Source organism: Puma concolor, chromosome A2 (assembly GCF_028749965.1).
Source record: "Puma concolor isolate L17-30 chromosome A2, mPumCon1.1.hap2, whole genome shotgun sequence".
In the NCBI taxonomy this organism is placed as follows: Eukaryota; Metazoa; Chordata; class Mammalia; order Carnivora; family Felidae; genus Puma; species Puma concolor.
In genome coordinates this window covers 28,693,958-28,752,574 of record NC_141668.1, presented here as the reverse complement: position 1 = coordinate 28,752,574, position 58,617 = coordinate 28,693,958, and the positions used below count along the sequence as shown (strand labels likewise).

At 38.6% G+C, this 58,617-nt stretch overlaps 2 protein-coding genes and 1 long non-coding RNA gene across 3 annotated transcripts; 2 read left to right on the top strand and 1 right to left on the bottom strand.

Moving 5' to 3' along the window:
• Positions 1–872: 872 nt before the first annotated feature.
• LOC147583084 (uncharacterized) lies at positions 873–28,813 on the bottom strand. The gene is made up of 3 exons (XR_015242806.1): positions 28,485–28,813; positions 25,862–26,022; positions 873–959 (listed from the first exon to the last, which is right to left on the bottom strand). It is a non-coding gene; the product is annotated as an uncharacterized LOC147583084 (long non-coding RNA).
• LOC112867039 (hyaluronidase Ccc Hy-4-like) lies at positions 6,537–14,893 on the top strand. The gene is made up of 4 exons (XM_025930013.2): positions 6,537–6,714; positions 7,413–8,364; positions 11,959–12,048; positions 14,166–14,893. The coding sequence occupies exons 2-4, from the start codon at positions 7,444–7,446 to the stop codon at positions 14,610–14,612; spliced, it is 1,458 nt and encodes a 485-aa protein (XP_025785798.1). The 5' UTR covers positions 6,537–6,714; positions 7,413–7,443; the 3' UTR covers positions 14,613–14,893.
• On the top strand, positions 26,257–44,407 carry HYAL4 (hyaluronidase 4). The gene is made up of 4 exons (XM_025929957.2): positions 26,257–26,445; positions 32,304–33,302; positions 42,096–42,185; positions 43,790–44,407. The coding sequence occupies exons 2-4, from the start codon at positions 32,349–32,351 to the stop codon at positions 44,189–44,191; spliced, it is 1,446 nt and encodes a 481-aa protein (XP_025785742.1). The 5' UTR covers positions 26,257–26,445; positions 32,304–32,348; the 3' UTR covers positions 44,192–44,407.
• The last annotated feature ends 14,210 nt before the right edge of the window (positions 44,408–58,617 follow it).

Below are 58,617 nucleotides of genomic sequence, written 5' to 3'. Positions count from 1 at the left end.
TGCAATGTCTGTTACCATTTATATATGCCTTTTGTCTCTCTTCCACTGTGTCTTTCTTTTTGCCATCCCCTCCATCCGGATTCCCTTTACAATTTCAGCCTGCTAAATTCTTCTGGTAAGTTAAGCCTTAAATATCACCTCCAGCTCCAAGCTTATTCAGATTTTTTAAACCACATTTGATGTCTTCATGTTTTGAACTCACATGGCATTCCGGGTATGACTCAATTCAAAACTGATTTTCTTCCACATAATTTGTAGGTTATTTATATAATCATCTTATCCTCATACTATAGGTCATAATTTACTCCTACTATACTATACACATGTTAAGACAATATAGCTTTTCCTTCTCTATAACTAGCTGATTATCATCACAAGCCACCACCTACCTGGCATGAATAAAGCACAGAAATAAATGGCATATATGACATGACATTGTTTCTCTAAAGAAATGCATGAGTAGGGTTATATGCATATTTTTCCTGACTTCATCCACCACTGAGGATAAATGTTTCACATGTGAAATAATACAGAAAAATGCCAATGCTCCGATCTCTCATGTAGATGATCAACATTTCACACTGATTGCCCTCTCCAGTTTTTACCTGTGGCTTCCTAGAGGAAGGGACAAGATTCTCATATAATCAGCACTCTGCACTCCTTCTGTTCAAGGTCATCTGCTTTTACTTTATGACTTATTGTGTCAGTTTGCTCAAGGTTTTTTGCCCCTGCTCTTTTCTGTGTGGCCAGCAGTCTACTCCAGACCACTAAATACTGTTCCTTTTCTCTCCCCCCAGGTAGCTGAGAAGCTTGCCTGAATTCCACAGGAGAATTGTAGGTCCTACAGCGGGAGGAAACAGTGCTTCCTCTTACCTCACAGCTCTTGTATCCAGAACATGCAGGCTCCTGAAGGCAGGAGTCAGTGAGAGCCCAGGATCACACAATGACTTTGGATGCACCTATGGAAAGGGGCAAGAGTAGAGAAATCATAAGTCCATTTATTTGGGTCTCCTATAATATATTTTAGTGAAGATAAATAACTTTCCTTCATAGCAGTCTTGCACAAGTTTTGAATCTTCTCTTTAATTATGTTTTCTAGCTGTTTCTTGCTGGTGAATAGAAATACCTCTGACTTATATATTAATCTTATATCCAGCTACCTGATAAGCTCTATTTTTTCAATAATTTATATACCCTTTTGCGTTTTCTGTATAAGCAATAATGTCTGAGTGTGGTGGTTTCACTTTCTCCTTTCCAATTATTAGGTCTGTAAAAGCAGGGGAGTAAATGGAATTGCACTGTTGTAAGGTTATTACATTTGTGAAGCGGGGAATGTAAAATGTCAAGTGGAAAGTGATAATTGAAAAATGGGAAACAAACTGTTGGGTATAAAATGTAAAGTGTGAATAGCGACAATATCGATAGTAAATAGACACTGATGAGGTAAGTGATCCTAATGTTAGTCTTAGAACAAACTGAGAGACTAAGAGAAAAATTACCAGGTGTACTCACAACTGCAAAGAAAAGACCCCCCCCCCCCCCCCCCCGCCACCCCCCCCCCCCCTGCCGTTCCGGAAACCAGCCAGCGCGTGCCCGGTTGTGGTCTGACCTAAAGGCGGGAACCAATCAAGTTCTGCTGAGTGTTCAAATTTAAATGTCAACCAATAACAGCTCTGTAACCTCGAAAAATCCCTAACTTGTTTGTGCCTGTCTATAAAAGAAGCTGTAAGATCCTCGCTCGGGGCCTCTTAGCGTCACCGGCAAGGAGTGCGCGGAGGACCGGGTTTGAACCTGCAATAAACGACCCTTGCTGCTTGGCTTTGACTCTGGACTCTGGTGGTTTGTTTTTGGGGGGTCTCTCGAATCGGGGCATATCAAAACATTAGCAATATAATAAAAAGAAATACAGTTAAGAAGCCAGTAGATGAAATGGAACAACAAAAAATATTAAAGAAACCCAAAAGAAGGCAAGAAAGTCATAACAGATAAAAAAGATAAGATATAAAAGGAAAGCAAGTAGCAATATCAGAGGTTTAAATCAACTATATTGATAATTACATTTTGTGCAAATGGGCTAAATGATGAGGTTTTGGGGTGATAATGGGGTTTGTGGGGTCTGGAGCCCGATGACCGAGAAAGAATTCTCGAAGACGTCTTTGGTGCAAAAGGGTGATTTTATTGAAGCACAGGGACAGGATCCGTGGGCAGAAAGAGCTGTCCTGGGACCATGAGGAGAGACTGGTTATATACTATGGGGTTGGGGGAGGAAAAGTTCAGAAGTTTCCAGTGAGATTTTAATATGCTAAGGAAGATTCCCAAGGTACTGGATTCCTAGCTATTGTCAAGCTAAGGTTGTTTTTCCCCTAGCAAAGCATTAGCATTAAGACTGCAGGGAGTTCCTGGAGAAACGTTTTACTCTGCCAGCCTCAAGTATTTGTCAATGGGCCACAAGTTCTAAGGAGATTTAATTCTAACATTTCCTCCTGCCTTTGTTTCCCACATCATTATGGAGGGGTGGTCGAAACAGGTCCTGCAGACAGATCTCTATCAGTTAAAGGTTTGTTTTCCCCCTTTTCCTTTGTTCTTGGGCAGCCAGGAGTGCCTGAGGAATATCAACACATCTCCCACCTGGGGGTGGGGGCGTTTGCGGCCTGTCAGCTTGCCTCAGGCTCCCTCCTCACTAAACACACTAGTTAAAAGGCAGATGTTGTCAGACTGGGTTAAAACAAGTCTCAACTGCATGCTGCCTGCAGGAGAAACATTTAATTAAATTAATTAATTAATTTGAGAGAGAGGGAGAAACGGGCGGGGGGGGGGGGGGGGGAGCGCAAGCTGGAGCGTGCACCAGAGCAGGAGAGGGCAGAGGGTGAGGAGAAAATCTTAAGCAGGCTCCACACTCAGCACAGAGCCAGATGCGCAGCTCCATCACGACCATGACATCATGACCTGAGCTGAAATCCAGACTTAGATGCTGAACTGACTGAGTCACCCAGACACCCCCAGGAGAAACCTTTTAAGTAGAAAGACGCAGAAAGGCTGGAAGTAAGAGGAAGGGAGAAGATATAGTACTTTGAGAACAGTAAGCAGAAGAAAGCTGGACTAGCCATATTAATATGAAACTAGGCTTCCTGACAAAGAGTATTAAAAAAGATAAAGAGGGTTGTTATATAAAAAGAACAAAAACCGGGAAGACTCAGCCCCAATCCAAAATATGCACCCACCTATGATGTTATGATTTATAATAAGAAATATATGTTTGATCTTCATCCTGTTTTTGTTACAGAGCTCCTAAAACCCTTGCAATTTCTTGGGGTGCCTGGGTGGCTCAGCAGGTTAAGGGTCCCACAACTGACAGAGAGGAGCCGGCTGGTATCCTTTCTCTTCCTCTCAGCCCCTCCCCCACTCCTGCTGGTGTACTCACTCTCTCTCAAAAAATAAATAAGTAAAACCCTTGAAGTCCCCCCCCCCCCACCCCCAGAGGGATAAAGGTGTCTCTTGTTATGTCAATGAGGTGACCTCAGACACACCTCTGGAAAGGGGCTGGTGACCTGGGAACCAGCCACTGTGCTCAGAGGGCTGGAGCTTTCCACCCAGCGTTTTTTAGAGACCAGTTCTCAAGGCTTCAGTTTGGTTTAAAAGCCTCAGCCAAGTGCTCCTTGTGTTTAAGAAATGGGAAGGGACAAAGTTGGTCCAGCTATTCCATAGGCACTCCTTTAGTTGGTGGTCCTATGGCTGTTCTATATGTACCTCTGCCCCTGAACATTTTGGTGGGAGAATAATATTAGTGTGGTTCTAAAGTGGCTCTAAAGCTGTGGTGGCCTACAGGCCAAGCAAACCAAAATCTAACGCCTCAAGATAACAAAATTGAGACCTAAAGACAAACACATTACAGCCAGCTAGACCTTTAAGCTATAGCCAATCAATAATTGCCTTGCTCTGGGGCTTCTGGGTAGCTCAGTCCATTAAACATCCGACTTTGGCTCAGGTCATGATCTCAAGGTCTGTGAGTTCCAGCCTTACATCAGGCTCTGTGCTGACAGCTCAGAGCCTGGAGCCTGCTTCATGATTCCATGTCTCCCTCTCTCTTTGCATCCCCCCCCCACTCCCTCTCATGCTCTGGCTCTCTCTCTCTCTCTCTCTCTCTCTCTCAAAAATAAATAAACATTAAAAAAAAATAATTGTCTCGCTTTGCTTTCACCTTTTCCCTGTAAAAGTCTCTACCAGAGCTCCTGTCAGTAGACTTCTCCCTAAGCACTTCTGGCTTGGTGCTGCCCCATTCAAATTGGCTTTTGCTCAAATAAACTCAAACTATTTAATATGCCTCACTTTACCTCTTAACAGTTCATATAATTTCTTTTCCCCAAATTTAAAGCCTATATGATAAAAAGCAATTTCCCTACTTATTTCTGGAAAGATTATAAAACCTCATAAGCTTTTTAGAGAATTTTTGTTACTTCCTTTTCTTTGGGTACAGATATTTAAATAATTTGAAATTGACCTAGCTTGTTGTTTTATTCAAAATTGGAAATACAGGTGAATTTGAGCAAAACACTCTAGTGAGTCTAATCTGATTTAATCATCCTCTTTCTTTTTTGGAAAACTATTACTATTTCTCTGAGAAAATAAAAACCATAAATAACCTGCAGGTAAAACAAAAGCAAAAACACAAAACCAATTTGAATGCCTTCAACAGGGCTCCAATTATCAGGCAAACAAGACCCTGGCTTGAGAGAAAATTTCATCTTTGCTTGGAATCCCCCACAACATATTTTAAGAGGCTCTATAGTATAGCTATAAAACCTTGTTGTTTTTAAGGTTTTAGTTCATTTATTTATTTACCTATTTATCTATCTATCTATTTATTTAAAGTAATCTCTACACTCAACGTGGGGCTCAAACTCACAACCTGGAGATCAAGAGTCACATACTCTTCCAACTAAGCCAGCCAGGCGCCCCTAAACTTGTTGAAATTGTAAACCCCAAAGAGATTTTTTTACTGGATCCTAATAATGCATTGTCATAATAAAGAGTGACTGGTGATTTTATCGTATGTTAAAAAAACCACAAGATTTTCTGTCATTGAGTGCAAAGAATGAAATCCCCAATCACACATGAATTTGGACTTTACACACACACACACACACACACACACACACACACACACACACACACCTATATTTAGAACCATCTTAATAAGTTTACATTTCAGTGGAAGAAAATGTATAACAAAAGCATGATAAAACCACATCTTTCTCACCTTTGACGCAGTTCTTGGCAGAATTGAAAAAGAGGCTCACAGAACTCTGAATGCTATTGGCAAATGATGCCCTGTCCCCCTAATACTTCTCACTGCAAAAATCTAAGATACCAATGACAAGTAGGTTACCATTAAAACGGATTATTTACTTCCCTTTAGGAGTCTATCAGAACTCACTCCACCACGCCTTTGATGCATAAAACCCCAACTCCCAGGTTATTTTTATCACTTGTACTTTTCTCTCTGTACCTTCACATAGAGCCAAATTCACATCACTCCCTGAACCTGGCCAACTTGTCCGTTATGTCCTTTGTCACTTAAAATCTGTAATCAAGAAAATCCCCTAGATCATAAAATGATCTGAGCAGCCTCGGATCCGAGCTATCCTCCACCTAGTCCAGACCTTAACCCACGGCTTTTATAGAGTGAGGGGCATGCTGGTGAGATCAAAAGGTAATTATCTAAAGTGGCACCACCTGTGCATGATAGGCATTCTACTGATTCTCTAACGAGGAGCCTTCTGTGCACCATTTAAGAGGAGATCAGAGCAAGTCTTCCCACATTCCAGTCAGGGCTTACATTAGCATCCATGGGGCCTGGAACACGTAGCCCCAGGGGAGGTCATTGCATAGGCATGAACAAGATGGCGGGCCAAAGATGGAGTCTGTGTTGTCAGCGCTCCTACAAATTCAATGAACAAAAGCCAAAGTGTGTGTATGCATGTGTGCGTATGTATGTATGTATGTATGTATAAATAAATAAATAAATAAATAAATAAATAAATAAATAAATTTAGGTCAGATTTATGTTCTGAATGATAAAAATGGGTAGAAAATGGAATAAAATCTCAGTAAGCATTACGAAGAAACAATTAATTATATTTAAAAATTCACACTGTTTAATAATGCGTAATTTTGTTACTGTAGTAGAAGTTCATTATAAAATGCATACTAGGGACCAAGATAATGCCAAAGTCTTTATAATCTTAGGGTGCGATTTTATGAGTTAACACATGATTTTGGTTGGTAACATTTCTTGCATTTAATATATTAAATAAAGACAGCAAGAACTACACAAGAAGTAACATATGACTCTCAAAAAGATACTGAGTTTAATTACATCAGAGAAAAATTTGTGATTCCTTTATATAAAAATATGTACATGATAAAATAATTTGGATATATAACTTCAACTCTGCTGCTTGCAGAATGAGATCTCATTGGCTGGAATGCATCATTTATTAGGCAGTCCTTGTATTCTGGGAAGATTCTTTGGCAGTTTTTGGTCAACTGACTATTTAGAAGGGGTTTAGAGAGCCAGGTTTCATTTGAGATTTAACTGGTGAAAATACAGCCCAATTTCTTCAAGAGAAAACCATGAAGTTAAAGAACTAATAGGTTTTTAGGCTTCTTTATATACCTGAGAGAAGATGGCACCGAATCCATAATCAACAGCAGGTAAATGCCATGTATGTTTTCTATTTTAGCCTATGCTAATTCCAAAGGTGATTGCTATCTTTTACAAATAGACAAAATGAAGCAAAACCAATGGATAAACAAACGGACAAACACATCTTTGAGGCCAGTGCATTTCCAATAGCAAGCAAGGTATTGCTTACTGGTGGTATCATTTGTTATTTCTTTTATTCTAGTTAATATTTGTTAAAATATCAACATTTGTTAATTTTCAACAGGGCATGTCCTTGGTCACTTTGCCAGTAATCAATAAGGAGATAGGGCAATCCATTCCTAGTTCCCCTTACAACCAAAGTTATGTCTGTACAGGATGGTGTAGATCAATGTAGTCAGAATAATAAGAAATTAAAGCCAGAACATCTAGCATGTACAGTTGGCATAGCTGAGAATATGTGTGAAAACTTTTACTTTAGTTTTTATTCACTGGATTTTGTTTTCATGTTTTCAGTGTTTTTTTTTTAAAAAAGCCTCATTTTTCTTCCCTTGGTTCAAATGAAACTATAAATTAATCCTAGAGAGCAATAAACCTTATAAGTCTCAAAAAGAAATTGTTCTACCATTTAAAGAACAGCTGGAACACCATTGTGAGTTTACTTCATTTGCTACTCCCTGTGTAGTGTAAAACTAAAGGGACATTTGACTCCATTGTGTCTGACTTTTTTCCTCTTCTTGTTTTTAAGGAGACTGCTGTAATGGTGAAAACTACAAGCCATGTATAACCTGTGGATGGCATGGTCGGGAGTGCTGTTGCCCTTGATCAAGTTCACTCATTCAGTCCTCAAACCAGTACTGCCCCCAGTGATCAAGAACCAACCTTTCAACATGTTCTGGGCTGCCCCAACGATGCAGTGTCAACATTTCTTCAACGTGGATTTGAATCTCCCATTATTTAATATTATAGCAAATCCTGTAGAGACTCAGAGGGGGTCAACAATTGCCATATTTTATCCAAATGAATTAGGGTATTATCCTTATTTCTCTCAAGATGGAAAATCCTTTAATGGAGGGATACCACAGAACATGAGTCTTTCTAAACACCTCAGGAAGACAGCTGATGACATTGCAAAAGTTGTCTCTTGGTGGAGATCGGAAGGTCTTGTTGTCATTGACTGGGAAAGCTGGAAACCCCAATGGGATAGAAATTGGGGCAAGAGAATAATATATAAAAACCACTCCTTAGCCTTCACTAGAAACCACCATCCTGATTGGTCAGAAATGAAAGTGAAAACAATTGCCCAACAGGAATTCGAAAGTGCTGGAAGGAGTTTTATGAACACCACTCTCACATTGGCTTTAGAAATGAGACCAAAGTGTTTATGGGGCTTTTATCTCTACCCAGACTGCTACAATTATGATTATAGGACAAACCCACAGATCTACACAGGTAAATGCCCAAATGATGAAATTTCCCGCAATGACCAACTCCAGTGGCTATGGGAAAAAAGTACAGCACTTTATACGTCAATATATTTGGATAAAATATTGAAGTCAAGTTTAAATGCTTTGAAATTTGTTCATTATCGAGTTAGGGAAGCCATAAGGATCGCTGAGATGGCTAGACATGACTATATTTTGCCAGTTTTTATTTTTTCCAGACCATTTTATTTGCATAGTCTTGAAGCTTTGTCACAGGTAAGAGAAAGTAGTCACTCACCTAGAAAATGGAAATTTGGTACAATGAGTATACAAAATCTGTGAAAAAAATGTTTTAGGGTAATTATTTACCCTTAATAATAGAACACTATTTTATTATTAAAGGTACATATTTCTTCAAATGTCAATCCAGTTCTGAAACAATATCACTGACAATTAGATGTTTACTTAGTTTTTATGTGTGTATGTATGTATGTATGTATTTTCAAATGTGTATTTATTTTTGAGGGAGGCAGGGGGCAGGGAGAGGGAGGCAGGGGGCAGAGAGAGGATCCAAAGAAGGCTCTATGCTGATAGCAGAGAGCCGATGTGGGGCTCAGGCTCACTAACTGTGAGATCATGATCTGAAGTCTGACACTTAACCAACTGAGCTACCCAGGTGCCCCATGATGTTTACCTAGTTTTTTGGATGATGACTCTTATCAGCTTAGCATTTTCAGGGTTTTCCTGTAGAATAGTTGTCAAGCTTGAGTTAAATGATGTAACAGATTAATTTTAACCCTGGAGCAATTTCAGAATCAGCTTTTTAATATAAAAGAGTAGCACCAATTTTGCAAATCTAAAAGGTACAGAATAAAGCTTGGGTAAAGTATTAATCAATTATAGTTTTTGTCATATTTCATTTTTATGTTTTAATTAAGTTCACCGAAAATAACATAGATTCTATTAATTTTATATTTAAGAGACTACAATGTGATATAGTGGCTAATATCAAGGCATTAAAAGTGGTTTATGCAAACAGACATTGCCTTAGAAATAACACAAAGTAGGAAGAACAAAGAGGTGGGAATGAGCTTGTTTGGAAGATAATGAGTTTGCAGACACTTGGAAGTGTTCAAGCTTTAGCTAGATTGTCATTTAGATAGGACATTATTGTAGGGATTCAATCACTGGGTAGATGACTAGATAAGAAAACCCTTAAATCTCCATCCATACCTGTGGCTCACATTTCTGTGATTCCAGTGCCCAACACAGACACAGGGCCATTGGACAGACAATACACAGCTCATCTTATTAGACCACTTACGTTTGAGATGAGGGCATTTAAAAGCAGTATCAATTATTCCTCAAATATTTTAGAATAAAATCTATTGACCCAAATGCTATTGATTAGACTTGACATTTATATCGTTGAGGATTACTCAGTAATGGGTTGTTTATTCAATATGCTTAGGAGGAAAAGAGTATTAGCGTCTTGACAAAAAGTTGGGAGATTTCAGAGTTATCTAATCCACCTCTGACCCAAACATGGATTCTTTCTTATCTGGCCTCTGCTTCAACACTTTTTGATGGGCTCTCCCTATTCCAGAAGAAAAATTGCCATTTTGGGACGATGTTAATTCCCAAAAAGTTCTTGAGTATGTGGAGTCTACTCTGCCCCTGGATAATTCACACCATTAAGTCTAATTCTACCTTCTGGTGTAATCTAGAATAAATCAAATCCTTCTTTGAAAAGTCAGTTCTTCAGGTATTTGAAGACATCAGTCATACCTAGCAGTCTTCTTGATAAGATATTCCTCAAGTAACAGATCTTTCGAATCATGTCACTTTCTCAAATCCTTTTGGGAAAAGACTAGGTTACATTTGTTCATTCCAAAATTATTTATTGAGTGACTACAATGTGTCAGACATGATATGTTATTAATAATAATAACAGTAGAAACTGATAATAGTCCATACAGTGAGATAGTTTCTCTTGATAGAAAATGAGAGAATGAGATGAACCACATTTTAATAAAAGTCTTTTTCATAACTGCCCCATTTTTGTACTATTAGACATCTGCCATAAATTATGGCTACGTATCATCTCTGAGCTCTACTGTGGAAATCAATAGACCACATACTCGACTCATCAAAAGCTATAGAGGGGGGGCAGATGGGGAGAGAGAGAGAATCTTAAGCAGGGCTCTATCCCACCACCCTGGGATTGTGATCTGAGCCAAAATCAAGAGTTGGACACTCAACCGACTGAGTCACACAGGTCCCCCTATATTGAAGCATTTTAATCCTAGCCTGTTGCCTTCACATATCAAAAAATGAGATGGGTCTTTCTTACCTATTGTCTACAGAACATAACTTTTCAATGAAATAATTTAAAATATCAGCTTTGCTTGATATATTCTTTCAGAGGTGTCTCAATTTAAGTGAGCGACTTGATTTATATTTAAGGAATGTGATATTAGTATAATAGTGCATTATAATAGAAGGATGATTTCCTTTCTATTGGTATTACCTAGATAAATTGCAGACCACAAGCACTAGTGTTACTGGAGGTTTTCCGTAATGCAGGGAAGTTTTGCTGTGGCGTGGTCATCTTCTCAACCTTGTTTTTGAATACTGTGTCTTTGCACTGGATCTCTGGCTCTCCACACCTCAGAGGGAAGGGAAGAATGCAGGTTCCTTCATCTATCATCTCTCTGTTTCATCCTCCTTTATTTCCCGTTCCTTTGCTCTTGGTCTATAAACATGAACATAACCTCCTCCGTTTCTTGTCTTGGTGAATTATAATCTACTTAGTCACCCAGCTTGAGAGTCAAGCTCCTTTGTCTTTTCATTGTCTAATAGGTATCCATCCAAATCACTCTTCAGTCTGCCCCTCTGCTTTGCAAGGACTGACATGGCCTTTGTTGAGACCCTCATCATTTCTCATTGAGCAGTGTCCATCATCTCCTAATGGATGCCCCTTGCTATCTTCTTGGCTTCCCCTTCCAATACATGTGTTATGTGACAGCCAAAAGCATCTATCAAAGTTGCAAATTGGTGGCTTTCCAGTACTAAAACTTTTTTTGTAGTCAAGTCCTAATAATTCAAAATAGCCTAAAAGACTTTGTATTTAGATCCTATTTATATACAAAGATTCAGATGCCTTCCCTTCTTCCCCGGTCCCCTGTGCTTTACCACAGGAGTTACAGCAGTTCTCTAGGTGGACTATGTTTCTTTTCTACATGTGAACCTCTGCCCTTATTCTTCTACTGTACACCAAATTCTGCTCTCTCTAATCTATCTTATGAATTTGTACTCATTTCAAAAGACATATCTGAAATCTCACCTCCTGAAGAAAGCTTTTCCAGACTCTTCTATGTAGCATTAAGCAGTACCTCTAATCTATATGTCTAATAGGCCAATATAGAACTTAATTTGTTATACTATACTTACTTGATTTTTTTTATCACAGCAAACTTTGTTCTTTTTTTTTAAACATTATTATTGTTCAGTGGTTAGAGGTAGTATAACATCAGAGTTGAGAGTTCCAGCAAATTATAATTAGTTGTCTTTATGTCTGTCTCAACCATCACACTAAAGTGCTTCCTTGTGGACAGGAACTAGAATCCGTTCCATTTTTACCTTCTCAGTGTCTAGTATATTGTCTGGAACATCATAAATATTTATCAAATAAAAGAAAGTCACCAAGGCAGAATCGCCTTTTCTAATAATTCTCTACAGTGCTTTGTTTCAGAAACAAGGATAACATTATCGATGTGTTTTTTACCACAACTGATGAGTTAAGTCTTATCACTGAAATGTCAATGACTAAGTTTGGCAGAAACTACTTGTGATACTTCTCTTTTTTAGGAAGATTTAGTACATACAATTGGCGAGAGTGCCGCATTGGGAGCGGCAGGAATAATACTGTGGGGAGGATACGAATACTCTGATTCAAAGGTAAGCAGTGATTTCTCCGTCAGCATCTTGAACATTTTCTAGATATTGTTTTTGTTTTAATTTTTCACATTAGAGCCAAATGGTTATTTGCTCAGATGACTCTAATGAAGTTCTTTATTTATTTATTTATTTATTTATTTATTTATTTATTTTTTATTTATATATGAAATTTATTGTCAAATTGGTTTCCATACAACACCCAGTGCTCATCCCAAAAGGTGCCCTCCTCAATACCCATCACCCACCCTCTCCTCCCTCCCACCCCCCGACTCTAATGAAGTTCAAAGAGTATGGGGACGAACATTGTTTGAACACCTACTCTGTAGCAGCCACCGTGGTAAGTCGTAGTGTGGAAAGAGCATACGTTTTTGAATCAGACAGCCCAAAAGGAGAATTCTATTTTTACATTCTAGAAGTATAATCTTAGGCAAGTTAATTCACCTCTCTGAGTCTCAGTTTCTCCATCTTAAAAAGAAAAAAAAAAAGAGGGGCACCTGGGCGGCTCAGTCGGTTGGGCGCCCGACTTTAGCTCAGGTCATGATCTCACGGCTGGTGGATTCGAGCCCCACATGGGGCTCTGTGCTGACAGCTCAGAGCCTGGAGCCTGCTTTGGATTCTGTGTCTCCCTGTCTGTCTGCTCCTCCCCTGCTCACACTCTGTCTCTCTCTCTCTCTCAAAAATAAATAAACATTAAAAAAAAAAAGATACTGACATAAAGCCTACTCTGCAGGGATCAGTAGATGCAATGATATAATCTATATGTGAGAAAGATATAAATAATAAATTTAAAAAATAAGTATTTTTCATCCATACTAAAGAGGATAGACTTTTCTGAAAATGGTATTTTATTGTCTGATTATCCATGATAGAAACGCTCGTGGGAGGAAAAATATATGTATTATATTAACAATCTGCTCTTGTTAGTAATGCATACACAAAATAACTATTATTTTTCACAACCGACTTTTCGCATGGTCTATTGTTCGCCTGTCACATTGCCTAAGTGAAAATTCTGAACCATAGCTTTTCCTCACTTCCAGGTATTAACAGATAGTCTCATTTTCGGTTATTAAAACATCTAGTCTCCAACATATAAAAGCCAAACATCATTTGGTGGAATGAGTTATGACAATGGGGCTGTTAAGAGCAGGAGGCGTGAAGTTGGGTCGTTTGGGGTCCAGGGCTCATGTTTTGTCACTTACTAGCCATGTGAACTTGAGCAAGTCATCGACTTTACAATTTCTTTATCTGTAAAATGGGGGAAATAATAGTATATGTCTCACACGGTACATGCCAAGTACATGTTTGCTATTATTATGTGGGTAAACATTTCCTGCACCTCCTCCCCACACCGCAAGCTTAGGTCTTAGGTATGGGGAAGAGAAGTATGGGGCAAGTTCTTTGTTCATTTGCTTTAAAGATGGGTGTGGGAGACTGGGTCAGAAAGGAGACAAAGTGGGCAATGTAATTTTTATTGATTTGGGGCATTTATGATGATTTTTGTCTTTTGAAGTTCTTCCCAAACAACTGCCACATAGGTACTGGCTCTTTCTTGCATAAGGGGTCGCTGGTGTTTGGTTAGAGACACCCTCCCGCCTTGCACACAACTTGCACCCCCAGGGCTCTGCTCCTCAGGCATTGGAAAGTGGAGGCTGGCATATGCTCAGATGGGGAAGGCCGCCAGAGTTGCAGTCTGGGAAGAGGATCAGGAGATCAGATTGGAATGTGTTAAGTTTGAGATGCTTGTGAGACATGCAGGTGGAGACGTCACATCAGTAGGTGGCTATGCAATTGGTTCAGGGATAAAGCCTGGATAAAACACAGGGATAAAACACATCTGGAGTTCTATTTAAAGCAAGGAGATGGGGTGAATGCTTCCAGCGAGGGTATAGCTATACGCAGTCTTAGCAAAGTCTGACCTACAATGTTTCTGCATATTAAGTATCAGTGTTGAAGATATTTCACAATTAAAGTTAAACTTAAAATAACCATACCATATTAATGCTGATGATCTTCCTCCTCAGCCTTACCAATTACAAAACTCCAAGTATTAATACCACCTGTATAAAAGAACCACATTTCAAGAGTGATCTAAATGCATCTCTGTTTTATTACAGAAGGCCTGCTTAACCGTGCAAAAGTCTATCCAAGGGCCATTGGGCCATTATGCAGTTAATGTGACATCTGCAGCCAAATTCTGCAGTCAAAGCCTATGTAACAATAATGGAAGGTGTGTCCGAAAAGCACCTGAGTCCTCCGCCTATCTGCATATGCCTGAAAGCAGCGCTAAGAAATACATCCTAAATAAGAGTTTCAGATTCGTCGTTTCTCCAGCCGATAAACTGAAGACAGTAAAGGTCATGAAGAACGGGTTTGTGTGTCACTGTTACTACGGCTGGCATGGGGAATCCTGCCGGCAACACTCTTCAGATCTCTTGAGAGAGAAGAATAAGGCTCCTATGACTAACTTTAAATTTTCAGTGTTTCTCAGCATGACCTTATTTATCATTCTGTTGAATTTTGTTACCCCTTATTGCAATGCCAATTTTTCCTTGAAATACTGAAGAGTAGAAAATGCCGCTTTTTTCCTTTAACCTACTTCTAAATATTTATTGGCTTTAAAGTAAAAAAAAAATTATTTTTTAAGTGATCATTGGTTCCATTCCTGGATAGAGTGATTGTTTATTGGGTGCTTAGTTCATGCTGGGCACTTGTGATAAGGAAGTGAACACACAAAAGTCCCTGACCTTGGGGAGCTTAGATTCTTGTAAGAAATTGAACAATAAATAAATACGTATATATCAAATGGTGATAAGTGCTATGGAAAAGAGTAAAGCCAGGTGAATGGATTAGGGGGTGTCAGGGGCAATAAGCCCCTTGATGAGATGGCCTGAAGGCAGAAGAAGGAGTTGGCAAATACATCTGAGAAGGGCAACCTTGGAATGCGGAATAAGAAAGAGTAAAGACAAAAACCTTTCAGGGCACTTTGGTGGCTCAGTCAGTTAAGCGTCTGACTTTGGTTTAGGTCAAGATCTCACACCCCGTTGGGCTCTCTGCTGTCAACACAGAGCCCACTTGGGATCCTTTGTCTCTCTCTCTCTCCCTGCCCCTTCCCTGCTTGAGTGCTCTCTCTTCCCTCATAAATAAATAAACATTAAAACAACAACAACAACAACAACAACAAAACCTGTAAATGGGAGCAGATCTGGAGTGTTTCAGGACATCAGGAAGGCCAGTGTGACTGATGCAGGAAGAAAAGCAAACGGAATGGAGAGACAGGTCATTAACTTTATTTGAACTAAGAGTCTGAGCGAAGGTACTTCCTTTTTTTTTAATTAATAATTAATGAGAAACTTCTGGAGGAAAGCCAGTCAAATAAGATATAATATCTACATTAAAAAAAATAAATACACACTTAAATTGGATAGAAATAAGAGTATCTATTAGGATTAGATCGATATTGCTACAATGTTATTGAGAACTCCAATAATGTATAACAAATTGGAAAATTTGTAGTAAGGTCATATGGGATATGGAACAGACAATAACATGGGAGCTAAAGAAGCAAACATTATGTTCTAGCTTTTGTGTTCCATGGATTGGGAATTTCTAAAAAATTCAAGTGAACCCAGGATACTAAGTCATAGGGCAAAAGGGAATCTATACTGAATGCTGTAGGGTTCAATTTTATGAGAAATATCACTAGGGCTCTTAGTAATTGATTTGGCAATCATCCTTATCAGAAGGTAAGCCCTGTTAGATTCCCATAAAATGGAATTCATATAGGAAATTCTTTGATTTGCTATTTGTTGGTTTAGTAAAGTATACGGTATCTAAGCAATTCATTTCCCTTCAGTTCTCAATGCATGGTAAGTCATCTGAAAAATTCATGTGGTCGGGGTGTCTGGGTGGTTCAGTTGGCTGAGTGTCCAGCTCTTGGTTTAGGCTCAGGTCATGATCTCACAGTTCTTGAGATCAAGCCCCATGTTGGGCTCTATGCTCACAGTGCAGATTCTCTCTCTCCCTCTCTCTCTGCCCCTCCCCTGCTTGTGCTCACTCTCTCTCTCTCAAAACAAATAAATGTTCAAAAAATTTTTTTTTGAAAAAAGAAAAATTTATGTGGTTACTTGGGCTGACCTCGTTACAATCCAGACCAATTTCTTTCATAAACAAAATGGATTATAGTATCCCAAGTCCTATTTCCCTTAGCTTAGAGAAAATATTTTTCTGTCTGATGCTTTCCAAATATTGCACTTTCACATGCACTTCATCTTGGTGTACATAAAGAGTGTGGATGGATAGATCACACTCAGATTCAGACTTCACTTGTTTGTTTGTGCATTTACTCATTCATTCATTTTCAGGAGAAGTAAAAGTTAAAGAGGCAGTGGAATAGAGTAAGTTAAATTTAGGGCTATTTGCTAAATTCCTCTATTTTGTTGGTATCCTGCTGCACCAAGGCTGACATTACAGTAATTGAATTCTTGTGCCTGAACAAGAAATGATTTTCACAACTATTCAAGTTGGCACTAAGCCCTGATAAGGAAAAGGAATGGCTCTTATCCTTTAGTGATACGTTTTTCATCTTTATGATATCAGGGTTGTGATAGGCAATGAATTCCATTAAAGAAGGAAAAGGCATACATTAATAAATATCACCATTTGAAAATGAAGAAAATAAGATATGGAGAGAATGAGAGGTATAGCCAATTTTAGCCACTAACCAGTGACTGCTTCAAGTATAAGACACACATCACTGGTCTCTATTGTTTAAATTTGCAGTGCCTCCAAAATAATAGGGCGTAAGAAGAAGAATTAAGGTAGATGAGATAAAAAGGGAAAACATATAGAAAATACCTGGAAGAAAATATGAAACATCCCAATCCTATAACCCACAGATAATCATTTTATTCTTAATAAAAAACATTACACTTTATGTCACTTAAATTTAATAGCAAAAGAAACTAAAACTCAAGAAACTACCACATTTCTAATAGCTGATTCTTCAAAACTTTATTTTGTAAAAAAAAAAAAAAAAAAAAATCTGCACAAGTTAAAACAGATTAGGAAAAACATTTAATTTTGTTGTAATTTATTTTGGCTTGCATAATTTGGGTTTTCCAGACTATAACACTTTGTCAACTGTCTCATAAAAATGGGAAGTCATCAATTATGTCTGGTCCAAAGACAAATAGGCACACCTCTATTTTTCTTCTTCTTTTTTTTTAAATTTAAATTCAAGTTAGTTGACATACAGTGTTGTCTTGGCTTCAGGAGTAGAACCCAATGATTCATCTATTACATAAGACACCCTGTGCTCTTCCTGAAAAGTGCCCTAGTAAATGCCCATCACCCATTTAACCCATCCCCCCCCCCCCCACTTCCCCTCCAGCAGACTTCAGTTTGTTCTCCATATTTAAGAAAGAGTCTCTTATGCTTAAATACAGAGAACAAACTGAGGGTCGCTGCCAGGGTGTTGGGTAGGGGGGATGGGCTAAATGGGTGAGGGGCATTAAGGAGGGCACTTGTTGGGATGAGCACTGGGTGTTATATGTAAGTGGTGAATCACTAGATTCTATTCTTGAAATCATGATTACACTATATGTTAACTAACTTGGATTTAAATTAAAAAAAATAATTTAAAAAGAGTTTCTTTTGGTTTGCTTCCCTCTCTGTTTTTATCTTATTTTTCCTTCCCTTCTCCTATGCTCATCTGTTGAGTTTCTCAAATTCCAAATATGAGTGAAATCAAATGATATCTGTCTTTCTCTGACTGACTTATTTCACTTAGCATAATACCCTCTATTTCTATCCACGTTGTTGCAAATGACAGCATTTCATTCTTTTTTATCACCGAGTGGTATTCCATTGTGTGTGTGTGTGTGTGTGTGTGTGTGTGTGTGTGTGTGTGTATCCCTTATCTTCTTTATCCATTCATCAGTCGATGGACATTGGGCCCTTTCCATAATTTGGCTATTGTTGATAGTACCGCTATAAACATTGGGGTGCCTGTGCCCCTTGAATCAGCACTTTTGTATCCTTGGGATAAATTCCTAGTAATGCAATTGCTGGGTCATAAGGTAGTTCTATTTTAAATTTTTTGATCACCTCTATACTGTTTTCCAGAGTATCTGCACAGAGTATCAGCGTTTGCATTCCCACAAATGCTGAGAAGAGGGTTCTCCCTTTTCTGCATCCTTGCCAGCATCTGTTGTTTCCTGAGCTATTAATTTTAGCCATTCTGATGGGTGTGAGGTGGTATCTCATTGTGGTTTTTGATTTGTATTTCCCTGATGATGAGTGATGTTGAGCATCTTTTCATGTGCCTGTTAGCCATCTGGATGTCTCCTTCGGAAAAGTGTCTGTTCATATCTTCTGCCCATTTCTTCACTGGATTATTTGTTTTTTGGGGTGTTGAGTTTGGTAAATTCTTCATCTGATATGTCATTTGCAAATATCTTTTTCCATTCCATCGGTTGCCTTTTAGTTTTGTTGTTTCCTTTGCTGTGTGGAAGCTCTTTATCATGATGAGATTCCAATAGCTCATTTTTCTTTTTATTTCCCTTGCCTCTAGAGACATGTCAAATAAGAAGTTGCTGCAGCCTAGGTTGAAGATATTGCTGCCCATTTACTACTGTAGGATTTTGATGGGTTCTTGTCTCACATTTAGGTCTTAATTTTTTTTTTATATTTATTTATTTCTGAGACAGAGACAGAGCATGAGCAAGGGAAGGACAGAGAGAGAGGGAGACACAGAATTAGAAGCAGGCTCCAGGCTCTGAGCTGTCAGCACAGAGCCCGACGCGGGGCTCGAACTCACAAACCATGAGATCATGACCTGAGCTGAAGTCGGTCACTCAACTGACTGAGCCACCCAGGTGCCCCATCTATTTTTCTTATAAAAGATCAAAACTTAAACTCTATTCCTGTGCTACAATGCTCTAAGAGACATTAATAAAGGATGCATCTGTGAGCAAAACAGCGTATAAATTCTATAAATCACATTAGTAAATGAAATATGTTTTCCAAGATGGTTAGTAGTCACTGTTAGAAACCTAGAAAGTGACCATCCCTCTACTGAAATGCCTAAACAATGACCCTTTGTCTGATTAGAGCAGTGTTATGTCTTACCTCCCATTAATTGTTAAAAAATCACAGTACCTTTTATTTGGACACAATTTTTTGATCAGACACTTGTTTTTCCCCCACTTTCTTTTTTTTTTTTTTTTAATTTTTTTTTTTTTAACGTTTATTTATTTTTGGGACAGAGAGAGACAGAGCATGAACAGGGGAGACTCAGAGAGAGGGAGACACAGAATCGGAAGCAGGCTCCAGGCTCTGAGCCATCAGCCCAGAGCCCGACGCGGGGCTCGAGCTCACGAACCGCGAGATCGTGACCTGAGCTGAAGTCGGACGCTTAACCGACTGAGCCACCCAGGCGCCCCTCCCCCACTTTCTTAATTGTTTCACCTCACAATCAGAAGCAGAATGTCATAATTATACTGGGTCTTAATAAATTTTTGTCATTATCTTTATTTAAAAAAAATTTTTTTTTAATATTTATTGAGACAGAGAGAGACAGAGCATGAACAGGGGAGACTCAGAGAGAGGGAGACACAGAACCTGAAACAGGCTCCAGGCTCTGAGCTGTCAGCTCAGAGCCCGACGCGGGGCTCAAACTCACGGACCGCGAGATCATGACCTGAGCTGAAGTCGGACGCTCAACAAACTGAGCCACCCAGGCGCCCCAATTAGATTTTTTTAAATTGTTGCTCTTCTTATACACTTTATTCTGTTCTACTTTCCTTAAGATCAATTGTTCCTTTTATTAATTTCATATTGTTCATGTGTATCAAATGTTTGGTGGTCTTTGATCATCTATTTATATTCATGAAGGACCAGAGCAACTGAAAGACTGTCATAGGGATTTCCTCTCTCCGTGTGTGTTTGGACATATTTACTCAACATGGTTCTTAGGTTGAATGGGAGGGTGGACTGTGTGCAGACAGTTAAAGGGGCTAAGGCATGTTGACAAGTCAGATGCCATCTGGAGCATGTGAAAAGAAAACAGGCAGGTTGGTAGGACCCTCACAATGATCAAAGTAAGGAGAAACTTAACATGAAAGAGGAATGTAATTCTTCTTGGGTTGAGCAGCCTTTCCTTTTTTTTATCCCCTCCATGCCCACTGCGGAGACCAGTTCAACTCTGCTTTTGTATTTGGTCCAATTGCCAAACTCTGAAACCTTCCTAGGAAGATCTTTCTTTGATTTTAAATGTCCTGGGGTCAAGGGGTGCCTGGCTAGTTCCTTTGGAAGAGCATGCGACTCTTGATCTCAAGATTGTGAGTTCAAGCCCCACATTGGGTGTAGAGATCACTCAAACAAACCTAAAAAAATAAAGTCTACATAGTCTGGGAAGTTGAGTGGCCTCACCAGTTCTGCTATACTGGAAGAAATATTTTATTGATTGCTCTGATAATTAGTCCTCAACATGCTTCTTCTTTTGGATCTGTTGTCACTGTACTTAGGGTTTCTCTCGCCAATGGAAGGAACAGCTCATACCTCTGCAATAACTTTCTACAATTTTTTTTCTTTTAATTTAAATTTCTGATTCAATTCAATCTGTTTTCAGCCTTTGGGTCATGTCACCACTTCTTGTTTTCAGCTTTATGTGATTTTTTTTTCTTTCTTTCTTTATTATTATTATTATTTTAATGTTTATTTAATTTTGAGAGAGAGAGAGCAGGAGTAGGGGAGGGGCAGAGAGAGAGGGAGACACAGAATCCGAGGCAGGCTCTAGGCTCCGAGCTGTCAGCACAGATCCCGATGTGGGGCTTGAACTCACAAACTGTGAGATCATGACGTGAGCTAAAGTCAGACGCTTAACTGACTGAGCCATATAATATATATGCCCCATATAATATTTTTTTTCTAAGGACGTATGCTGAAAATGATGCAGTAAATATATGTGCTTAGTGCATCATCTTGAACCATTTGTTCTAGTAAATTCATGTTATATTTACTCAGGATGATAGTTAATGACTTACCAAGAGTTAATTATTCCATTATGATCAAAGACAGCCCATTAGAATCTATTTTTTAAATAATATACATTGTAGTACACAAAGCACTTGATCTCCTATTTTCTCTTTAATCTGGAAATCTTTAAGTATAGTTTTCTTTACCTCTCTATTTTCCAACTAAAGTTTCAATCAAAGGTTCTTTTCTTCCTTCTTAAGTCAGTGAATTTAAGTTGGGTATTTTCAGAAAGCAATGGTCATTTATACCAATATGCTTTTAAGACAGTCTGAGTTTGGTTATAAAGAGATTTAATGCAACCCTCCAGTTTAACTTGGAGGACTGAGTCACCCCTGTAATGACATGTTTCTCTGAGCCACCACAGGCATCCTTTGCCACTCAACCTCTGCTTGGCATCAGGTGACTAAAGGGCCAGCAGCAAACAAAAGCAAAGGTAAAATATACTTTTTGTTCTGTTGGAAAAAATTTAAGGACTGTTTTTAAAAATATGCTTTCTTAGGGGACTTAGAAGAAAACTAATTTTGTTTTATTTCTTGGAATACCCCAATTTCTTTTCTGGCCTAACTTTATTTACTTTTCAAATATTGTACCTTTCAAAATGTGAGCTTGCTTTTATGAACCTAACACTGTACAAAATACATTTGTCACTGACAGTTATAAGTTAAATTTCAGTTAGTTTTTTATTATACATTTGTTTTTGAAAATGATTGTCATGTTAATGACTATTCAAGGCTTGCTTCATTTCTCCTCTACATGCATAATTTCTTTGAAAAGCACCTTTTTGCAATATGTTGGGTTATCATAACCTAATACTTAACTCACAATAACATCAGAATGTGTTCCTCAGAGTAGATTAGAAAACTAACTGTAAATAAGGCACAGGAATGTATGGCTTTATGACTGAGCTACAATTTTAATATTTTTTATAACTGATAGCTGTGAAGGATTCCTCAAGCTAACTTTATATACCTAAATGGTTTTATTTAGACTATAAGAGCACTTCTTTATTGGATAAAGATTTTATTTTATTTTATTTTTTAAAGATTTAATTTTTGCATAGTTTTTAGTGAAGGATCTTTTTAAAGATCTGTTCCATTGTTATCGTATCTACACTGATGGGCAGTATTAGAGAACTTATTTGGAAAAAGAATTCAGTTTTAAGGAAATATATGACATTTAAAAGGGTTGAGAAAATGGATTTTTTCATATAAATAGGTCTTTTCCAAATACTGATAAAGAGAATGAATACTTAGAGATGATAATCAAAAGATATTTCCAATAAGGAAATCTCTTAGTAATTGGGCAAAGGATATACACATAGATAGATAGATTTAGATTTTCCAGAAAAGAAAGAACAAGTACCAAAACAATATAAGAAAGATAAATCATAAACCATTTAATGTAGAGAGAGAAAGCTTTAAAGTCAAGAAATTTCCTAATGATGAAGAAAAAAATTGTCTACTTCACTGTCTACATATATCAAAGGTAAGATAAAAGATTTGAAGAATTATGAGCTGAGTAACATAGTGTAATAAAATTTGGTATCTCTAACCTCTTTGCCAGTTCCTGAATCTAGATACTGATGTTGATTTATTTCAGCCTAGTTTGTAAATCAGAATCCAGTTTGATGATGGAGGGAAGATATCATGTTGAAGTGTTCACAGATTTTTAACATTTAAGTGGAGTCATGAGAAAAGAGTTGAAAAGATGCTAAATGGAAAAAGTTAAAAAAAACTTTAGAAAATAACAAGTTATAAAAAATTCACGTGCAGAGGTTCAGAGTTCATATTCTTTACGATTTTTTGAGAGTTATGATAGCTACCATATTTTCTTAGCAATAAACTTTGTGAACCTGGTTCTTTCTCGGAAAAAGCTTCATCAAGTTCAGTAAAGTTATACTTACATCATCATCTATAATTACTTGTTTGTTGAACTGTTAGTCTCCTTAGGGTAGCACATTCCTTGAATTTTTCAACATATAATAGAAGTGTAGATGCTGCGAATTTCTGACAGGAACAGTTTCCAGTTGTCTTTTTTTCACAGAATGAAGTCTTTTAAGTGAGCACAGGCCCAGTGCCCATAATTGGTCCAAATAAATGAGTTCCATGTTCCCTCTTATCAAGAATATTTGAAAACAACACATCTCACTCTTCAAGGAGCTCTATTTCTTAGACCTATTATACTGGGTGGCTCAAGAATTGGTTAGGATTGCTCTACCTCTGTCATAGGCATTCCAGAACAACCTCACTTGATCCTTGGTCCAACCCAGAACCTGCAATTGGAACATTTCTGAATTTCCTCATTGTAACAGGAGACCCTTTCAAGGTTACATTTGGAAATTAAAATCTATTTCCAAACATTTTCAAGTTATATGGTTTGCAAAATTAGATAGCAATTGATGGCCTTCATTAAATAAACTTATTTTTAAAAAATTAAAAAATCTTTGTATGAAAAAGTATCGATGCCATATTTATCGTTAACTACCATTAATGCAGAAACTCAACTTTCTTTACCAATATCCAAATGTAACACAGTTCTCATATCATGTGAATGGATAACCAAAGTAGAGGACACATTCTCTAATGATCTGTTTAAAATGCATGCAAATTATTGATTAGTTAGATACTGTATTTGGTGTTTCAACAGTTTGTTATTATTTTTTTAGGAAACAAAGCATAATCCATTTGGTTGCACAATAATTACTACATACTATCTGCTACTTAAACCTGATGGAGATTAGCCTAACTGGCACAGTCCATTGCAACATCAAGAGTTTCATCATCATCCAGCAGGTGTATCTGTAGTGAAAGCCTAGTACCTTAGAAGAAGATAGGAGATAGCTACATAGCTGATCATACAAGATCCAAACCTAAAGAGTAAAGAAAAATACACTCAAACATGATTTCACAAGCTCTTGCTTCCCTCATGTGCCACAATCTTTTTAGATAGCTTAATTTTGATGAGTTTGACAGTTTGTGTTCAGGTTTACCAAAGGTTGATGGAGATGTTTCAGGTAGGAAACATTAGTTGCCATGCCAGTGGGCACTACAAACTCAGGTGTGATTCAGTTGAGTACCAGGAGATCAGACCACAGTGGTGAGAAGTCCAGAGAGCAATTCAATTCAGAGAGATCTTGGGCAGAAAATCTGTCCTGTGTGACAATGTCAGCAAGAGGGTTACAGAGTTGCAGAGAGACATGCGGGGAGGGGTGGTGGGCAAGATTCCATCCCATATTCATAAATTTTAAAGATTAGAATTTATGTTCATAATTTTAATTTTCAACAGCCAACACTTTATGTAGCTCATAAGCAGAAAACAGACATCTATACTGTGTTTGGATTTATAATATACAATCATTATTCATCATCATCATCCCCCCAAAAGACAGTATTGTGACACATTGGAAAGACTAATTGAAACAACAATAGTAAAAACTGAATATGACAGACAGTGAAACTTGTTCTAGTGTGTTGATAATGGTAACTAGCCCTGGAGTCTAAGATTTTGAGCTCTGCTTCATACTGGCTTCTGTTATACGACCTCTGAAATGTCCTTATTTTGTGTTGTAAAATAGCCCAAAAGGATAGTTGGAAAAAATTTTGTAAAAGCAGTAAGATTTAAGAAAGTATTTATTAGAGAGAAGTGTGAGGAAGAATAAAAAGGAATAAAAATAATGCCAGGAACATTTGAAGAATTAGAAAAAAACTGTCAGAATTTAAGCTTTGTCAGAAAGGTATAACTGGATAAAATACAATGGAATTAAAGTGCTTAAGAAATCCAAGGAAAAGTGATCTGAAGTTGAATAGGTAAAATCCGCCCTCCTGAGTTATTTATAATTAGGTTGGATAATTTTCCAAAACTACAACATAGTCAGGGAAAGAAGAACCAAATTATCGTTTTCATATTCAGTCCCTCCAAGTACTTTTATGGTTGCGACTGGAGTTTTGCACTGTTTACAATCAGAGAAGTCCTATTTCTCTATAGCATCTTTTTCCACTTGTAAGAAATAATGTACTCATATTGTGCACAGCATTTTGTGGTGCGTAATGCTACTAATCAATTTCTTCAAGCCTATCTTCTGTGTTCTACTGAACATCTACTAAACGATTAACCACCATTAGTTCTTCTTTGCCATAGATAATTAACCAAGCTATAATTAGCTCTTAATACCCACATGTCAGTATACAGTGGTAACTTAAAGTGTAGGCTGATGGTGTTTACTTCAACTACAAATAAAGGGGGGAGGGGACTTTCTTTTTTCCTAAAAAGGGCTTTTCTTGCCAGATTTCAGAAAAGCATACCTTTTCTCAAATAACTTGATAAAAAAATGATCTATGTAATAAAATCCAACTCAGATGTTAACTTTTCAGGAAGCCATGCCTGATTCCCTATAATCAGAATCAGTTTATATCTTTTTTTTTTGTTTGTTTCAAGAGAACTCTATTATTTTTTGATTCAAATAATGGTTTTGAATAACTCTTCATCAACATAGGACAAAAATCTCAGAAGTTGCCACTCAAAGAAATTCCATCCACTTTTTTCCCTCAGCCACCAGCTCTCCTTTCTGGAGACAAGCAACATAATTAGTCCTTGAGTGTCCCTCCAGATATATTTCTTAGTACTCAAACTATATACATATACATGAACAAATAAATATAAATACAAATATAAGTATATCCCTTTCTCAGAAAAATAATGGCAGTATTCTATACACATCTTATTTCTTAAAAATATTAAATATATGTATGAATATGTATATAAAACAAATATATACCTTAAAGAATAATTATGGTATCTGGTGAATATCCATGTCAATATGTAGAAACAACCTCATTCTTTGTATAGTTGCATAATATTCCATTGGGTAGAAGTCCACAGTTTCACAACTTCTGAATAATGGACATTCGATTCCAAACTTGATGATTATGGGCAATGCTGCAATGAATAACATGGAAGCAGAATTTCTAGGTAAAAAGTTTTGTGCATTTGTAATTCAGATAGAAATTTCCAGTTTTCCGTTTCCTTTGGGAATGCCCCATGGTCATTTACTCTTTCCTCATTACAAACAATTTGGAGTCTGTGCCTGCACATTTTACCTTGCTCAGATTTTTACCTTGTTAAAATATGTATGCTATACAGAGAGATGGGTGCCATTTGTAAAAAAGCCAGTCCAACCGTAGTTTCCAAGACATTCCTGTCACAACTCAGGCAGGATATAAAATTAAGCCATTAAATTAAATTAAAATATTGTGATCTGACTATAACCTTTGGTGTCTCACATGCCTGCAGCTTCCACTCCAATCTTGTGCCCTGACATTCAGACCTAGTATGTGAAGAATCCAGGTCAAACTCTCCTGTGTAAGTATGGTTCCTGTCCCCAGGCCCGGGGTTCTGCCTCAGCTCTCCTTCCCTAGTTTCTGTTTGTTTACCCTGCCTAATATCCCAGTTCTTCCAGTCAATGACTTGGGTCATATCTTGGAGGAAGGGGGTGTTGTAAGTTATCATCTTGACTATGGACATTGAAAGGACTTATGTAACATTTCACAGACCACTAGATTGATTTACTGTTCACAAACATTAATTAGAAAGCTGAGGATTCAAATTAACCTAATGTTATTTTAAGGAGCTTAGTTAAAAACAGGTTGACAGAGGGAACATTTTATGCAAAACGTGGTCCTGAGACTTTGTGTGCTTTTCCAAGAAAGCTGTTGATCTTGGCTGCAAGAAATTTCAAGTCCTAAAGGAAAGTAATACTTTTTTGACAAAGACTAAGTATATACACTCTTGCATAAGGACAATTATACTCTCTTTCAGATAACATTTCATAAAATGCAAATCGTTCTTGCTTCATAAAAAAATGTGGCCTTTCCCACTGAAGAGCGAATTTTCCATGAGCAAGAGTGACACTGAAATAGTCATTTTTATATACTCACAAAACTTAAGTTTATCTTTTAGGAAATGAGGGAAGAGAAGGAAGTGGTTTTATACAATCAAGATAGTCCAGTAGTTTTAAATTTTGTTCAGACGGAGGGACATCAGTGCTCTTTGATGGAACACAAAATAGAGTTATAATAAAACTCAGTACCTAATGATGAATTGTGGGACTTAAAGGATATCATCATAGAGTGGATTCTATTTATTTTTTTTTTTTAATTTTTTTTTTAATGTTTATTTATTTTTGAGACAGAGAGAGGCAGAGCATGAACGGGGGAGGGTCAGAGAGAGGGAGACACAGAATCTGAAACAGGCTCCAGGCTCTGAGCTGTCAGCACAGGGCCCGAAGCGGGGCTCGAGCTCACAGACCGCGAGATCATGACCTGAGCCTAAGTCGGCCCCTTAACCGACTAAGCCACCCAGGCGCCCCAAGTGGATTCTATTTAAATCAATGGCACTGAGTTTTTAAGAAAAATGTAGGGGAAAAACTTAATTGAGAAACTTCTACCCATCAAAGGGTATTTTTTCTCCTGCTGGAACAGCCAATTTTCACAATGTTGATATTTCATGAGAAGAATTTAAGAACCATCAGGATAAGACACCAGTTGACAATCAGACTAAGGCAGGAACATCCTTCAGAGGGAAAAACAGAAGCCTATTATTGGCGTTTGCTTTAATAAGCTTTTATTAAAAGCAGATTAACAATTAGTTCTGCAGAGCTGAGGGTACAGCTTTGAACTCAGTGGCCGTGCTGTAGCTTCCATTCTGATAAATATTTATGCTTATAGTTCTATTATTAGCAAAATATCACTTTGGCCAACGCTTTCCTCAAAGGTTTGGAAATAAAACATTGCATTTTTAAATTTCCAAAAAAACGGGGTTCATTGGGATCCCCATTTAGGGATTAGGACTTTGAGGATACTTTTTAAACCTTATGGATTTACAGGCAGACACTTGGCACATTAAAGGTTTTGATAAAAAAAAAAAAAACTCAATATCATGAAAAAAAGAAGAGTTGTAGATTTGGAAAATTAATTCCTTTCACAAATACATTACTGGATGGGTGTGTATGTTTTTCAAAGCACTCCCAGAGTATTCCCCTCTATTTAGAATTTGGAGTTGCAATCACAATTAAACGCAAACTAGCAGGATTAATTTATAGATTTATAATATTATTAGTTTTCATTGTGGCGATCGTTAAAAACATTGTGAACTTTGAATATCTGGATTCCACGACATTCATCTGTGTTCCGGATTATTCCAAGAGTCTCCTTATCGGCTTCTGCTGCTTCTCTCTTGTGCCCTTTCCCTTTCAGGCTGGCCTCAACACAGCAGCCAGAGGAATCCAGTTAAGCCCAGTTCAGACCAGGCCATTCTTCTCTCAAAACTTTCTAATTCTTTCCCATCACACGTAGAGTGAAAGCCAGAGTCCCAACAAGACCCTACAAGACCCTGTCTCTTACCTCTCTCTTTTATCCAGTCACCGGGTTGTTTGAAGTGTTTCAAACAGGGCGGAGATCCTCCTGCTTCAGGGCCTTTGCATTTGTGTTCCTCCCATGCTTTCCCAAACTTCCAGGCTTACTCCTTTTCTCTTTCAGATCAGTGAAGCCTTCCCATCTAAAATGAATCCTGCTTTATTTTTTTCTCTGCCGTTACCACCTTCCAAGCTACTATCTACTTTATTTACTCATCTTGTTTATTGTCTGTCTCCCCTGCAAAGATTCAAGCCTTGTAGGGCAGGGGTTTTTGTTTGCTTTGATCAATATTCCTAGGACTTAGGGTGGGAACCTGGCTTATAGAAGGTGCTCAATAAAAATTTCCCGAATGCTCAGTAGTGTCTTTACACAGGTGTCAATGCCCCAAAGACTACTGGGAACGCACCTACAGTTAACTGGGTTGGGTTTATTACGGGTTCCAGCAAGGGAAAATGCCCAGCATGAGAAACTGTGAGGTTGCTCAGTAAGAGGGTTGTCAGCAAGAGCCTATGACAGAACTCAGGATTTAGCTGAGTGACCTGGCAGAAGGTCTAAGAAAACGCAGATTTTCTCCATATTGGATGTTGTCAGAAAGCAAGCACATATCCATACTTGGGTAAAGAATAGCAGTCATTCCGGCAACAGGAGAGAAGGATGTTTGATATTTTATGGGTTGCACAGTGACCTTGTTTTTATGTGTGCTTGGCCAAAATGAAAAAGTGGCCTTGCTCTGTCTCATTTTATTACAGTCTGAGATTAAACTTGTGTGAGGTCGGTATTCTGTGAAATTGTTTGTCTAATAGGAGAATAACACGGCATAGTTCTAAGTGCCTCCACTTTCTGAAATCTGGATGTTGCTTTTTTTTTTTTTTAACGTGTCACAAGCAACTAAACTTTTGTGGGGAAGGAGTGAGAGGGGAAATAGTAAACGGAGGATAGAAACTTCTCTGCAGACTCTTGTATCTGCACATGGCATGCCTGTCTCTCTCAAGCCCTCCCCCCCTTCTCCACCATCCTTCACTGTCAGGATGGGGGAACCATAATGAGGTAAGGGTTGAGGCCTGCTTGATATGAGGCGGTCCCCACTTTTCTGTTATTTTTTCACATTCTCCTTTAGTGGGCTAAGAAGAGCAGAACTGTGAAGCCGAGTCAGAGTAGTTTCAGCTAAACCTTCCTCACTATGGCTCTTCTCTCCAGCAGGGCACGGGTCTGAGGAGAAAACCACCTCCCATTATCCTCAAGTTTTCAGGGATGTGCCACTTTGCTGGGAATCATTTGTTCGGGGGCCTTCAAAATGTCTTCGCAGAAGTTTCCCTGTGGAAGGAAGGGAACTAGTCCTTCATACATGTTCCCAGAACAAATCCTGTTCCTATGAAGAGAAAACTGGTGATAAAATTTAGGGGAGAAGTCCAAGTGACACTCCTCACTCATCCCCACCCCAAGTATCTTGCCAACTCTTCCTAAAATTCCAGCAATTAGAGATGTGCTTAAAGAAGCAGACCTTTCTGGGTAGATTGTAAGAGGGGGGGAGGAAGAAAGACAAGGAAGGTTGCTGTTGGTGACTCATGGTTAAGGGTGGGTAATTGCAGACTGTTACGCTGTCATGACTGGTCGAGATACAGGTAGAGCTCAGTGGGGATTTGGGTGGCACGGGCAGGATGAACTAAAGGGGGTCCAGAGGAGCTCTGAAGCAAAGGGCATGTTTGGGAGGGAAGGCATGCGTAGGTTCCCTGGTGAAATGGTGGGTAAGCAGGCAGCCAATGACTGCATAATGGGGGCAGGGGACAAAAACACTTTGCAGAGGTGCCAAGTGAAGGGATCTCCTCCCAGAAAGCCATGTTTAATTAGGAGAGTGACAGAGGGTGTACCAGCACCGTGACCTGCCTGCGTGGGAAGCAGAAAGCTGACACATACAGCAAGCAGAAGACACAGGCACTGAACTTTCCTTACTTACCTTGCCCGTATTTGTTGTGTAATCCGTACATTTGATTAGGAGTTTGGCCTGCCACCTGCCATGGCGTGTGTACCTTCCAGTAACCAGAATAAGGGGAATAATAATGTTCCAGGATAAGGAGAAAAGAATAACTTGGTAACTTTGTAATGAATGGGTGAAGATTTGCAGGCAGTGATGAGGGGGCTGACCAAAGGGGAAACAATAATCAGTGGAAAGCTATGTTTTGAATAAAACCCAAAGCAGAAAGTGAGTGTTCTGATAGGTTGTGTGTATATATATATATATATATATATATATATATATATATATATAGTTTTTTTGATATACATTTATAGCCTTCTCTAACATGAGCTGAATTTTACCTTTAAATAAAAGCTTTTTCTCCCCTATTAATGAACACATATGCAAGTAAATCCATTTTTCTTATCCTAAGGCAGAATATAATAAAAAATCAAAGAAAAGGGACATTTTAAAGGACCATGATTCTTGTTGTATGCATAAAATTATATCCTCTTGAAAATACTGCTCTCTTCAAATAATAATTTATACTTCAGTGTGACATATTTCAAGTTACTAAGATAAGCAATCTTATCCATCTTCGTGTTGTGGAGGAACACATATTTATTCAATTCACAGATGAAGAAAATACCTCCATAATTCTTAAAAACTTATATATATATATACACACACACACACATATTTTAATGTTTATTTTTTATTTTTGAGAGAGTGTGAGTGGGGGAGGTGCAGAGAAAGAGAGGGTCAGAGGATCTGAAGTGGGCTTTGCACTAACAACAGGGATCCTGATGAGAGGCTCGAACCCACCAACTGCGAGATCTTGCCCTGAGCCAAAAGTCAGGTAGCTCAACTGACTGAGATACCTAGGTGCCCCCAAACTGATATTTTGTTTATATCCATTTACTTAGCACTTCTTAAACGTCTTTGAATAAAGTTTTACACATTATTTTAGTAACTGGTCTGTACAGGTTTTCTATTTTTCATAAATTATTTTAAATTTTGGCTTGCCTCAGTGTCCTAGGTCTCACAAATGCTATACGGTTTAGCTGGTGACATCTAGCGGCTAAAAATGATAATTACATACAATATGCAGCACACCGCTTTGCGGACGGAAATACTCAAAAGCCACAGATTCCATGGAAAAAAACCTCCGTCAGCCAGACTTCCTGGTTGTAACGAACCAAAACAAAACCTCACTGACTTGAGCAGAGAAGTGCTGTCCCATAAGGACAATCCTGCCACTTAACACCAACACCATGGATATCAGGTTCTGAATGCCCCTGAGAGGCCCTGCCATTTATGGACGCCGGAATTTCTGGCCCCACCACCTTTCAGGCTCTTTGATTCCCAAGATCTCAATTCAAAGTCCAGAGTAGGATGGATCCTGACTGCGATTGCATATCAGCACCCTAGCTGCAAGGAAGGCTGGGAAAGCATCTCAACATTTTTGGCTTAGTGAGATAATACAAAGTTATTAGAAGATTAAATGAGATGAATATTTTATAAAGTACTTAAGCTTAGTGCCTAGGATTTGATGACTTTTCAAAAATGATAATGGGTATAATTTTACATTTTTATTTGATCATAAGCTTTTTCAAGAGCAACCGCAAGTGAATAACCACATCTTATTCACTTTGTATTCTGGGCATAGGGTCTGAAGTTCCATGAATTTTTATTGAATTGCATTGCTTGCCCCTGAATGGAAACTCAGTCACTACACTTGCTTCTGTATCTCAATTTATGTATAGTCCTCTTTAAAATCTAATAATATCCACCCAGTATTTGAGTCTTTTTCCTCAAAATTATCGCTAATAGAAAATTACTTCTCCCTACAGGTCTTCCACAGTACCTTAAGGCGGAAGATAAGGTTTTATCTTATCATGAAAGTATTATTTGAAGGACAATTAAGGTTTTGTGTTGTTCAACCAATACATCTCACATCATGGCTGCTCATATTCTTTATTCTGAAGTCTATCTCTTCTCTAAAACCTGCCCGACTTCCAATTTATCAAAGGAAACCTTTTATAGCTGCTTGGAATGCTCCAACGGATCAGTGTTTGAAAAAATACAATATAAGACTAAATTTGAAAATGTTTCAGGTGATTGGAAGCCCACTGGCCAAGGCCAGGGGACAAAATGTCACCATATTTTACGTCAACAGATTGGGATACTATCCATGGTATACATCACAGGGGGTTCCCATTAATGGGGGTCTCCCTCAGAACATAAGTTTGCAAGTACATCTAGAGAAAGCTGACCAAGATATTAATTATTACATCCCTGCTGAAGATTTCAGTGGACTTGCTGTTATCGACTGGGAATATTGGCGACCCCAGTGGGCCCGTAACTGGAACACAAAAGACGTCTACAGACAGAAGTCAAGAAAGCTGATTTCTGATATGCAAGAGAATGTATCAACTACTGATATTGAATATTTAGCCAAAGCAACATTTGAAGAAAGTGCAAAAGCTTTCATGAAGGAAACCATCGAATTGGGAATGAAGAGTAGACCCAAGGGCCTATGGGGTTATTATTTATATCCTGATTGCCACAATTATAATGTTTATGCCCCGAATTATACTGGGTCATGCCCGGAAGAGGAAGTGTTGAGAAACAATGAGCTCTCTTGGCTCTGGAATAGCAGTGCTGCTTTGTATCCTTCTATTGGTGTCAGAAAATCTCTTGGAGACAACGAAAACATTTTGCGCTTCTCGCAATTTCGGGTGCACGAATCCATGAGGATCTCCACCATGACATCCCACGATTATGCTCTGCCTGTGTTCGTTTACACAAGGCTAGGCTACAGGGAGGAACCTTTATTTTTTCTTTCTAAGGTAAGATACCCTTTGCTGAGGATGGGGGGGATTTCCTCCCTAACTCTAAAAGAAACATTTCTTTTGTTAATTATGTTCATTGAAGAATTCCCAATTAGTGGTCTTTTAGAAAGGAGCCTAATTCTTTCTTTGACTAGCCATCCTCTTAGACTCTTTACTTATGCAAACTGAATTTTAATGATCTTATTTAGAATTATTCTTTTAAGGAACACAGTATGGAGGGAAGGTTTGAAGGTGATAACAACTATTATTGCCTCCTCCCCAGCTTTGATGACCATCCCTCGCTATTGGCCTTTATTGAAACGGCTGGTGGCAAACAGGCTGGGAAATCAGAGAGGATGATTTAAAATGGAATAATTTGGGGTGCCTGGGTGGCTCAGTTGGTTAAGTGTCCGACTTTGGCTCAGGTCATGATCTCCCGGTTTGTGAGTTTGAGCCCAGCTTCAGGCTCTGTGCTGACATCTTGGAGCCTGGAGCCTGCTTCAGATTCTCTGTCTCCGACTCTCTCTCTGCCCCTCCCCCCACTCACACACTCTCTCTCTCTCAAAAATAAATAGGGGTGCCTGGGTGGCTCAGTCGGTTGAGTGTCCAACTTCGGCTCAGGTCATGATCTTGCAGTTCGTGAGTTCGAGCCCCGCGTGGGGCTCTGTGCTGACAGCTCAGAGCCTGGAACCTGCTTCAGATTCTCTGTCTCCGGCTCTCTCTGCCCCTTCCCCCACTCATACTCTGTCTCTCAAAAAATGAATAAACGTTAAAAAAATAAAATGGAATACTTTGCTCACACATGTGGAAGTGTAATTGGAAGCATTCTTGCTTCTGGCCTCACCATCTAATGTCAAGAGAAAAAAAAAAGTTTTTCTTTTCATGTATAATACCAGTTTTCATAAAAGGTGTGAGGCACAACAATGCGAATATATATAACACTACTGAATTGTACCCTTAGAAATGGTTTGGGTAATAAATTTTATATGTGTCTGTTTCCATAATTAATAATTTTTTTAAACTAAAAAAAGTTTTTTCAAGAGGCTTAAGGGTGAATCTGCAAAAATAGGTGGCTCTACAGATTTAGCCCCCCCAGCCCCCCCCCCCCCCCCAATCAGGTGGGAGATGTGTGATAGTCCTCAGGCACTCCTGGCTGCCCAAGAACAAAGGAAAGGGGGAAAACAAAGGGTTAACTGATAGAGCTCATAGTCTGCAGGACCTAAGTCTCCATCACCCCTCCATAGTGATGTGGGAAACACAGGCAGGAGGAAATGGCAGATAGAACTAAATTTCCTTATAATCTGCAGCCCATTGACAAATACTTGAGGCTGGCAGAGTAAAACTTTCTCCAGGAACTCCCTGCTGTCTCAATGCTAATGCTTTCCTAGAGGGAAAAACAACCTTAGCTTGACAATAGCTAGGCCTCCAGTATCTTGGGAATCTTCTTTAGCATATGAAAATCTCACTGGAAACTTCCCCAGGACTTCCCCCACCCCCAACTCCATAGTATATAACCAGTCTCTCCTCATGGCCCAGGGGCAGCAACTCTTTCTGCCCATGGGTCCAGTCCCTGTGCTTTAATAAAACACCTTTCAGTACCAAAGACATCTTCAAGAATTCTTTCTTGGTCGTCGGCTCCGGACCCCACGAACCCCACTGTCACCCCCCAAAAACCTCATCATTACCCACAAACCATAAGAGTAACTTTTAAAATAGATGAATTTTCAGCCCAATTTCTCTCCCTTTTTCTCTCTTTGCTACTGTAGTCACTCAAATGGAAACTTCTAGAGATAAAAATCTAAAAGTGGATGCCACTCTAACGGTTGGACTTGGGCAATTATGTGTAAACTTTCTATGATAAGAAAACTGGAGACTTGTTCAGGCTTTCACATGGGTATTTTAAGATATTACTGGGTACTATGAGTTTATCACACTTCTTCCTTTCCCACCATTACAAGTTTCAATTCACCAGCGTGTATTAAGATATAAAGATGTTCTGAGTGTGAGACATCTAAAGGAGGAGGCTCAGGACATACCCAGGTGAGGGCTTTAGCATGACCACTAGGCATGTATGGTGCCTTTAGAGAGTACAGCTTAATCCTCAGAGGAGGAAAAGACGCGATGTATCAGGATTTGGTAGATGCTATGCCTTGGATGCCATTAATGAGACAAGTAAGGGAAAAAAAGTCTCTATTGTGAACTGATATTTGTACTTCCCAGAAAAGTCAGCAACAAATGATCAAGAATGATAGGAAATCAGTACTGCCTGGTAGGTTTACAAAGTTATCTAGATCTTTACAAAATAGTCTTGACCCTGGAGCTTAAATACTACTTTCTTCTATGAAACTTCGTTTCCTTTTCTATATTTGGCTCAAACAAGTTTTCTATCTTTAGTGATAATAAATTCACTTTTGGAAGAAACAACAAACTTTAAGGGACAAAGTGTTCATTTCAAAAGATTAGTTTAGACTATTGGTACATTCTGCACAGTCTGTAAACCTAGATAAGTTTCCTTGAGTAGCCACAGCCTCAGAAATACTTGTTCTAAGTAAAGAAGGAACAACAGTTAGGGTCTCATCTAGCAACAGTTCTCTTTGGCAGTCCCAGGACTCATTCTGTATCATTCTGAAAACTTTCGGAATGGCAAGGTATTTCCAAATGTTTTAAACCCTCAATTTACCCACCATTTTACTGTATTCTCCATAAAAATTCTGCCCACAAATTGTTAAAAACCTGATATGCATTTATACCAAATCATAAGTGACTAATAATGGCTTCCATGTCCAATCCTCTCAAAGATATCTGCACTGTATTCTTTTTAAGATTATTTATTTATTTTTGAGAGAGCGCGCTAGAGAGAATGAGTGGGGAAGGGGCAGAGAGCGAGAGGGCAGAGGACCCAAAGTGGGCTTCGTGCTGACAACAGAGAGCCTGATGTGGGGCTCGAAACCATGAACCATGAGATTATGACCTGAGCTGAAGTCAGACACTTAAAGGACCAAGCCACCCAGGCACCCCAAAGGTATTTTAGTTTTAAGTAATCTTTACACCCACTGTAGGGCTCGAACTTAAAACCCTGAGATCAAGAGTTGTATGCTCCACTGACTGAACCAGCCAGGCACCTAGATATCCGCACTTTAGAGTGTGTGTGTGTATGTGTGTGTTTGTACATGTGTACACACACATATACAGTAAAACCTTGGATTGTAGGTAACTTGTTCTGTGAGTGTTACGCAAGACAAGCAAACTTTTCTAATAAATTTTAACTTGATAAACGAGTGATGTCTTGCCATACGAGTAGTACATGATGCCCAACTTCATATGATCACAAGTGAGCCAATGGGTCTCTCTCTCTCTCTCAGTCTCTCTGTCTCTGCAGGGATGTGGGCAGTCATTTCCCATGCTCCGATGGTCGGTCTCAGGCTGCCTTGTTTGGCAGAAATCAGTGATTTTTCAGAACGTTGGAAGGTGCCCACAACTGGCACTGGTGTATTTTTTGTCAGTTCAATGTACCTATGGACAGTTCTTTGCTTTTCCGTTCAAGAGTAAGCTTAGGAATGCTTTGCTTCATTCTAGGTCAGGCAACCTGCAGATAGAGACCATTTCCTCTGCTGCCTTATTTCCAGTTACATTAAATAGAACATATGGCAAGAATTTATTAATACTAAACTATAGTCAACATCCATTAGTGATGGTGCAAGTCATCCTACACAATAACCTTCATCTCTCTGGAGGGTTTGATATACAAGTGCTTTGGATTACAAGCATGTTTCTGGAAAGAATTATGCTTGCAAACCAAGGTTTTACTATAGTTAGGATTAGAAAAACAATTTATCAATAAGTAGCAAAATTCTTAAGCTGTCAGACCTCAGTGCCTCATTGTTTTAATCTATAAAATGGGACAGTATTACCTGCCCTACCTACCTATCAGGAGTATTATGAAAATCAAATGAGAACATTGTATATGAAAATGTGAGGCACTACAAAAATATATGTGGTATAGCTGTCACTTTTGAACAGGTACTGAAGCCTAAAACTCGGAAAGGGAATATGTAGGAATGGAATCTCAGTCAGCAGCCATTGCTTGATGGGATGACATAGGGGCAGTTAACACCTTATTTCACATCAAAGATTGTCTATGCTACTTACATCTACACAACCTAAATATATCTTGATGCTATGTTTTAAAAAATAATGAAAGGAGTTTTCTTGACTAATAGATTTAAAGATGTTTTTCTCTAAAATTAATTAACCTTCCCTCTGCTGGTGCACCAAGGGAAGCTCATTAGTGATGTTCCACTTCCCCACAGTGGGCACCTTCCTTACATGCACTGTGCTGAGCATCAGGCAATGAAACCCGAGTATGGAGAAAACACTAGGACCTGGCCTGGAAGATTTGTTGCTGTTACATCATGCACTATTGTCTTATTTCTTCTTTTGTATGACATCCCTCATGTGGCTCATGCTCTCACGTGCTCCCTGTTTATTCCCAGAGGCATTTTACCTGTGACTTCCCTCACTGAAAAGTGCCCTTGCTCTTTTGGTCCCCAAACATAGCTGCTCTGTGATTCATTCAACACCCTGCTCTCAGCTAGGTGACAGTGGGCTAATTTGGTAGACAAATTTGCATTAATATCTGCCATTGACTCCTCATCTCCAGTCAACATGTGCATGAAGACTTGCCATTTTGAATCCCTTCCAATAAACTCTACTCTGATAATGATGCTAAAGGTTACATTGGGAAGAAACTAACATTCCCAACTGATAATCAACTTGGGAAGGTGTGGGTTTCACCACAAACACCTGCAGCTTCCTTACTTGCTGAGTACGGATCAATAACTATCAATACGAAACGTAAATGCTGAGTCTCCCTCTTTCCTCTGATAACAATGCTTTAACCCAAAGGAATTCATGGGAGAGTTGGGGTTTCCAGCTCAGCATGGTAAGAAGCTTGGACATTGCCACTCCATCCTAAAAAGTAAAAAGCAAAACAAACTGAAAAATCAACCCCTCTTAGATTCAAAGAGAAGTGAGGACACAGAGCCAATTGCTGCCCTCAAAGTTAGGCAGGTAGGTGAGTATAGAGAATCACAGCTTATTAGGTCAGAAACCTCTGTGGGGACCACTGCCAGAGTTGGGAAACCTGAACTGTAATGCCCAGAATTCGTGATCCCAAAGACCACCAGGGAGCTGAGTCCGATGTAAAAGCAAAAGAGCATTTATTCGAGCTAGGCTCGAGCTGAATCCCCTACCTGCACTGACGCAGCGGTGAGATACCAGGGAGAGAGAGCGAGTTTCAAAAGGACAAAGGTTTTATTGGGGTCTAAGGCAGTTGGTGAGGTAATGGCTGTGGTCTCAGCCGATTGGCTGGGGAAGGGTCCGAGTCCTGTTAGGCAGGTGGGGGGGGGTTACTCAAGGGGAGGAGGTGTGGTCAAGGTGAAGGACACAGAACAAGATGGAGTCGGCCGCGTAGGCCCACCATTTCAGAACTATAATTGACGAATTGCTGGAGGCTCAGTGTGAAGTTCAGGGGACTCAGTCATGGGTAGGGGGGATATACTTTTGTGAGTTCTACCTCCAAAAGCTTATCAGGTACTCACAGTGAAATCTCATGCATCTGGTAGGGAGGAGGAGGAAAAGAACCATTTTGAATACTTGAGAGCCTTTTGTTCTTTCTTGTTGTTGCTGTAAGTTTTTTAAAATTTATTTTGAGGGAGACAGAGAGCAGGGGACAGGCAGAGAGAGAATCCGAAGTAGGCTCCTTGCTGACATGGGGCTTGATCTCAGGAACTGTGAGACCATGACCTGAGCTGAAATCAAGAGATGGATGCTTAACCAACTGAGCCACCCAGCTGCCCCAGAGCCTTTTATTCTTGTTAACAAGGTCTGCCCTCAGGAGAAGCTATTTTAACCAGAGCCAAACCCCCTGGGGACTTACCAGAGACTAAGTGAACTTGGGGAAAGGAAATACTCAACTCTAGTTGGCTCTAGTCTTCCACTAGGGAGAAGGTAAATGCCCTGCTCTAACCCCATCCTACCTGAGAAGGGGGAAACATAACTGATCAGCTTGTGAGTTTCACAGTCCAGAGGCAAAGGCTCACTAAAAGACTGAGACTTAATCATAGGACTATAGAACCCTTCCATTCCCCCTACATCTTACTAGCACATTACTAAGTGCCTATTTATAGCAGTTCCTTTTATGAGCTATTTGCCTATCAAGAAAAGATTAAATCATGTCTAGCCATCAAAAAAAAAAAAAAAAAAAAAAAAAGCTACAAGACATTCTAAAAGGCAAAAACAGAATTCGAAGAGACAGAGCAAGCATCAGAACCAGACTCAGCTATGGCAGGGATGTTGGAATTATCAGACTGGAAACTTAAATCAACTGTAATGAATATGCAAAGGGCTCTAATGGATAAGGTAGAGAGCATACAAAAAAAAGTGGGCAATGTAAGCACAGAGATGGAAATTCTAAGGAAGAATCAAAAAGAAATGCTAGAGATCAAAAACACTGTAATAGAAATGAAGAATGTCTTTGACGAGTTTATTTAGTAGACTGCACATGGCTGGGGAAAGACTCTCTGAGCCAAAGGATATCTCAATAGAAACCTCCAAAACTTAAAAGCAAAGAGAACAAAGACTGAAAAAAACCGGAAGAGTCAAGAACTAAGACACCTGGAAAGGGTGTAACATACATGTAACAGGAATTCATGGAAGGCCATTGGGAGATTTTGGCCCCTCTGATTACATCGTGTGAATATGGCTTCACCGCATTCAAAGTGAGTGGAGGGAGGAGTCCTACTCCATTATATCTTTGCCAAAGGAGGCAATGGACACGGACCCAGTAGAGTACTCCTTCTGGGCACCATATGGCTGGCTCCTGCTCTGTCCCATAGTCATCATATCATAGATAATCTTCAAAACCATTTCACTTCCGCTAACTCATTAGAGCCTCATGAAACTCCTTCCTTTCTTGTTATGTCAGGTCTGACCTATTCAGCAGACACTGTGGTCACAGAAATGGAAACAGATGTGAGTCTGAAAGAGAAATTAGTTCAAACCAAAATCTCTTCCTTTTTTGAAGATTTCCAGAAAAAAAAAACTTAAAAAAATGAGATTGTAAAGACTTTAATTTGAGTGGACTATAAAAGTGTCAGATAAGATTTCTCTCTCAAGTGTCGATATTAATATAAAATGCCCCAGGTAAAATTCAATTATAAAGTTCTGGTTTTATTCCCCACCAAATCATCCAGTTACATTTTCCAGCATATAATTGGTGGAAATTCATCCTTGGGGTAAAAGGTGAATGCTTAGTATCTTTTTTTGTTTTTTAAAGTTTATTTATTTATTTTGAGACAGAGACAGAGACAGAGAATGACAGGGTCTGCACTCTCAGCACAGAGCTCGACCACACGGGGCTTGAACTCACGAACTGTGAGATCATGACCCACGCCAAAATCAAGAGTTGGATGCCTAACTGACAGAGCCACCCAGGCACCCCTGAATGCTTAGTAGCTTAAACAGTGGGAGAGTATACTATAATTTAGTAACTTTACTTAGGAAGCCTACCATAGGAACTTAAATGAGAAAAACAACTGTTAGGGGAAAATCTGTTATATGATGGCCAACAGGACTGATGAGGAAATTTCAGTCCCTGCCTGAAGACTTCTCTTCCAGGTTCTTGTTCCCACCCTGTTTGCCTCAGGCACCAAATTACTACTAATGAGGAATGCGGAAGTAACATGGTAAATTGTCCCCTCTGTGGATGCTCTGGGCTCAAACTTCTGGAGAATGATCTCCTCTGAGCCCACCAGTGTAAAATAAACCTCCTCCTGCCTTCCAAGATCTCTGAGTGCCTCTTGGTTCTTCTGCTGGGTGATCCAGACCAGTTCCCGTAACACAACTTCATACCTTTAAATCCTAATTGCCTTCTGAAATGGCCTTGCTTCATGTTAATCTTTAAACACTAAAACAATAATCTTTTAGGACTACAAAACCCAAATACCTCTACCCCTGGTGAGATTCTATTTTTGTTTACCTTAACCATATTGAGCAAAAGGCTGGCAACTTTACCACGACTAGATGAATCACAAATAAGGCCCATTAAATCAGATACTTTGAAATGATACACAAATAATTTCCAAGACCAAATATAAGGGCTGGACCAAATCAGAGCCTGCAGGTCCTTAACACTGTGTTACTTTGCCTGGCCTTGGGATCCAAGTGACACAAAACCCCTCTGAGTCACTGCAGGGGGGAAGTTCTCAGGAAGTGGGGGGGGGGGGGGGGGCGTTGCACACTGGAAAGAGAATTTAGCCAAAAGGAAGGTGAGGTATTCTTCACATTTAGAGAAGCAAACACTTTTGTAACACTCTGGGTCATGTACATAAGGCTGGTTTGTGTGCATGTGCCCCTAGATGACTTCGATTAAACAGCTTCTGGTGGCTATTTACAGGCTGATTGTCATCAAAATAATATCTTGTTTGGCAAAATACAAGATCTTCTTCAAAAATATTTAATGTTTTTCCATATGATTATGGAGTGTAATTTTTGAGCCTTGGTTCATTCAATATGTGTGTTACTCTAAGAAAGTGGAGAATAAGGATGCTTGGCTGGCTCAGTTGGTGAAGTGTGCAACCCTTGATCTCAGGGTTGTGAATTCGAGCCCCACGGGTGTAGAAATTACTTAAAAATAAAGTCTTAAAAAGAGTGGAAAATCATCCTATTATAATGAACTCAGCCTCTAACCCTAATCCCTGGCATGCTGTTTTATATCCAAATGAATAATAAACTCTACTCTCTTCAATCTAGCAAGATCTAATCAGTACTATCGGAGAAAGTGCTGCCTTGGGAGCTGCGGGCATTGTTATCTGGGGAGACATGAACTTAACTTCATCTGAGGTAAGGCAGTACCTCGAAGGCATAGTTCATATTATTTAAAGTATTTGTTCTTTTCTTCTAGAGCTAACTCCAGTTGGAACTCTCCTGGCTCCCACATTAAACCAGCTTTAGAATTAAAGTCCAAATCGGTGCCCAACACATAGAAGGTGCTCAATAATATTATTAACATTTGTTAAGATAGTAATCAGAATACTGACATTTTTTGACCATTCATTATAGGCTACGATTGTGCTAAATGCTCTTTGTTTTGGACTTAGTTACTTACTGGTCATAATAACCCTTATGTGGTACGGCCTACCATCCTCATTTATAGAGGAAGACACAAGAGAGGAAATCCAACTAGAGTAACATCTAGTTAGGCTAGTTAATGGTGAAGCTGGCATTAACCGGAGTTTGACTCCGAAGCCCTTCCATTTAACTACTATTAAATGTGCTATATCCTATTTTGAGAAGAAGGAACAGATGGTATCTTTTTAATCTCCACATTGAATGTATTTGTCCTCTATGGGGAAATTAGCTAAAAATTAAGAGCATTTAAAATGAGATTTATACGTCTCTTCAAATTTCTCCCAGTTCACATATTACTTACTCGAAGAAGTCTTCCTAGTTTTCCCCAATTCACATTAGTCACAATCTCTTCTGTATCTCCAGATGTTGTTTGTTTATATCTCTATAGTGTGATACATTTTCCTGGAATTGTAATACTTGTATCCTCAAAACTTTTGTTAAATTGAATTTTTTGCAAGTTCATGATGCTCTGATATTATTCTTAGAATTTCAAAGGCTCAGCTTGTTGCTGCCTAGATATCTTTCATGAAGCTGTGATAATATAAGGTTAGGTCTCCTCTGTCCAATAGGAGAATTAGGTAGAAATGGGGAGAAGGAATTCCTGACTCTCCAGGTGTGATAGTTCTCCTCCAGCCCATGTGACTCACGAGAAGCACTTCATCAGGAAGTTTAATGCAGGAAGTGCATAAACCAGGTGGTCTCTGTTTAGAACACATAACGGACCCACAAAAAAATGAATCTAGTCATCCTTCTAAGCTTTCTTGTGTTTGAATTGTATACACAAATTCTAGAAGTCTAGAACCCAGGGCAGTTGATATTTGAGCATAATTAACAGGAAAATCCAGGAAGCTACAGGTTGACAATAAATCGGTAGAATATGAGGATTCAGGTTCCTACACAACCATGAAAGGTACCACAACACCCAAAAGGTGGCCAGAGGACAGCAGCTGTGGCATGATTTCTAATTTAGGTTTGTTCTTTTTTTTCACATGCATTAACTTGGGAGCTAGAGGGAGAAAAAGAAGATGTAAACTGGAAGCAGGCAAGGTCATTATATGCTGACCCTGGGGCCCATTTGCAAGTTCAGTTGCTTAGCCCCTAGTGTAACAAATGTTCCATCTCCTGCCCCTTGGACCTTTCATCTTTTCTGATCTAGATCCCCTGTGTTACAGCACCTGAGCCTAAGACATCAACCACTGGCGCCAAGATGTTTGTTAGGTGTCACTCGAGTCCAAAGAACTGCCTCGTGGGCATAGATGTTCTAACCCTCCTGGTGCCAGAAAGAACACTAAACCCGTTTGTTTCTGCATTTCTAGGGTAACTGTACAAAGGTGAAGCAGTATGTGAGCTCTGACTTAGGGAGCTACCTAGTCAACGTGACCAGAGCTGCTGAGGTATGCAGCCTTCACCTCTGCCAGAGTAACGGGAGATGCGTAAGGAGGATGTGGAACTCTCCGGATTACCTTCACTTGAACCCTGCAAATTACCACATAGAAGCCTCCGAGGATGGAGAATTTACCGTGAAAGGAAAAGCATCTGATACAGACCTGGAAGTGATGGAGGAGAAATTTTCCTGTCACTGTTATCAGGGATACGAAGGAGCTGACTGCAGAGAAACGAAGACGCTGGATGGCTGCTCTGGGGTGTTCTCTTTTTCTGGCTCACTGATAACACTATGCCTGCTGGTTTTAGCAGGTTATCAAAGCAGTTGGTTGTGAGATAATTGAGTTTAAAGGGAATTGTATGGCCTGTAATCACTTAGAGAAGAGAGGAAACTTAGGACAGTTTTTTTCTCTTATGAAATCCATTGAGAAGTATCATAAGTAGACATTATGTATGTCACTTAACATAAACAGGAACATACTGCTTTATTTGACTCCGATTTGGCTGAGAAACCAGATCCAGGAATAAAATCAGTGCACTCTTCTTCATTACTGGAATGTTTAAGTTGTGTTTAAACCGGAGCTAGTATATTTTAGTCTTTATATGAACGTGTGTGTGTGTGTGTGTGTGTGTGTGTGTGTACACACATATATTTAATTATTGGTTTCAAAGACTGTTTTTTCTGGCTAGCAATTTATTTAAAAAAATTTTTTTTAATCTTTATTTTTGAGAAAGAGAGAGACAGAGTGTGAGCAGGGGAGGGGCACAGAGAGAGGGAGACACAGAATCCAAAGCAGGCTCCAGGCTCCAAGCTGTCAGCACAGAGCCCAATGCGGGGCTCGAACTCATGAAACGTGAGTTCATGACCTGAGCCGAAGTCGGACCCTCAACCGACTGAGCCACCCAGGCGCCCCTCTGGCTAGCAATTTATTAAGGACAGATTACTAATTATCTGATTCAACAGAAGAGGACACTGCCGGGTATGAACTGGTCACTCAGTCTACTGAAGAGGACCAAATGCAGAGTGTCTGTTCCAGCCTTACGTTCACACTGGGCTTCTCTTCCCCACCTGAGCTCATTGAGCACAGAACCAGGTCCTGGTGTGACTTCTCATAGGGGTGCAGAGATTGAGGCAAGGGGGGCTGTTCCCAATTCATTACAAAGCCGTCTCTTCTAATATGGTGCTTCTCTCACCCACTATGAGTCCTTCTCTTACAGACCCTGGCAGTGTAAATACTGTGAAAGGCTTCAGAATAGTATCCACACTTGCCTAGGCTGACATTGCTCTAGATCCGGAAATTGATGTTTTGCTAATAAAAAGGTGGTTTGTGTCTTTGCGAGCGAAAGTCATCACTAAAAGAAATATTTAATAAACCGTTAAGGGACCTAGAAGTGCTATTGGGAAGGGTCTTACCAATAAATATTTGATATTTTGACCCCATATGTAAGTTTTGAGCAGTGTGGTTATAAGGTCAATTTGAACTTAATTTGGATCGTGGTTTCATTACCCATCTGGACGTGTGACTCTGGGCAAGTTATTTATATTTCCCATTTTCTCGCTGACATTTGATAATATAATTCTCACCTCAGTGAATTATTCTGCAGAGTAAATGGAATAGCATGTCCCATGCATACTTTGGCTCTTAATAGATGTTGCTAATCTTCAAGTATCTCCCTTGATCACCAGAGTAATGGAAACACTTATGATAAAACAGGGTCTTGGGTAGTTTCCTCTTTCTGATGTTACGTTCTGTTTATAACCACTTATGCACTGTGTTCTCTTGAGAGGCATGTACAATTGATAGGATTTCCTTCCCCTGGAGAAAATCTCCTCCAAAGGTAAAACCAAGATAGGTATGATGCTATTTTGGAGGCATGAGAATTGATTTAGCCTCCTGCTCCACTTCTTCTCCCTTTCTAGAAACATTTGCAGCCCAGGTGTGCTGTTTGAATTCCAGGTCCAGCTTGTCAAAGTTACCGACATGGTTAGGGTCGAATTTCTAAATGTAAAATACAAACAAAACAACATAAAAACCTTTTATAATACTATGAATTAAAAATATCATTGCACAGATTAACTTCTTTTTTTAGTTTTTTTTAAATGTTTATTCATTTTTGAAGGAGAGAGAGACCGAACGTGAGCGGGGGAGGGGCAGAGAAAGACAGAGACACAGAATTCAAAGCAGGCTCCAGGCTCTGAGTTGTCAGCACAGAGCCTGACACGGGGCTCGAACTCATGAACCATGAGATCATGACCTGAGCTGAAGTCGGTCGCTTAACCGACTAAGCCACCCAGGCGCCCCACACAGATTAACTTTTTAAAAATTAAGATTTTTTCCATATCAAAGTTGATATAATCACGTAATAGAAAATTTGGAAAATAGAAAAAATAAGGGAGGTCACCAATAATCACTGTAACATATATTGGCAACTTTTGGTATATTTCTTTTTAGCATTTCTTCTAAAGACTTTTTTTACATGATTGTAATAATGACATATGAATAATTTTACATCCTGTGCTTTTCACTTAACCATGTTGTAAGTAGTTTTCATGCTATTTCATAATCCTCACCGATATTATTTGAGTATCATCTTTAAAGGCACAGAATAGTCTGTCGACTGAATGTGGAAAAATTTAATCAACAATTTGCCTTAAGTTTTAAGTTTTAAATGTCAAGCTTTTACTACTTAGCCACCTAATCAGAGAATATTTTCCAGATTACCCTCCTAATTCATTCATTCACCTAATATTCAGTTTTCACATTAATCAATTTATTAAGCATTACTTATCAGGTACTATTGAAACATATCCTTGAACAAAACAAAGAACTTTGTCTTCTTAGAACTTACATCTAGATGGACATTAAACATACCAATTAGCAATTTAAAATATTTTTTAAGTTTTTAAATTTTTTTTTTTTGAGAGAGAGAAAGTGTTGGGGGGTGGGGGGGGGGAGAGAGAATCCCAAGCCGGCTCCATGCTGTCAGCACAGAGCCCGTTGTGGGCTTGAACTCATGAACTGTGAGATCATGACTTGAGCTGAAATCAAGAGTTGGATCCTTGCCGACTCAGCCACCCGGGTGTGCCCCATTAGGAAATTTATATTAGATATGAAATCTATGGGGAATAAAAGAGAGAGCAGAGTGGGGAAGGATGGGATTTTTCATGTATTGAGCCTCACTGAGCAGATGCTGTGTGAATGAGAGAGAGTTAGCTATGAGGATATTTGGGGGAACAGTATTTCAGGCAAATGAATCAGCTGGTACACATTTGATAGCAGGCGTGGTGTATTCAAGGAAGAGCAAAGAAGGCACTAGGGCTGGATCTTCTCTTCACATTAACTTCCTTTTATTTTTTGGTTGGTAGCATTTATCACCATCAGACACAGTGTATATGACATATTTGTCTCTTTCTTTCTTCCCTTACTAGAATGTAAACTAGAAAAATGAGAACTTCATTGTGTTCAGTATTTGCTAGAACACTACTTGCTACAGTGCCTACCACATAGTATATGTCCAATAAGTTTTCTGAGTTTTTTTCTTAAATTTATTGAAGTACTCCCTACACCTCATGTGGGGCTCAAACTCATGACCTTGAGTCTGAGTCACATGTTCTTCCAAGTGAGCCAGCCAGGTGCCCCCCAGAATTAATGAATCAATCAATGATTCAGAAATCTGAACCAGTGGAAGCAATATGTTTGTCGTAAGTTTTTTTTTTTTTAATTCTGCACATTAATAGTAAGTTATTGCAAAGCCATACTTAAGCATTAGTGTTCTATTCTAATCCTAGCACATTAGCCTCTGAAATCTGTAGTTTAACTCCACTGTGAAGACCTCAGGCCTGAAGAGAATAAATCGCTTGGCGAAGTCAAAGAGTTTGTAAAAGAACCCAATCTGGGGGTGAGGGGATGGGTGAAATAGGTGACAAGCATCAAAGAGTACACTTATTACGATGGGCACTGAATAACGTATAAAATTGTTGGATCACTATATTGTATACCTGAAACTAATATAACACTGTATTTTAACTCTACTGGAATTAAAATTAAAAACTTAAAAAAAAAAGAAAGAATACTTCCCACACCCCCAGCAAAAAACAATAACAAACAAAAAAATGCCCAATCCAGAATCTGAGTTGCCTAATTTTCTTTCACCATAACTGGTTGTAATGGAATCCAAATATATTCATTCAGCTTTGATTATGAATTTAATGCATTTCAAAAAATTAATTTGGGCTACTATTGCTAATTATGTTCAATCACACTCCAGATATTCCAGTTTTAGATCCTCTGTTTAATTTGACTCACTTCTGGAAAGGAAATATACCTCCTGAGCTGCTTTAATGACCACAGCTTCTTTAGATTGTCCTAACTTCCCTTTACGGAAACAACAAAGTACTTAGCCTCTCCAATCTGCCATATTCTCTTTTATAAAAGGAAGATAATAATGGTATCTTTTGTCTTTTTATACAGATTTAATGAAATCAAGTAGGTAAAATACTTAGCATAAAACCTGGCACATAAAAAATCCCTAGCAAATGTTAGCTATTATTATCAAGTACTTTCAATATTGCTTCCCATAAAAGCTGTGATAGGCAATATTATCTCTATTTTGAAGTAGAGTTATGTATGATTTAGAGTATTGAAATGACTAACTTAATATCACAAAGAAGTATCGAAGCCTGAACCCTTTTTAAGGAAATTTAAAGTAGTTATCTTTTCATCAGATCTCAGCAGAATACAGAAGACTTATTTGTACCAAGTTTATTTTTACTAACTTACGGGGATACATAAATTACAAGCATACTGATTCTGTTTTCAGATAATCCATGCTTTTTTTGACCCCATGTAGGAAAACTGTTAAATTAACCAATCTACTATCAACGTACCCTTAGCTTGCATACTCTAAATATCTAAATGCCATTTACCTATAAAAGAAACCAGCGTCTCTTAGGAGAATGTCTGATTCTAGGTCTAAGACAGGAAATGTACAAAATCTGAAACATCTTGTTATACCATTAAGCAAGGATGTTATCAAGGATCACTAGAATTGTATCATAAATACTCACTAGCCAACTTAAAGAGTTTTCCGCTGCCAAAGGTGGGAAAATTCAAGAATCACTAAAGAAATAACTGCAATGGATTGAAATGCATGAAATGTATTTAAATCCATGAGGTAAAAGTGATATTAAAGAAAAACCTTCATTGACTGCTTTGAAGAATGTTAAGGAACCAACCTATTATTCTGAAAACTGGTAAATAACAGGAAAGAATCAACCATTTATTGAGCTATTTCCTATATGAACTCTATATACCTCAGGGTAACCAAATAATGGAAGAGGGAAATTTTCTTTTTCGAGCCAATGAATGAAGAAGGCATGATAAAATTAGAATATAACCATTTTGCGATTCCTAATGAATTACTGGCTCAGGCACAGATCATCAATGGCTGCTAATATCGTGAAAAGAGATAAAGCCAGACATTACCTACCGCCTAACTGAAGTATATAACACTAGCTAAGAACAAATCCTTCCAGAAATCAAACAGAAATCTGATCAGGCTTCTACCAATTCACAGGAAGCATAAGGAACAAAGGAAAATGCAGAACAACATGACAGTGATATAAAGATCAAAATTCATATCCTAGGGAGCTTTGTAGGACAAATAATCCGGTTTTATCAACAAATACATTGTGAAGGAAAAAAAAAGGAGAAAGAGCCAATATGTATACCAACATGGGCTTGTTAAATGAATTATAGTAGATTTATACAATGGGATAACATTCAGCTTTAAAAGGGAATGAGGAAGTTCTCTGTAGGCTGATGTCAAAAGAAGTTTAAAATACAGTTGTCTTGTTTAGGCTTCTTTTTGACTTCGGTCTAATCACATTGGAGGAAACTCATGATCTTATACATTAGAAATGTATTTCCAACCACATTTTAGAAAGACTTCCTGGAGACAGCTAAACTAATATAAAGTTTCTTAAGGTCTAGTAGGTATTGTACTCTGAGGTATACAAACACAAGGGCCATAAGTGATTGACCATCTAAACTCAAGGAAATGAGGGGCGCCTGGGTGGCGCAGTCGGTTAAGCGTCCGACTTCAGCCAGGTCACGATCTCGCGGTTTGTGAGTTCGAGCCCCGCGTCGGGCTCTGGGCTGATGGCTCAGAGCCTGGAGCCTGTTTCCGATTCTGTGTCTCCCTCTCTCTCTGCCCTTCCCCCGTTCATGCTCTGTCTCTCTCTGTCCCAAAAATAAATAAACGTTGAAAAAAAAAAATTTTAAACTCAAGGAAATGATAATATCATCAAGAAAAGGGAAACAGAATAAACCATTATTAAGCCATGTACCTCAAATAAAAGTAATATATTTATCTATCAATATTTTTTAGAAATTTGCTTATTCTAAATTTGGAGTGGCAGCTCTATTATGTTATATTTTAAAATGATAGAATAAAACTTAATAACAGGAAAAATAAATACTGTGTCAAAGTGAATGTTAATATTGTGCTTTTTGTTTCTACTAGAGAACTAAATGTAAACACTTGCTGCTTCCTTTGTCTTTAATGTTAATTTTAAGAACTTGGAAAATTTTTAATGTTGCTGAACATTCATTTACGAACTTGACACTTTGTTCTTCCCTGCAGAGCCAGGAACCATCAATTTTTCACTTCAAATATCCCTTTTATTATGCAAACTTAGAACTCTGTTCTTTGTGTCTGGAAAGTAAAAGTCTTAGGTCTTCATTGAGACCACTTCATTTTGTTCTACTAAGATACTAAGAGAAGTAATTTTATGCATTCAAATTGATTGATACCCCCAAATAACTTATAATTCCTTTGTCAAGGAAAAATAGATAATAAATGTACTACATGTTGGAATGTGTTTGTACTCCTAAGTATAAGAGCATGCTATACTCTCACTTAGGAGCATTTACTCATTTTAATATGTGTGTATTCTTATAATCTATATTTCCCCCGGGATATATGAAATCTGCCCTTCCCCCCTTTTAAAAATATTAATTTATTTTGCCCTTTGGAGGCAGATAGTGCAAGACTCTGCTCTACAAAGAGCACAGGGGCTAAAGATCGTCAGACTCACTACTTGATCATCTTAAGACGGTAAGTGATATTCTAGCTATCACATCTGAATTCCAGGCAGCCCAACGGAAGAAAATCCAAAGAAGAAATAAAGCAAACACAATAAAGCTCCTTTAGAATATTTCCCAGAAACTGTCTGGGAAATACCTGTTTATATCCTTTGGCAGAATTTGTTCAGTTGACCCCGTCTAACCGCAAGGAAGACAGAAATGTGGTCTTATTTCTGACAGCCATTTGGCTAGTTTAAAGTCTATTACTATTAAAAAAGAGAACAGGAGATTGGAGAATAACGGACAGTCTATGCCACTCCTATATCCTGTACAATGGACACTTTTTTCATTCCACTTTCTTTTCCCCCTATTCACCAAATCTTCCTGAATAGTGGGGACTATCTTGTTCACCATTGTATCTCTAGGCCAAACTCAGACCAGGCACATAGGAAGTACTTGAAAAATGTTTGTTAAAACAGAGAAAAATAATTCAGTTTTTCCTAGCCAGAGACGCATGTTAAAATCACTTGGGGAGCCATCCCAAAACAAGTACTCCTGGGCCTACCACCTCCTGTGGAGTCAGAAGTCTTGAGCTGACATCATATTCTGAAAAAGCTTCCCAATCAACTATAATGTGTATTCCTAGTGAGAAAAACATTAAAATATATAATAAGAGAAGAAAAAGTAATGTAATCTTTAAAAAAACAAAAACAAAAACATTAATTGGTATTCCGCTTCACATCCTAAGTGGTAGAGACAGAAAATAGATTGTTCTTAGGGATTGTGAGAGCCATGATGCTGGGATGCCTGTCTGTCCCTCCTTCCTTCTTCTTTCTCCCTCTTTCTTCTTTCTTTTCTCCTTTCCTTTCTTTTTACCTTCTCTTCTTCTAGTTAAATTGGCATTTCTGTCCAGTATTTTAGTTCTTTTCATTTTAATTTCCCTAATTAAACATCATTATTATTTTTATTATATATGGACATAGTTTGATTAGGTTTACTTACATATTGACCTTTTATTCCCTCATTTTACTATTTTATATATCAAACTTCTGTCTAGGATTACTTTCCTTTTTACCGAGGATCATTTTTTTTATAGTTCCATTAGTGAAAGTCGACTGGTGGAGAACTCTCTGGGTTTTTAATTTGTTAATTTCTTAATTTTACCCTTAATGTAGAAAGATAGTCTTGGTGGGTATAAAAGTATAAATGGATAGTTATTTTCCCTTAAGATTTTTGTAGATCTTTATCATAGTTTTCTATTGTTTTGGGGGATAAAAAACTTCTTTGTATCCAATTGCCTTCCTTTGTAAGTAATCTGGCCCATTTTACAATGTTATGTCTCGTTTTGGAGTTCTATAGTTTTGTTTAGTGTTTTTTTTTTTTTCCTGCTTATCCTGTTTATCATTTGATAGTCTTTTGCTTAATCATTTTTATGATTCCATATTTTTACTTTTTAGTATTTAATTTTTACTTTATTTAGTACTTAATTTTTTTTTTTTTTAATTTTTTTTTCAACGTTTATTTATTTTTGGGACAGAGAGAGACAGAGCATGAACGGGGGAGGGGCAGAGAGAGAGGGAGACACAGAATCGGAAACAGGCTCCAGGCTCCGAGCCATCAGCCCAGAGCCCGACGCGGGGCTCGAACTCCCGGACCGCGAGATCGTGACCTGGCTGAAGTCGGCCGCTTAACCGACTGCGCCACCCAGGCGCCCCTAGTACTTAATATTTGATAGTTATAATTCCTTGAACATTAAGAGATTCTATATCTGTTTTTTTTTTTAATTCTTGCTAACCTCAGTAATATTAGCTTGTTATTTGTGTGTTCGGTAAGTTTTGAGAATGAATCCATATTCTGTTGATTTTAGTCTGTGAGAATTTTAAGTGTCAAAATTTGGGTTGCTTTCCTCTAGAGAAGAGAATATTTTTTTTTTAATTTTTTAAATTTTTTTTTATTTTTGAGACAGAGACAGAGCATGAGCAGGGGAAGGGCAGAGAGAGAGGGAGACACAGAATCTGAAGCAGGCTCCAGGCTCCACGCTGCCAGCGCAGAGCCTGATGCGGGGCTCGAACTCATGGACCGTGAGATCATGACCTGAGCTGAAGTCGGACGCCCAACCGACTGAGCCACCCAGGCGCCCCGAGAATATTTTTTTAAATTATACAACTTGAGATATAATTCACATCTTATACAATTCATCAATTTAATTTGTTATTTGTTATCATCAATTTAAAGCATCCATGTCAATGGTCTTTACTATAGTCACAGAGTTGTGCATTAATCACCCCATTAAATTTTAGAGCATTTTTATCACCCCATAAAAAACCCAAGCCCATTAGCAGTCACTATTCATTTTTCCCCAATCCCTCCCCTCCAACCCCAGGGAACCACTAATCTACATACATGCACATGCCTGAGAGTGGCAGGTGGAAGAAAGCAGCCCTAAATTGGGTAATGCTCTGTCCTAGAGAAGTGTTTGTCACTAAAAGAGTCATGAGTCTTTCAAATGTTCTCAGCTTGATACTTACAAGATAAAATTTTACTTCACAAGAGGTAAAAGCAAGACCTTTCCTTAGTGGAGCCTATATCTTCCAAGAAGAAATAGTGTGAGATGCTAATGAGAGTCAATATCAGGGGCTATTTTCCAGTTGCTCCAGAAATACAGCAAAGACATTCTTTATTAACAATGCTAATAAAGCAAGGCTAAATTTAGCAAGGCTAAATTCTGTGTTCCTTAACCAAGATTAAGCATCCTCTTTTCAATCCATTGCCTCTTTTCATAGACTCCCAAGATCTAACCTATAGTTACTTATTTGGCCTTCAACTTATTGAAAACTGACTTTTCCCATAACTTTGGCACCATCAGGTTTGATTGTGAAAATCCAGGAAGAGGTGAGGGAAAGGAGAAAACAAATTATCCATGAATAATCATTAGTGACTAGGTCAGGTTGGACTAAATTGTCCTGATTAGGTGGATTTCTTGTGTTGCTTAGTTTAATAATTAATCACAAGTAAATAATAAGAGATTTCCACATTGAAATGTTGGGTTTAAACTTCTCTATTCTTTCCTTTTGTTGACCCTTGACCCACATATTATTAATAGACACTGGCAATGCCACACAGATCCCCCAAGGTCCCTTACATAATTTGTTGTGCATCCCCCCTTCCATATTCAGTGTGCTTTCCATCCTCACTCCTTCCCATTCAGTGTGGTTTTGCTTCCCACAGCCCTTCATTGGATCCTCTGTGTGAGCAGGCTTATACTGCCCTCCTCAGGAGCTTATTGAAATTACACCATTTTTGTCTGCATCTCCTTTCTTCTGTTTCTTTCATTCTCTTGAGTGCCTTTTCCTGAGAAAACTTCCTTAATAAATCACTGCACAAGAAACCTTATCTTGGGTTAGCTTCTAGGGAACCTGACCTGAAATCTTTTTACTCTCCAAATATTTAGAGTCAAGCATAAAAAAAAGGAAGTTTGCCTTTTACATGGAAGCAATATCACAGACAAGTTTAAAATACAAATTGGAGAACACATTTAGAACATATGACTGGGACTCCTGGAGTGGCTCAGTTTAAGTGTCTGACTCTTGATTTCGGTTGGGATCATGATCTCATAGTTCCTGGAATGGAGCCCTGTGCTGAGCTCTGCACTGACAGCATGGAGCCTGCTTGGGATTCTCTTTCCCTTCTGCTCTCTGCCCCTCCCCTCTCACACACACACATGTGCTTGTGCATGCATGTGCATGCTCTCTCTCTCTCTCAAAATAAGTAAAGATTCGAAATAATAAAAAATAAATAAAATAAATAAAATTGAACTTTCCTAAAAAAAGTGCTCTATTTAAAGGACACTTAAGCAAATGAGTGCAAAACAACCCAAAGCTAACACGGGAAAAGGACATAGACAGGAAATCACAGCAAAGAAACTATGAAATGGCTCAGTTTTTCAGAATAAAAGAAATAGCGATTCAAGTGACAATGAGATACCACTTTTGCATTACTTAGATTGGCAAAGCCTTTGCAAAGCGTAATAACATAGTGTTAGCTTGGATATGGAGAAATCAGCCTTCTTAATTTTTGGAGGGAGTGTTAACTGTTAACTGATACAATTTCTTTAAGAGTCCACATTATATATTAACTTGAAAATGGACAAACCTTGCCTTTTCAACCCTGATTACTTTTTCTCATTCTTCTTTTTGAATTTTGTAATAAGCATTTGCTTTAGTCTCAATATTTGTGTCCCTTAAAAATTCATATGTTGAAATACTAATAGCCAGTGTGATTGTATTAGGAGGTGGGTCTTGCATTAGGAGGTACATGTATTAGGTCATGAGTTCTCATGAATGGGATTAATGCCCGTATTAATGCCCTAATGGGAAAAGACCCCACAGAGCCTGCTCACCTTCTTCCACCATGTAAGGATACAAAGAGAAGTCTGCAATCTGGAAGAGAGCCCACACCCAACTATGCTGGCATCTAGATCTTAGACTTCCTGCCTTGAGAACCGTAAGAAATAAATTGTTGTTGTACATAAGGTACTGTGTGGTATTTTGTTAGAGCAACGCAAATGGATTAAAACAGTATTTATCGCTCTAAAATTGTCTCTTTATTTACTTGCTTATTGTCTCCTCACACTAAATGCAAACTCCGAAGAGCTTGTCCCTTGTCCTCCCTAAGTCCTACATGGTGTCCTCCATGCCCGTGCTTCACATATAATAAATGCTCCATTTAAAAGAGTTGAATTGGGGCTTTTGAATGCTCAGTCTGCAGAGCATGTGACTCTTGATCTCGGGGTTCTAAGTTCGAGCCTCATGTTGGGTGTGGAGATCATTTAAAAATAAGATCTCTAAAATATAAAATAAAATAAAATAAAATAAAATAAAATAAAATAAAATAAAATAAAATAGTTTAAGCAATAAATTAAGTAGTCAGCACCTATGGTATACCTTGAGATGCCCCAGTAACTCTAGGACATCTCAATATTCTTCTGCGATGTCTGAAATTCTCACTTGGGCAAATAATGAAGACACTAAGGGAGCCTATTAAACTATTATATCATGAAAATCTAAGAAGAAGTAAATTAGCTAAGGAGTTGGAGCAAGAAACGGAGGTTGTGGGCCAGGTAAGATCAGAATCATGAAGTAGATCTTAATTAATTGCAAGCAAGTGGATGGCAGACTTTGGCAGCAGTATGGAAAGCCTTACTTAGGTTGTAGAGATGATAGCCAAGAGAAGATTTAAGATAAAGTACAGAGGAGAAACCAGAATTGAAACCAAAGCAGATAGAGTATTACAGTGTTCACCAGAATGTTCTAAGCAGCGAAGTGAAAAACAGTGAAAACCAGAAGTGAAAACCAGGGCATAGGGGAATATCCTTTAGTCATCAGAACACATCAAGCAGTGAGAAGCAGTGGGTTATAGTCCAAGCCTAGAGAGACAAGGCAGCCCGTGAGTGCAGGTCCAGAGGAGTTATGGGGAACCCAGGACATTATTTCTGGGTGAAGAAGGGGGGGAGGCATTGGAAGTGCCAGCCAATTTAGGCAAATTATGATAAAAATATTGGAGACTCCCTAGTTTTGTCACCAGTAAGAATATAGAAGGGGCCAGGGTTGAGGTATGCAACAATTCTATTCCTTCTGCTGGTACCCTATATTGACTACAGACAGCAATGCTACTAGAGACTGAGGGTTTCTGGACACAGTCTAGTTTTAGTCAAACCTCTGGTTTGGGACCTTGGTTCAAGCCACACCTCTTTGGGCTCTTTCTAGAGTTCTCTCCTTCAGATTTTAAAATTTGATTCTAAATCTTTGAAGATAGCCAGAAACATCTCACGCATCACCCCAGGTAGCTTTTTGATGAAACAAATCTCTTGAACTGAAGAACCCACCTGGCCTCACAGCAACTGGTTTACCTTCCTCCTTTGAACTGCTGAGCTAAGGCCCTCCAAGACTTTGGCAACAGAGTAGATATGGTTCTGAAATCAGAACCTAAGGGATTCAACTGAAACTTGCTTGCCTGAGGAGGGGGACGTGAGTAGTATCTATAAAACAGGGACAACACTTGTGCCTACTACCTCTTAGGGTTATTATTAGGAAGAGATGTGTTCATAAGTATAGCGTGTCTGAGAGACAGAAGGGAAGAAGGGAGAGGGTGGGAAGGAAAGGATGAACATTAAAATGTAGTGTTTATTTAACTGTCTTCTCAGATTTGAGACTGAGGCTAGACTCAAGCCACTGGCCCTTTGTCCTCTGTTTCCTCAACATACTTTAAATGACAAAAATGCATAGGCTTGGTACTGATGAGCCCATAATTCGCCCATTCCACTGTTCCTGAAAAGTTACATGACAAGGATATACTTAAATTTATCACTGTTGGCAAAATTAGAAGGTAACATACATTAACCAGGAAGTAAAAGACCACCATAAATAGTTCAAATTTCCCTCTAATTTAGGGAAAGTGTCAGTCTTTTAGTCTAAAGGACTTCTAACTTCTTAGGTCCTGCGATATGGAAAGTTCGTAATTATGAACACAGCATTTCCATTTTCCTGTTCAAAACTGAGCAAATGAAGTAAAAATATAGAACCTAATTGCCACATTTATCTAATCATCTGGAGTAAGTGAACAAAAAACAATAGCTGTGCAAAAATATTAATCAAAGAGTACCCATTCTGTTAAACTTCCCTAAACCAAAGCAAGCTGGTGGTTTAGAAGTCAGAGGTCTGACTGCAATGAGGTCTAACTAACTGTGTACCTTTAAGGATACTTAGATTGGACTTGAATTCCTTTTTCTCAAGTGAGGTTGATTCTAATAGCAAAGTATAATGATTAATTATGCCAGTGGAACTATATCCATATCTACATACTGTACTAGACAATTAAAATATTCCGTTTCCCTCCTCAGAAAATATCCTCTTTCATATTTTCATCTCCATAATAATAGTGACTTGTCCAGCAAAAAGCAAGAGCTTCAGAATTAGCTAGAACTGGGTTGGTGGGCAAGTTATTTAATTTTTGCTAATGCTTACTTCCTCATTTAGAAAATGAGGATGATAATTCTTACCCCAGAGTGTTATGGAGACATTTGAATGCCATAATTAATTGTTTACTAAAAATCCTTAAATGACTTCATAATTCATTATTGATTATCTGATTTTAGAGACTTGGTTGAAACTGCTTTCCTGTAAACAGTCTCTTCATGACATTTTAATTAGAAGCTTGCTCTACTTAGGTTAACATTTAAGATACAACAAATACTGCACATTTGTTTAAAGCAGTTTAGGCACCCAATAAATACTACTTGTATCTTGGATTTTTAAAGTTGTAGCTATTGCATATTAGGAATTAAAAACAAATGAGCCATACTCAATTGAATAAAAACAGTATTTGGGGGGGCACCTGGGTGGCTCAGTCAGTTAAGCATCCGACTTCAGCTCAGGTCATGATCTCGCGGTTCATGGGTTCGAGCCCCGCATCCGGCTCTGTGCTGACAGCTCAGAGCCTGGAGCCTGCTTTGGATTCTGTGTCTCCCTCTCTCTCTACCCCTCTCCCGCTCATGCTCCGCTTCTCTCTCAAAAATAAACATTAAAATAATTTTAAAATATTAACAAATAAATAAAAACAGTATTTTTTTCCTCAAAATTATAAACATTCATTGAGTAACTAAAGTACTAATTATA

What these genes read in the sequence shown, in the direction of transcription:
- LOC112867039 (XM_025930013.2), top strand. Translation starts at nt 7,444, where the DNA reads ATGTATAACCTGTGGATGGCATGGTCGGGAGTGCTGTTGCCCTTGATC. An exon ending in GTCTTGAAGCTTTGTCACAG is followed by an intron (nt 8,365 to 11,958) that starts GTAAGAGAAAGT and finishes TCTCTTTTTTAG; the next exon opens with GAAGATTTAGTACATACAAT. An exon ending in ACGAATACTCTGATTCAAAG is followed by an intron (nt 12,049 to 14,165) that starts GTAAGCAGTGAT and finishes GTTTTATTACAG; the next exon opens with AAGGCCTGCTTAACCGTGCA.
- HYAL4 (XM_025929957.2), top strand. Translation starts at nt 32,349, where the DNA reads ATGAAAGTATTATTTGAAGGACAATTAAGGTTTTGTGTTGTTCAACCA. An exon ending in CTTTATTTTTTCTTTCTAAG is followed by an intron (nt 33,303 to 42,095) that starts GTAAGATACCCT and finishes TCTTCAATCTAG; the next exon opens with CAAGATCTAATCAGTACTAT. An exon ending in TGAACTTAACTTCATCTGAG is followed by an intron (nt 42,186 to 43,789) that starts GTAAGGCAGTAC and finishes CTGCATTTCTAG; the next exon opens with GGTAACTGTACAAAGGTGAA.